Here is a 72089-nt window from a genome sequence, read left to right on the forward strand (position 1 = left end):
CTATTTATGATTTAAATACTGCCCATTAAAAACATTCTGAGAAAGCTGACAAAATAGTATGATGGGGGGAAAGTACAGTATAAACAATAAGCAAGGGTTAACAGAACATTACCTATAAAATGCAGTGAGAAATTTAAGCCAACTGTTCTTTTCTAGTAGAAAAAGGAATACTCTGGGAAGAGAATTCCACAGTTGCAGAGGCACCAACAAGAAGATTCTGTCCCTGGGACCAAGTAATCTGACATTTGCTATGAAGAGACCGTTTCACCTTCATGTGAATGTGCAGTTTGTGGCATAGCTAGTCTTGCAGGAAAACTTCATGCTACATTTAAAAAGTTCATTGGGCATTGTGCCATGTAATTTTAAATAGGGGTGTGGGATGTGGAATGGAGGAAGATAATAGATTTTGGACAATGAGAGGTTTTCTCTTCTCCCCTGTTCCTGTGGAGCCACTGAAAATGCTGTCCCTGCTCCTGTATGGTGCCAATGGCAGCTTTCCTCCTGTGCCAAAGGGAAGCTTCTGACTTTGTCATGCACCATGATCCTGATCCCACTAATCCCTTCCCCACAATTCCACTCTGAAGCTCTTTTAAAATTAATCATGCAATGCCAAAGACACCGCAACTTATCTGTTGCTTCTTTCATCCTTCTGTTTCTTTTCTGTTCTTACTGGAATGCCTGCTCACTTGCTTGTTTATCCCCTTAACATTTTTCACCCACCTCACAGTAACCTGATGAAGTGCTGCAAGCAAGGATTTAGACTGCCCCTTTTCTGTCTCCATGTTTTTTTTCCCTGTTTTGCTGATGAATTTTCAAAATGTTCATGATCTGCTTTTGCACTGAGTAATTTCTTTTGTGCTGTTGGCCAATAAACTCTATGCAATTTGTTCAAGTTTCTGTATTAGCTTTTGAAATATCCATTTAAAATAATTGTTTGTATATTGAGTTTTTAATCCCTCTTGTAGTCTTCTAAAAATCAGTCTGGAGCTTGGTAGAGTAGACACTATGTATATATGGATAGATTGTGTGTCTGTTGCTTGGGGAACACTGAAACATTTGTCTAAATGTAACACTGAGGTTATCTTCTTAGAAACTTAGCACTTTCTCCAAACTGTTCTCATATCATCTTTGAGCATAGTTAAAATTTCTTCAATCTTCTTCATGAGCTCAGAGTAAACAACATACAGCACAACAGACATTTTTCAAAAAATGACATGGCTGCGCTGTGAACTCGTACACATACCATTTTTGCCTAGAGAAGAAATGTGTCACGACTCTTGTCCCCAGTGTCAGAAATTTACCAAGATGTGGCATAACAGATTAGCACACAAGTAATTTCGTGGAAGGAGGTTATCTCTGCAGCTGACTCTTTGGCCAGGATTACTACTAGGATTGTCAGCTGAATCCACCATGGAACCTACTTGTACCAAACTGTCCCTGTTTCAAAAGGGCGATGTCTTCATGATGCCAAGCTGTCTTATCTCAGCAATATCTGAGAAGGATCGACTGCCCTTGAAATTTACAGAGATACGGTGTCCACACCTATGCCTGTAGAAAATATTGTGCTACTTTTGAAAACAGTGGATGATGATGAAAGAGAATGCCAAAGAGAAGGAAGAAGCCACACATTTTTCATATGCAAATACATATTAGTTGCTTTATATCAGCATGTTTTGTTTTTCACCCTAATTTGGCTAGTGCGTGGGAATGGCCAGGGAAGGTATCTGAAGAGAATGCTTTGCAAATGGAATGGACAGAAGTATTGATCGACTAAAATATTTGGGGAGTGGAGCAAATTGTGCATATTTTATATATCTCTAAAAGCTACATAACGGCCTATGCCATTCTGTTCATTTTGGGCCCCTTCAACCTTGTATGCTACTATCTATTGTAGGTGCCATGAAATTTCCTGTGAGGCTGAGAAAGTGTGACTTGCCTAAGGCCACCCAGTGGATTGTAATGGCTGAGCAGGGATTTCAACCCTGGTCTCCAGAATCATAGTCCAGAACTTATACCATCACACTATCCTGGATTTCTGTTGATGTAGGTGGTTGTTGTTATTGTTGTTGTTGTGTGCCTTCAAATCATTTCTAACTTATGGCAACCCTAGGGTGGACCTATCATGGGGTTTTCTTGGCACGATTTGTTCAGAAGAGGTTTGCCATTACTTTCGCCTAAGGCTGAGAGAGAATCATAGAATTGGAAGAGGCTACTGAGTCCAGTCCCTGCTCAGTGCAGAATCTCCAACTAAAGCATTCCCATCAGGTAGCCTACATTTGAAAATGTCCAGAGAAGGAGACCCTATCACTACTCTTGTCAGTTGGTTCCATTGCTAAACCTCTCTTGCTGTCAATAAGTTCTTTCTAACATTCAATCATTATCTACTCTCCTGTAACTTCAAACCATAAGACCTGGGGTAGTAGAGAACCTTCCTGCCACATTGATTTCCATGAAACGGAAATAATACTATACCTATGGAGACTATCTTGAACAGAGCTAGTCATTGGTGGTCAAGATGAACTGTGCTTTAGCTCACAAATCATCTTGACCATGTATGACTATGAACGTCTTCTCTGGTAAGTCCTAGAAACAGCTGTTATCTTTTTCATTTCTGCTTGAAATTACTTTGCATTAATGTGATCTAAAATGACAATGAGATGCCCTTACCAGACCATCTTATTTTGCTGTATGTGCAAGCATCCAACCAATCAAAATGAAAAGACAAACAGACTGTGATTGCTTATCATTCATGTATATTACAGTTTGCCAATTCATTAAAATGGTATATACAGTCCAGTGACTAGCAAGGGAATATGGAATTCTGTGCCAACTCCACATAATATAACAATAGTGTGTGAAAGCCTGTCAGCATCTTGCTTGGTGGATGGTTCCTTTACTCAGAAGAGGATTGATATAGAATTCTAGTGTGAGAGTTTTAACAATAGTATGATTGTGTATATTTAAACAGGGATTATTCTCTCAGGATTTATTCCAGCATTGTTATTCTCTATATGCAGTTGTCCCTCCATATTCGCTAGGGTTAGGGGAACAAGACCCCCGTGAATATGGAAAAACCACAAATAACAAAAACACTGTTTTTACCTGAGATGACACCTCTCTAGGAATCTCTAGGTACTTCAGTGCAACTCTGTGGTCAATGTCCAACATACACTGACCATAGAATGGCACTGGAATAGCTACAAATGGTCTTTCAGTGCAACTTTTAGTTAAAGTTGACCACAGAGTTGCACTGGAGGACCTAGAGACAGTCCTAGAGAGAACATATTAATGAAATCTGTGAATAATCAAATCTGCAAATATCAAAGCCACAAATATAGAGGGATGACTGTACTTCCTAGCATATTGTATCATATTTGCATTATGAAGTAGAATAATACCCTGGCCACATATCCTGTATAAAAATAAAAGGATATGCCTTGGTATCCCACATCTCATGTTTTCCTCTTAGCAATACCAATAGCATTTGCATTTCCATACCACTTCATACTGAACTAAGCACTCTCTAAGTGGTTTACAATATGTAAGCCAATTCTCTAAGTCGACATTGGAGCCCTTCAGGATTGAACTCACAATGTTGTGGCTGCCGTACTGGCATTTATCCACTGTGCCACCAGGACTCCCTTTTTTGAAAATGGTTGCTGTAGATATGTTTTCCTTTGCTAGAGACTAGGGCAGTGACGGCAAGCCTTTTAAGGACTGAATGCCCAAACTAAAAGGTCTTCCGGCACTGGGTGTTCCCCGGTGCTGGGAGTGGGACTTCTGAGGGGAACGGGACTTCAGGTTCTGGAGGCAGCTGAAGACCTGGGACAGCCAGGAAGGAGGCAGAACAGGCTTGCGCCTTTTCCTCTCTGCCTCTCCACCCTTCTGTGCCTTCAGATGCCTCTCTGGAGGCAGCTGAAATTCCAGGACAGCCGAGAAGGAGTAGGAATAGGTGCGCATCTGTTCCTCCTCTTTCCCACCTTCCACATGCCACAAAAAATGGCTTCGCATGTCATCTCTGGCACATGTGCCATAGGTTTGCCACCACAGGACTAGGGACTATGCAACCTTCAAACAAGAAACAATGAATATTACTTAAAATAATTCATAAAGAGAAATTGGAAGTTCACAGAATGGTGGGGCATTGCTGAAAGGGAAAGGAGTAGCACTGTTACTCTGATCGTGGTGAATTCTATCGGGCTTAAAGAAGCATAGCCTTGAATGCATTTTTTTTAAAAAAAGTCACAAAGTACAGGAATGAGAGGAGTCAACTGTTTCTCATCATTAGTGATTTCATAAACAAAATCCAGTAAGTGCCCGTGGCCTGAAGCCATAGTCTACACAACATTCAAAATTGAAATGGCTGTTCTCATGAGACAGGCATCATTTTCCTGGAACAAGCTCTTTCAGGTTTTCTTTTGAGAAAGGACAGATTTTTACCAACAAGGAACATCTTGCAGATATAAGTCTGGATCTCATGAAACATGGAACAAGTGTACAAGTGTTATGGGGGTGGGGAGTCATCGTGAAACACTGCTAGCTCTATGAGCTGCTTGTCTTGTGCACCATGTACTTTTCAAATACAGTCACTTTAGCTCTAAATGCAGCACTGTGGTCTTCTTTGAAATATATCTGCCTAAGTTTGGTTCTTCAAGTTAGAGGGCAGCCCTCATGGGTCACAGATCCTTTCATTGAACCATTTGATCATATAGTCAGTATGCAAATCAATCATGTGGTGCTCAAATTTCAGAGAATGTCAAAGCAATATAAACACACCTTGTTACTTTCCCCACTGTTTTGCTCTTACTGATGACTGATGTTGGTACAAAGTGCCACTTGTATGTTTCTAGTAAGTACTCTGCATTATTCATTTACAATTTCAAAATGAAGTGTAACTCATCACTGCTGAGCAGATTACTAGAAGTTGAGTTCTGTAGACAAACAATGGTCTGGAAAGAACACAGGCCTTGCACCAGCCTAGAAATGGCTTCAGTCCTCATTTTTTAAAATATGCCAAAAACCTAATTGTTACTACCTTGTTGAACCATCACATGGTCCTGATGCTTATTCCTTTTTCAAAAACGAAATTGGCAAAGACCTAATTGTGGGTGATTCTCCCCCTCTCATTTGTGTGCTAAAATGTGTGGATAATAACATAGGGAGGGGGCTTGTATGCGCAGGTTTGAGTGGGTTGGACATTAGGGTTAGTGACATGTGGAGCATCAGATTACATGATCATGGTCCCCAAACCAAGTTCCTCTTGCTGAAGAAACAACAGATGCACATATAGGTTTCACGCATTCAACTGATTCCAGCAAATGGGCATGGCTCTCCTGACTTTCCCTCAAGGACCATTATTCTTCTTCCATCCATGATACTATTTGAAACGGGTGTGTCCCCTCTGTGGATCTGAAAGACAATCTAGTAAAAAGATAAATTTCTTTCTTGCAATCTTGGGCTTTGGGTGTTCCTTATTCTGGGAAGGGATTTAAAGCTGTCTGCCAGACCCGTGGGCTGTTAAAACAAGACAGTGCCACAATGCTGAGCTCAGGCCTGCAAATTCCCCTCCTCCCCCCCTTCCTCCTCCTGTTGCTCACAGCCATGCAACTGAGCTGGTCCTTTACAAGTGAGGACAAGAAGTTGATCGTGGACCTGCACAATCAGTACCGGACTAAGGTTTCGCCTCCAGCTGCAGACATGCGGAAAATGGTAAGTGATTGATGGATAACAGCCCTGGATGCTGCTGCAATGTGGGAATGCAGAAGGCTTCTGTTTCTAACGTGCTATGAACCTTTCTTTTGAAACAGCAACTTCTCTCATGTTTTATATTATGACTCCTCCATCTCCTCCCCAGTCCTTTCTTTGAAGCATCTGTAGCTAACTGATGAGGCAAAGGAATTGTGGCTTTTGAGATCTAACTGAATGACATCTGTAAACCTGCTTAATGCTTCCTGGTGCATTTTGCCAGACAAATGCTTGTTATAACCAATATAAATAGGTGTGTGAAACTTTAGAGGATAGCTAACTAGTTTGGGATCTTTTGATATGTTTGCACAAAGCATTTTATTGGGATGTTTAAGTGGAAAGGATTATCCATATTTTATCTGCATCCTGTTATGAATTAGCATTTGATTATTGAGTCAAGAAAGGCAGTGTGGTCTTGGCTACAGGACTTTGGATCCTGGCTGAGCTGCTCTATAAACTTGGGCAAGTTCCGATTCTTCTTTTTCCTCCCCCCCCGCCTTATCTTTGTATAGCTACTTGGATCCCAGTCCTTGCTAGAGCATCATTTGGGCTTGTACAGGTGGTGGCAGTTGGGTGGTGTTTTGGGTTTGTTTTTTTTTTGGAAGATATGGCTGGACATGTGCAGTTCATTAGCTGCAGGGGATACAAAGCAGATCTCTTCCGTTTAGGTTTTGCTACTGTTCCAGACAAATCAGCTCCCAAAGAGCAGTTTGGCACTGCTAATTCCCTTTGATTCCCTCTTCTCCTCCTCCTTCCCACTCCCTCCTCTCCCAGACTATAACTATGGAAATCTTGTGTGCATTTTCATGGTGTAATTGCCTCAGCTATCTACTGAATAGTGCCTGTCACATCATTGACTGTCTGAAAGCCTGTATTTCCCCATATCAGCCTATCCAACTTTTACAGTCTTGAGTGAGGGCTTTCAAGTGTTTCCACCATCCGCACAGGCTCATCTGGTGACACATGGAAGAGAGCCTTCTCCACAACTACTCTTAGGCTAGAGAACTCTCTCCCAAGAGAATTTCCATTGGCTCCCTTTCTGCTGTCTTTTAACCAGCAAGTAAAGATCCATTAATCTGAACAGGACTTCAGCTTTCAACTGGCTAGAGCAAATTTTTTTAAATGAGGTGTGCTGTGTCTTTTACTGTGTTTTGAATGTGCTTTTAATTGTTCTGACTTAAATATTTGAATTTGATTGTTTGTTTAGTGGTTTAAAAACTTGCACTACATATTGTTATAGCTGTATTTTGTTTTAACTGGTATCATAAGCTGCTTTGGGTCCCATATTAGGAGAAAGATGGGGAATCAATCAATCAATCAATCAACCAATCAATCAAATTGAGATTGAGCCTTCCATAGTGCCATAGCCACCTTATCTCCACCAACCCCCTTCCTACACCACCATGCTTCTTTTGTTTTCACTATTGCAGTTTTTCATCCTGGTTGCCATTTTCTACTCTGTTCTCCTTAAAGAGGGTGGTCCATCCTTGTTTAGCCTCAGGAACCAAATATTGCCTCCAGGATGCTCTGCCTACTCATTTCTGTGGTGAAAGCCAAAGTCCCCCATTGATATGTGCTTTGTGTTAGATGGCAGTATGCTGCTATGATCCCAGAGGAAAGAAAAAAATAGGTACATTTTCTGTGACATACCTGAGGTTGTCTGATTTGGAAATACAGAGTTGGGCTGGATTAATATTTGAATGGGAGGCTGCCAGGGAGTACCTGGGATCTGCAGGTAAGGATGCAGCCTGAAATCTGGATGTCAATCTGAGCTGCCAGCAGGTGTTGACAATACAGGGTAGAGACCTATGGCCTGACTCAGTATAAGGCAAATTCCTTTGTGATTTATTTGGGATATTCCACATCACATTTAGAACAGTCCCAACCATGGAAATTTAATGCATCTGAGTCTTTCAGAGAGAACAAAGGGGAGAACGGCATTCAACTCCTGTTTGTTCCAAAACCTCTGGCATTCAGCACTAAACAGCCCCTCAACATGGTGACACCATTTAGCAATTATGACTTATGGGTGGCGCTTCCAAGGGTGGATCAGGTAGAAGGAGTTTTCTGTAAGTGTAAGCAAACAGATGGGAATGGTTAAATAGCCCTCTAGCCACTCCACTTGTCACCATGGACTGCCCTGCTTCTGGTGCGATTCTGTCTACAAACTAGGTTAATTTAAAAAATAAAGTTAGATAAGCTAATGTTTTCAATGTGAGTTGTACAAATCAGATGAGCAAGACAGCTAGTCTTACACAGGTTTATCACATCTCATCTTTTCTTGATAGTATGGAAGTATCTATGGTGAATTATTGTGCGATAAGTGATATGTGATGTGAGTTCCTGAAGTTCCTGTTATTAAGCAATTGCCATATAAATACCTTTTAGGCTAACACCTTCCTTAGTTCCTTCTTTTCTTCTGCTTCTTGAACCATTTTAGCTTGGGGTAGATTTTCATGTGTACACATTTACTCCATTTTACATCAAGAGGTTGCAATCCTATTCCTCAGCCTCAGCCTCACTGAACTGAGTGAGGTTTATCATTCAATTGGCATGTGCTAGATTGCCCCGCCAGTGAGTCATACCTGAGTACAGAGCAACTATTTCCCTCTGGAAAATGATTTACATGAGGTATAGTTGCCATTATTTGATGCTGCACTCACTGAAAAAGGTGCATGCATATATTCATTCCCTTTCAAAACATGAGAATGTAGATGAGAACCAATGTGTTGTAATGATTGGAGTAGGATTTCAGAATCCCAGGTTCAAATTCCAGCTCAGTCATAAATCTCACTTAGTGGCCTTCTAACAGTCATCAGTTCTCAGACTACCCTGTCTCATGGGGTTGTTGTTAGAATATAATGTCTGAGGGGAGAGAGGACCATATTCACTACCCTAAGCTCCTTATAAGGAAAGTGGGTTGTCATTAATATTAAAAAAGAATACAGGTTTGTCTTATATCTGCCATAGCTCAAAGAACATGAAACCCAGACACTGTATTAGCTGACACAAATACTAAGGGAGTTCCAGGAGTGTGCACTTTGGATAGTTTTGCTTTTAAAATTGATTCATTTGTTTTAGTTAATTCAAATTTATCTGATTCTGCAGTACTACCTTCTGTCACTAGGTGACAGAAATTTCTATCCTACCCTAAAAGACAAAGGTGAAATCAAGACTGTGGCAGATTAATTTCTCCAGAGGGTTTATGACCAACTCCATAAGTGCTTCTCTTTGCAGGTCCAATGAAACATAAAGACTTCACAGTTAACAAAAGAAAAAGAAAAAAGGGTATGATATATTTACATAAGGTCCTGTTTCTGGCAAGGGAGGTGAAGTTTGGGGATGAGCAAAAGAAAGCTTAGTAATCACTAAGATGTGATGGAGAGAAGGGACAATATGAAAGAAAAAGAGTGGGGGAATAAAGAGCAGAAACTCTTGGGAGTCAAGTACTTATGTAATTATTGAATTGCAATTTGAGTAATGAGTTTAACACAAACCATTTTTAAAATGTCCAGTCAGCTGCTTTTATATATTGTGGCATGCTATATATTCATATTCCCAGTAAGAAGGTCAAGATCTGTTGCCCAAAATTCTTCACATTTTGGAAGGATGTGCATAGGAGAAGAACAAATGTTAATCACAAATGTACTGTAGAATGTGATATCTTCTATGCCAACGCTTTCTGTGATTTTCAGTAGCAGATTGTCTATTTTAAAATCATCATCATCAGTAAAGCAATGCAGTAAGCATATAGCAGAAGTATGACCAGAATAATGATCTCTGTTGACCATTGCCCTCCAAAGGCATCCTCAGCCAGTACAATGATCATCTTAGCTAACTTTCTGGTGATAGAATTTCAAAGTATTGATGCCATCCCTAAAAAGGCCCTGCTTCTTGTACTCATTTAACATTTCTCAGTTGGTATATGAGCAATGTAGGAAAAAACAAAGGAGGACTTCTGTTATTGATCAGAGTGAATAGTGGGGAATCTATGGGCAAAGCCATTCTTTAGAGAACCTTGGCTCTAGCCTCTTTAGAACTGTAAAAAACAGAACTTTCAATTTAGCCAAAACACAAATAAGTAGCCAATGCAGAAAAAAAAATGTTACTGGGCTAGTAAGTTCCATCTGGCCAGCCACTGATAATCTGGCAGCAGCATTTTGTGAGGAAAAAACCTGTGAAAAATTATTAGTCTAGATGGATCCTTTAGCGTATTGAATGGTGACATTATAATTAGTTTCACATCTGGCTAATGATGCTGACAGACTGCTTCCATCTTGAATGGACTGGGGAACATCAGGTGTGCCACAGCATCTTCTCATTCAATTACGTTTGTGATATAGATGGAGACGGGTGCTGATCGCTACAAGCCCAAATGAACTGCAGATATACCAATAATGACACAGATGTGCTTCTGGGCATTAAGCACCAGATGCAGAAATAACATGGAAAGAATAGGGATATTCCTAAACCACAAAAAAGAAGGCAGTTCAATAAAAGCAAACCTTTTATTCAGAACTAACAATCTGTGCTTGTGAAGCAAAACAACAAGGCCAGGTAAATCTTGCATAAGGAAACAAAAACATTTAGAACCTCCTGGAGCAGCATTTTTAAACCTGTGGTCCATGGATCCCTGAGGGGAACACAATGTCCTCACAGGAGGACAACAAAGGCTTGAAGAAATGTTATGAGCTTTTACAAGAAAGAAAGAAAGAAAGAAAGAAAGAAAGAAGAGGAATCATACCTTGACCACAAAGAGCAAGAGTCCTTTACAGTGATAGACATCATTTGTACAAAGTTTCATTACAATATCTTAAACTGTTCAAAATACATTGGAATATAAATGTTTCTCATGCGATTCAGACATTGTTTAAAAGATATTTATGCAAACAAAAGGCAGATGGGCAGACAGTCATACATTAACCATAAGGAATATCCTCTGGATATCATAGGCATTTTCATACCAAATTTTGTTAAGATATGTCAGTTCAAGAGTTATGCAATGGACAGACAGAGGGATGGTCGACAGATAGACATGGTTGAAAGCTACAGTGGCTTTTTCCTCTTGTGAGCCACTGAAAGGAAATGAAGAACAAAACCTTAGTTTATCTTGTTCGTATAAAACCTGGCTTTTCCAGCCTACACGTTCCAAGTGAATAACGCTGAGTGGCTGAGAGAAAGTACATGACAGTTCTTGCTACTGTGCATACAGTCAGAAGCTGTCTTCATAGCTACACCACTGAACTCCAGTGTTGCCCAAGTTTCAGCAATTAAGCCTGATATAAGCAGGCTTGTAAGTGAAATGTAGCACCAGCCAGGTAATATTAGGCCACAGCTGAGTGTTCAGATATGATGATGCTGGCGATGGTGGTGATGGTGATGGTGATGATGACTGGAATCATTCCAATAAAATGTTACAATTGGAGTGTGTGCATTTACTTAATTCTCCCTTGTCTCCAAATTTGAACCATTGTTCCAGAGACCACCTGAAAGCTTCTTCCAGAATCCACCAAAGTTATTTTTCCCCTTTCACCACTTTCAACATTTCTTATGATTTCTATTTTGGTGGTCAAATGTACAGCTGTATGCTTTTTAAAGATGCGTGAGTAGGGACGTAGCCAGGATTTTCGGAAGGGGGGTTCCAGACTAAGTGCCACCATTATATTGGGGCTTTACATGGCGGCGCAGCGGCACGCACCATTCATTGTATCTAACAGAAGGGGGGTCTGGACCCTGTGGACCCCCTCCCCTGGCTACGTCCCTGGCGTGAGGCAGGCTAATCTGCTTCCTGCTTTTCCATTTTGCTGTTCACACATGCTCAGCAAGGGATTTTGGAGGCTGCTGCTGTCTACTTTGTCAGTTATAGGCAAGCACACACTGCTACAATAGGATAGGCTAGTATGATCCTCTTCTTTCCCAGCTCATGCTTTAATCCATTGTTTACTGCAGCCATGTTGCTGCAACCTGGCACCAAAAGTTTGTGTTTCTCCAGGCTTTCTTCACTATCTTTCCAATGTTGATGCAGTTAAGGAATTCTAGCTAGACAGAGGCGAAAGCTGAAAAGGGGGTGCATAAAAAGCTTGATGAAAAGGCGCTTCTTTGTCAGAGGGTTTCTTAACCGAGGTATGCCTCTAGTTGGCTCAACCCAGGTGGTGTAGACATCATTGTCATGGTCATAGGTTTGGCACCTAGAGCAGATCGTGCCATTAGTTCATCGTACCCATGCCTAATTTCTGTGTGGTCTTGTTGATGCTGAAGAAGCTACCTTGTTCCAAAACATGGGTGGTGCTGTAAAGTTACTTCCTTCAACTGCTTGAGGTTTATTTTGGTAGAACAGGAGTTACATTTCCACAGTCCTCCTGTTACTAATTCTGAAGTCACACTTTTCACTTTTTGTTTGGGTCAGCAGAACCGGTTGCCATGGAACTACTTATATACATTGAGTGATGTTTGCCAAACTATATTTTAATGGAACAAGAAACACAGCTGTTGTATATGGATTCTGGCTTTACATCACATAAAGGGACTAATAAACTCAAGCTAGGTCTGCTATTTCACTCCCTCCCAGAGCCTATAGAGAGGGATGCTTCTACTCTACTGGGAGAAGAAATATGGGTTCTATGGCCTGAACCTGTTCCCCACTATTCAAAGTCATCTTTAGTACATGCAGAGACAAAAGTGATTCTGAATGGCTTTTAAAAACAACAAGAATTTCTTCATTGCAGGATTAAATGGGAAGAAAGTTGTCAAGCTCTGAGATGATAGTGGGATGGGACTTTTTTTTTCTTTTTACACTTCTGCAGCTTATACATGTGAATTTGAAAACACCTATAACAATAAAAAATTGGGGTCTTTGCCTCTTAAACATTGATCAAAGAGAGGAAGAGTGTCACCAAAAAGAGAGGACAAAAGAAGGAAAAGAGCTGAATAAAACCAGCAGCCCTTGATTGAAATATAATTGGTTCATTCTGAAATAATTTAAAAAATTGAAATACATCTTAGTGGGGAAGAATGTGACCAGGTGATTTGTGTGCTTATTCTGTTCTCTGTTCTGTTGTCCAAGTACTAACTGAGGATGGCCAATTTTAAGGCCTTTCCTAGATTGGCTTGAGTCACACTCATGGAGAGAAGGTAGGATAGAAATACTGTGATTGATTGGCTGCCCATCTTACAGTTTTTGAAATCTTTTAACCAGAGTTAGACTGGATTGAACATCCCCTCTAATGGAAGAGGTCTACAAAGGATGATTGTTTGGCAGTTCTTCAAATAGAGGATTGACTTCTATAAATAAGGACACATGGAGACCCTAGTCACAATTCTAAAAACATGGCCTACATTACACATTAATTAATTATTTGCATTTCTCCCAGTGCAGGACCCAAGCAGCTTACAACATTGATTAAATCAGAATATCAGTAAAATCAATCATAATAACAAAACCTAATTTTAAAGAACTGAATAAAAACCAGAATAAACAACTACACTAAATTAAAACTGTCTAGAAACAATGTGAAGTCGAAGGCTTTCATGGTTGGCATCCATAGTTTTTTGTGGGTTTTTTGGGCTATGTGGCCATGCTCTAAAAGATCCCCTGCATCTATGGCTGGCTTCTGCCTTCTCTCCAAGAGTGGGACTCAAGACAATCTAGGAAAGCCCTTGAAACTACCCATCCACAGTTAGTACTTGGACAACAGAACAGACATCTTCAGAGCATTATCTGAAGATGCCAGCCACAGATGCAAGTGAAAGGTCAGGAATAAACTCTTCTAGAACATGGCCACATAGCCCGAAAAATCCACAAAAAACTATGTCTAGAAACATTTTTAGTGCTACTCCTTTGCTACTGGTGCAGCAAAAAAAGAAGCAGTAGAGTTTTAAGGGAAACAGAATAGGCTTGACCATGTCAGACTATAGGTGGGCAAATCATATTTTTGAGTGCCTTCTTGCACAGTTAGCTCCCCAAAACAGAAAAGGCAGTGGCTCTGTCCGGTTTGATGGCCAGGTGCCTCCAGGTGTGTCCTAAATGCATGGTGATTTCTGCCTTGCTCCCTCACCCAGCCCTTGGAGTAATGCCCCATGTCCCACTGCTTTCTCTCCCTGCTTTTCCATATCCTAGGGCCCTTTCATATTATGCTGTTACAGTTGGCCCTCTGTACCCATGGTTTCTGCATCCACGGATTCAGCCATGCATGGCTTGAACATATCATTCTCTCTCTCTCTCTCTCTCTCTCTCTCTCTCTATATATATATATATATATATATATATATATATATATTCCCAAAAGCAAACCTTGATTTTGCCATTTTATATAATGGACACATTTCACTGTATCGTTGTAGTTAATGGGACTTGAGCATCCATGGATTTTGCTGGATTCTGGAACCAAACCCCAGAGAAACTTAAGGGCCCACTATATAACACTTTCATTGTCATGGCTGGATCCTATGCAATCCAGGGACTTGTAGTCTGGTGAGGCACCAGAGCCCTCTGATTGAGCTCTCTAAATGCTCCTCCCTATACTGCAAATGAGAGCCTGCATGGTGTAGTGGTTCACGCATTGGACTATGACTCTGAAGGCCAGGGTTTGATTCCCAGTTTGGCCATAGAAATCCACTTGGTGACCTTGGGCAAGTGACACACTTTCAGCTCCAGAAAATCCCATGACAGATTCGCCTTAGGGTCACCATAAGTTGAAAATGACTCAAAGTCATACATCAACAACAAAATACTGAAAATACCAGTATTCCATAGGATTTATTGCCTTGGCAGTTAAAGTAGAATCATACTACTATAATATGGCATATAAGAGGGCCTCTGGCTGCTTTAGTCTTCCATCCCATCCTAAGTTGTAAAAGGTATAGACAGCTCACCTTTAATATCCTTCCCCCCTTTCAACATTTAGTAAAACAAGTGTGCTGCATAGCAAAATGACTGTTGCTGAAACTCAAGGCACATGTCTGCTGTCTTTATTTTTCCAGAGCCATTCTAGGAAATGAAGAGTGTGCTTTGTTGCATTAGGCACCTGTTTGACTTGGGATGTTGTGTGGGATAGATGCCAGTCCATTATGTGGTTGCCTGTGCTAAGTGCTGGCCTAGTGCCTGAAATCTCTGCCACCTTTGCCCTCCGTCATCAGTCATTGCTTTCTGTTCTGATCCTTGTTAGACCCCAAAGCAGAAGGGACTGGAAGCACTCAACAAATTCAGTGTAGAAAAGTGAGATGTGGAGCTCTTTCACACAGTTTTTATACAGTTATAGAGCTATGATTCCACTTTAACTATCATGGCAATAGTCTATGGAATCCTGGGATTTGCAGTTTAGGTAGGAGCATTTATAATTCTCAACCAGAGAGCTCCAGTGCCTCATCAAAGTACATGTCCCAGGATTCCACAGGGTGCAGCCATGGCAGTTAAAGTGAGATCATAATGATATAACTGTTTAGTACGAAGGGGCCCAGAGCCTCAGGAGATATATTTTTCAACCAACATTGCAGGAGTGGGAAATACATGGCCTTCCTAGGCTGCATCTATATTCTTGAAGTAATGCAGTTTGACACCACTTTAAGTTCTGTAGCTCCATCCTATGGGATCCTGGGATTTGCAGTTTTACAAGGTCTTGAGCCTTATCTGCCAAAGAATGCTGGTGCCTCACAAAAGTACAAATCACAAGATTCTGTAGGATGAAGCCAAGGCAGTTAAAGTAGCATCCAACTGCATTATTTCTACAGTGCAGATGCACCCCTAGTGTTATTGAATTGCAGCACTTATCAGCCCTAGCCTAGGGGTGTCTGTTATTATAAGGGGTGTCTGTCATATGAAGGCTGGAAAGCTTTCCCAAGGACAACAACAAAACGCCATAAAATAAAATAAAATCCTGTGTTCTGGAGTATGAGCCGTTCATAAAGAAACGAATGTATGCATCATGTAATTTATGAATGGGGACAATATGTTAATTTTTATCAAGAAACACATGGCTAAGTTAACTGAAATAAATACTTTCATTTAATGTTTAGGTAGAACACAAATTTGTACATAGCTGCTTCTTGATTGTCAACCCTGAATATCATGAATTTTAACTGTCCATTATTGCTGTTTAGAAAACACTACCCTAGCCAGACCAGCCAATAGCAAGGGATGCTAGGAATCACAGTATAACAGTATCTTTCTCGGCTGTATTGTTTTGCAGATTCCACCAGGTTAAATCCTCCTGAGTGTCTTTGTAAAACTGTGGAAAGTTCTGTACAATGCTATGACCAGAACAAAGTGGGAAATTCACCCCAGGGATGCTGATAGTGTCTAGACCGATATTGAAACTCATGCTTGGAAGCTGAGTGGAAACAGAACCATTTCCTGTGCCTCCTTGAAAGCAAATGTATTCTTTCTCCTGACCAAATAGATGACACAACTCCACACTGCAAGCGGCCAACTTAAGGAAGGCTTCTTTGCACTTGTGCCTCAGAACCTGTTAATCAAGGCTCTGTGGTTTTGCTTGATTGTTTTGGAAAGGAGCAGCCTCAGACCCTGGAAGTTCCCTTTAAAAGAAATAGCTGGAGTTTTGTACCACAAAGTTCATGAAGCACTCTCTGTTCATGGAAACTCTTCTCATTTCTTGCTTAGCAACCACCACTAAAGGAGCCCATGAAGCCCAGCTGGATAAGAAGGGACTTGCCTATCACATTCACTACACTGGAGGGATCAGTTGGCAAGCAGATGTTGGTCTCTGTTCAGTAATAAGCTTTCCAGATGTTTGCATTGGCTCTGGCTGGACACAGCTGTTAAACTGGGCATGCCTTTCTCTTCACAGCAGGGAGGAGTACTGAGTATTTACTATTCATTCCTCTTTGCATGGTTGAAATAGGGAGGTGTAGGGATTATTGCCCAGCTACTGGCTTCAGAACCATTCTGTATACCCTAATGATGAATATGTGCCAAATGAGGTGGTAGGCTGAGAGATCTGGACCATAGCTTTCTCTGCAATATGCTAGTTTACAAAATCTAGGAAGCATTTTAAATTCTTCTCTACATTAAAAAATAAGGGGTGGGGGGACTCCAGTCTTCCTGAATGTAGTAAAGTAGCTCATTGGGGTAACTGGGGTAATTGTTAATTATCCTTCCTTCCTTCCTTCCTTCCTTCCTTCCTTCCTTCCTTATGTTCTAATCATTATCAAGAGGGGTTGTTTGTTTTTCAGAGCCTTAAAAATACAGACACTCAACTACAGATGGGAGTATTCAGTTTAGAATTTTACCATTGGTTATACATGGAGATTGGCTGTTAAGTTTTAAACCAACCTGTTTGACATGTTTTGCCTAGTGTAAAACAATGCCTGAGCCTTAGAGGTTAGCATATATTTATAAACACATACATATAATCTTGTGTGACCAATATATGCTTCCTGCACCTCTGTGTTTCAGCAGCAAAATTGGAAGAACAAGGCTGCAGTATGTTTACTCCCTATTGACATTGTGTACAAGTTTGCAGATACATCCACTCTTTTCCTGGAGCCAAAACCAAAACGTTGATGCCTATAATCACTTAGTCCTTTCAGTGGTCTCTGAATAAACTGGGATGTGGGATACTGATTACAGAGTATCCATTCTAGCAAGGAACAGAAAGCCCTGTACTACAATAATACATTCTTTAGTGCAGCGATAATCTTTCCCCAAACCAGTGGTAGCTTGTGGCTTCCATCTCATTGGAGCAGTGTATCCTCTTTAGATTATAGTCCGAACTCCACAGGTCCCGAACCCTATCCCCCAAATAGATTTAACACATTGAATAGCTCCATTCAGACTAAGCACAGCTTCACAGTTCTACTGATGGGGTTAAAAAAACCACACTAATAGCTGACTGGGCTGGATAGTATTTCACTTCCAAAGGGCAAATGATTTACAGATGAAGCTGGAAAAACTATTTGAAATATTGATCCCCATTTTCCCTTGTGATGGCAACTGCTTGCTTGTCCTGAACAAAACACCAGGCCTGCCAGTTGCTATGAAGGCCAGGGAATTGGATCCATTTTCATTCCTCCTGTTGGCTTATGTGAAAAGCCCTTCTGTGTGGTGATGATGTCCTGGTTTGCTGTGATTCCAGAACTGGGATCCAGAACTGGAAACCTTTGCCAAAGACTATGCAACCAAATGCATCTGGGAACACAACAAGGAGAGAGGCCGTCGAGGTGAGAATCTCTTTGCCATGTCTGGAGACCTGGAGGTGAAGACAATTGTGGAAAGCTGGTACAATGAGTACCAGTATTATAATATGACTACATTAACATGTGAAGAAGGACAGATGTGTGGTCACTATACACAGGTATCCTATTTATTTCTTTATCATCTTATCATTTATATGTTGGCTTTCTCCCGGAGTGGGAACTATGGCATCTCACAAAAACTGTTTCATTGCACAGAATTGTACAGAGATTTTATGCCTAGAAATCACACAATGTATTGCTCTGATCTCCATAGGTTCTGACTTCAGTAGCAATATCATTCCCATAGTCTAATATGGAGCACATTTGGATACTTTTAGCAGTGGAAGTACATCAAGAAGGTGGCAAATCCATTCTGGGGTTTAGTCCAAATTTTAAAGTAGATATCGAAGGTGATGAACCATTATCCTCTAAATTGGATTCAGCACCTTGGATAGCTATTTTTAAAGTTTTAATGTAAAACAGAGTGGACTCACCACCCCATTGGTGGGAACAACCAGCCATCACTGAGTTCTAGACTGTGTGTGTGTGGGGGGGAGCTAATGCTGTTCTCCTTGCAAATGTGCAATATATAGCCTCCACAAAAGCCATAGCCTTCTGGATAAAGAGCTCCTGACATCACTATTGCTGCTTCTGGGACTGGGAATTTTTCGTTCCAAAAGAAAGGATGTGTGTACACTTGACTAGTACATATTTTAACTTTCAATAAAAGTTCTCTTACTTGAATCAGACAAGATGGTCTTCCCCCTCTTGTTGCCTTCCAGATGTGTTTTAATATGTGTTTTTGTGTGCCTTCATGTCATTTCTGACTTATGGCGATGCTTTGGCAAACCTATCACAGGGTTTTCTTGGCAGGATTTGTTCAGAGGTGGGTTGCCTTTGCCTTTCTCTGAGGCTGGGTGAGTGCAACTTGCCTAAGGTCACCCATGGCTGAACAGGGGTTCGAACCCTGGTCTTCAGAGTCATAGTCAACACTCAAACCACTACAGCACACTTTCATCATACTGATTCAGATTGGTGGGAGTGGTAATTTAATACACAGTTCCACAAGAACCTCTCCGTGTCCCTGACAGTAAAATCCAATAGTAACAAAAGTAATGATGAATAATTTGCTGTCCATTTGTAAACTCCCAAATCTTTTGCATGAGGTAGCAGCCTCACTCTGCCTAATGGCGGGTCAGCCCTGTCAATTAATGCTAAAAAAAAAAAAAAATAAAAAAAAATCCACAGTATAAATTACTTTAAAAAGGAAAGAATGTGACAACATGTAAGAAAAACCAGTAACACCTTGTTTTGAAAGAAATAGTCGGAATGTGGAGTCATCTTCAGCAAGTTGTTTTTCATCTTTCTTTTCTATGTTAGGTGGTTTGGGCAAACAGTGAACGCGTTGGCTGCGGGACAGTCTTCTGTGAAACCCTGGAAGTTCTGAATGACACTGACATGCATTTGGTAGTCTGCAACTATGAGCCTCCGTAAGTTCCTTTTCTTTTCCTTCCTTTCTTTTTGTGCTGAAACTGGGAATGAGGAACTATTCCAATATGGAAGGCCCATTCATGTCCCAGCTGAATCTACCTTTGATCAGGTCAAACTAATTATTTGTTAAGTGCAGCAATGCTGCCCACTGTAATGCTGCTGTAAAAGAAGGAAAGTATTTAATCTCCTTTATGTCTCCACATTCTAGAATCCCAGATACAAAATGTTCATAAACACACTCTACGTAGCTAGTGATCTTTGGCAGCCTATGTGCCTCTGTTGTTGTTGCTGTGTGGCTTCAGGTCATTCAATGTATGGCAATCCTAAGGCAAACCTATCACAGGGTTTTATTGGCAAGATTTGTTGGAAATGCCTTTGCCTTCCTCTGAGGCTGAAAGAGTGTGACTTGCCCAAAATCACACATTGGATTTCCATGGCTGAATGGAGATTTGAACCCTGATCTCCAAAGTTGTTTTCCAAAGGTCAAACCACTACATCACATTGGCTGTCTTTGGCCATGAGCTAATGCAGATCTCTGGTTTCATTCAGCTAGCAAATAGCAAGTAGCAAGTACATTTCCATACCGCTTTTCAGTGCACTTAAGCATTCCCTAAGCAGTTTACAACGTGTAAGCTAGTTGCCCCCAACAAGCTGGGTACTCATTTTAGTGGCCTACAGAAGGATGTAAAGCTGAGTGGACCTTGGGGCCCAGCCAGGTATCGAACTCACAACCTTGTGACTGTGAATGTCTACAGTACTGGCATTTAACCACCATGCCACTAGGGCTCCCTAACTACGTTCGTAGCTACATCGGTGAAACAATTACTTTCTGGAAGAATTTTGCTCAACAAGGAGCTCTTCTTCTCCAAGGAAATGCTTTATTCTCAGGGTGACCAGACATCCTCCTTTTCCAGGAAATGTCCTACATTTCAACCTTCTGTCCTCCATTGGGTTTTTAGCTTTTATCTGATAATGTCCTAAACTTTTCTTGAATGTTCTACATTTTGTGATGCCTTGTTCTCCTTTGAGATTATTACGTCTGGTCACCATGCCTATTCTTCTAAGTCACATGTGGGTTGCTTAATTTCTAGGGGGAATGTAAAAGGACACAAACCGTACAAGGAAGGAGAGCCGTGTTCCATGTGTCCAGAAGGCTACTCATGTAAGGACTCACCTCTCTGTGGTAAGTGAATGAACTAGAGAAGACAATTCTTCTCATATGAAAGCAGGTAAGACAGTGTGCACCTTATGTGCATTTCAGATTGCTGTCCCCCCAATCACTGTTGAATAAACTTATCATGATGAAGAGGTGCAGGTTATCTGGTTGTACAGCAAACTTCCAACCTGAGTGACTGCACAAACGACCCAATAAATAAAAGCTTGTGTGAATACATTCTGGTATGACTTATGTTCTTCCAGTTTTGTTCAACAGTATTTATTTAAGTATTATTTATTTATTTTACTTATATCTCACCTTCCTCCTGGTATGAGACCCAAGGTGGTTTACAGAATTGCTAAAACAAGAAAATACTAAAAACTTGATAGCATAAAGTTAACACACAATTATCATATTAACATACCATTAATTTTTTTAAGTGTAGAATAATATTAAAACATAAAAATAAAGTTTAAAAAATACAGTACCCCCCCCCCCCCCGAGTATCTTACTCATAATATGAGTAGCCATTGTGGGAACATTCATTGCACAGTGATGGCAACATCAAGTGATTACTTTCGTGTGTGAAACAAATCAAGCATTACAAACGGAACTTTTCTTTAAAAAATTTCAAAGTAAAGAGAAAGCCAAACATAGACACTGGAAATTATCAGACATGCGAAAAAAGTTGGGAGTAAAAGGCATATTTCCAGTATAATTGTGCAATCGCGCTGAAAATTTTCAGACACATCGTGCTCATCCAGGACTTATCCTGTGAAGATCCAAGAATGCTCCTGCAACTAAACCATTCCCAGGACTTCCCTGTGAATGGTTTGTTGCTGGAGCATTCTTGGATGTCCATGAAAGAAGTCCTGGATGAGTGCAATATCATGTGAAAATCTTCAGCATGATAGTGTAATTATGCCGGGAGTATGCCTTTTACCTGGATGGGGTGTTCAAAGAACTTTCAGACAGGCTGAGAAATAACAGAGACATGTATAAGAAATGGAAGAAGGGAATAACCATGAAAGAGGAATACATCAAACAGCCAATTCTTGTAAGGGGAAAGTTAGAAAAGCTAAAGCTCAGAATGAGCTCAGGCTCACTAGAGAGGTTAAAAACAATAGAAAAGGGTTTGGGGGGCTATATTTGGAGCATGAGGAACAAGCAAATAAGGCCACTGCATAAAGAAGATGGTGAAATACTAACATGGGACAAAGAGAAATCTGAACTATTAATACCTTCTTTCCCTCAGTCTCTCCCCAAAAGGAAATCAATGCTCAGTTCAACCCATTTGGTTTCCCCCTCAAACAGTTCACATTCTGGTGTTTTGGTTTTTTTTTTTTTTTTGGCATAAAAAGCAAATAGCATATCCTTCACAGTTAAAACAAAATCAGTGGCAATAATTTGCCACTGGCAGGCTATTAATGGTACTCTATCTGAGACAAGCCATCTTAACTGTCTGAATTTGGGTACTTTATATTTTGGCTGCTATGCTACTTATTAAGGCTGGGCCACAGACACTTTGCATCCGTGACAAAAAATGTAAGTGGCAACATAATGCAAGTTGTAAATAAACAAACAAAATGGTTGACAAATTAGTGCCCTTTAAGAGCATCCAAAATCTGCTGCCTGAGAGACAGTTACCTCACTCTGTCTCATAATAGGGCCAACCCTGTGATTAGCACAAAAATGTGGCACATAGCACAAAAATGTGGCTCATGAAAGCAAAATATCAGCTTGTTCTTCTGCATGACCTTCTGGGTGTGTCTGTGTGGGTGTGCGAGTGCTGATTTTGCTGCTAACTTCTTTGTTTCCCACCAGAACCCAGTGCTGATGAGGAAGAAACTACTGCATCCCCTGAACCTTCAGAACCAGAACCAACTGCTACCTTGAGTGACAGTGCAGCTCCCCAAGACATCACAACAGGTTCAGCACCAGATATATCAGAAAGTACACAAATTGGCATAGAAATAGGATCTGAAACCCCAATGGCTGAAGGGCCAACTGCTTCCCCAACTTTACACTTGGACCATAGAGCATCTCCAGAACTTCAGAGAGACTCGGATGGGACTGTTCCCTCTTTGGTGACTACAGGACTCCTAGAGGACCTAACTGTCAGTCCTGGCACCCTAGAAACAGCAACCAAACAAGACACCTATTCAGAGAGTCCTCCATCTGATGACCTAGCTGCACCCAAACCCACCATGGAGCAGACTCTTACTACCATTGCACCAGTGCATTCTAGCCCCAAAATACCCTCTACTCCTAAACCACCAACCCTTCCCAAACCGCCATCCATCCCCAAACCACCTTCTGTTGCTAAGCCTCCTTCCTACCCTAAACCTCCCTCTGACCCCAAGCTTCCCCTCATCTCTAAAAAACCTGCAAGTCATCGTTTGTCAGCTTATGCCAAAGCTATAAAGAGGCAAAGCAATGCTATTCAGTCCTCTGCCGGTAAGACAGCTTCAGTCTCTGTCTGCCTGCCCTGCCTTGGATGTAAACAGATTAGCCAGCCTGAAGAAATAAAGGTTGCACTGAAAGAGCTGACCTTCCGATACCCCTACGCTCCTTGTTTTTCCTCCCTTCCCCGGTGGCAGAGGCATAGCAAGTGCAGCTGGTGTGGACACACTTGGGGGAATGCACTTAGGAAAGCTAGGCCTTACTGGCTCAACACTTTATAGCAGTGTATATAATTAAAGGTATTTAGAGAGCCAGCATGTCATAGTGGTTTGAGTGCTGGACTGTGACTCTGAAGACTAGGGTTTGATTCCTCGCTCGGCCATGAAGCCCACTGTGTGACCTTGGACATGTCACATGCCTTCACCCTCAGGGGAAGGCAATGGCACACCTCCTCTGAAAAAATCTTGCCTTAGGGTCTCCACAGGTCAGAAATGACTTGAAGGTACACAACAACAGCAATAAGCAGAGCCCTTCATCTTTGGTGCACACATGTACATTTGGTGCATGCATGCGCATGTGCAGGCATGTCTATTCTCCTTTTTGCACTTTTCTGAGGGCAATAGGAATGTTGCATGTCCAGGGGTCTGACCTGGGGTAGACAGTGGTTCAGACATCATCAAAACAATAGGGCTTTCAATGAAGCTGGAGGGGGGTTGGGTTGATGTAGTTTCTTTTTATAGACCTCATGCTTTCCCACAGTAAGGCATGTGGCACATGTCAGGTTTCTTTTTCTACTTTCTTTTTGCACAAGTTTTTCTGGGGCTAGTGTGTAGAATGACCAGAGCCCAGGCACATAAGACTGTCATGGAACCCCATACCACCAAGGGACACAACTGTGATGCATGGGAGTTTTCATAATTATCCATATTACTCCATATGCCCTCTATCTGAGTGCCACTGGACATATTTATTTGTAGGATTATGTCTGCATATTATTCCTTTGTCTTCCATTCTGCCTGGGAACAAGAAAGTCCACACATGAACTATGAGCAGTTTCTGCTTGTCAACCCATTCCTTGTCCAAAGGACCATAGATGGTAAGAACCTGAATATTGCAAGCAGAACAAATTATATAGGATATTTAAATGTATAAACCTTCAGTTTATTCCAAATTGTGAAATTGTGCCCCTCCCCCGGTAACAACTTTCTTGCCCAGAATATATTGCTGTGGGCTTATAAGGTAACTGGTCATGCCCAGTGGGAATGTCCCACAAGCTGAAGTGGCCTGTGTGGATGCAAGGAAAGTGAATATCTGATTAGGGAGACTGATGTGAGGCTCTATAGAAACATAGTGTATGTATATGAGCTACATCTGTCCATAAATAAATGATGACATGCACAAGGCTCCAATATTTGTGAATGAGACTGAATTATACCTGTGTTGAGCTGAATTAGTTGTGCCAGGTTCTTTCTCTTCCTTAACAGAAGTCTACATTGCCACAATTATTTAGTTCACACAGCACTATTAGTGATCTGTTGGCCCATTCTCCAAATGCCTATCTAAAGAGCTGGCCCTCTTGCTTCATCCTTACCGCACTAACACAATCTCATGATCTTTCAGAGGGTTTGTTTGCATTGACCTGAATTCACAATAGGGATCAGGTCTCCCTCATATGCATCTTTAGCTGTATGCAGAGGTCTTGCATGACACACACCTCCTTGTTTCCATTTTTTTGGATTTGCATGGAACCAGTACAGGTCCATTTCTCTTCAGCTGATGCTTGATTTCTCCTCTTCTGTTTTTTGAAAAAATTAAAGCAGGTGGCAGTGATACTGAAGATCTGCTGATGGATCCACCCAGGGAAGAGTCTGAGCAGCCTACTTGTTCAAACTGCAATTCTTTCTTGTCATTCTCTTCTCTTTTCTTTTTGACCATTCCCATTCTGTGTAGCTTTCTCTCTTGAAGGCTGCTAGATAATTTGTTCCTGGTTTTCATTCTGCTGTGATACCAGTGATTTGTTTCATCACATGGTGTTTGGAAGTATAAAGAATGTAAGTAAAGGTAAGAGTTTAGAATCTTGCAAGCTTCCTTGTTTACTCTAACCATAATGGCAACCCTAGATGGTGCTTCAATGCAATTACCTGAAATGGTTGGCAACACTATGTGCTGTGCAAATGCTGCGGTCATTCTATCCCATCCTATACACAAGCAGCCTACCAAACTATGGCCCGTTACAGACGGGCAAAATGTGGAGTAACAGTGGCAGTAATTGGGTTAGGGAGCACACATCATGCAGACACTCTCTAACCCTAGTACGTACTGGCAGCGTCAAAATGGCAGTGCCCTGTCTACACAGGCGCCGCCATTATGGCATGATGGATGCATAGCATCCGCACATCACGTCACACGTGTGATGTCATGAGTGCGCCATTTGTGCACTTGGGCGTCGCAAGCGCAACGCAAAAAGAACCTGCTTTTTGCATGTTCTTTTTCCACCAGAGGGAAGCCTCACCGTTTGGTGGCTGGGACTTCCCTCCGGCAGAAATCCAGGCACCCTTTTTGGGTGGTCTGTTCCATGTCAGAAGCACCCTAATTCCACTTTAACTGCCATGGTTTTGTCCCATGGAATCCTGCGATTAGCAGTTAGGAAGGAGCATTTTGAATTCTCAGCCAGAAAGCTCCAGTGTCTCACCAAACTCACCAAATATGGAATGGTGGTAGTTAAACTGGAGTAAAAGTGCTATAATTGTGTAGTGTGATTGGGTGTCAGGTTTGACAGTGCAGTTGGACCCAAAGTTACTTCATGACAGCAACATTTAGATTCTTTCCTATAGTTCTTCAGTTAGTAGTCTCTGCTGCCTGGAAAGGTTTTAGGACTATAGTTCCCAGAAATCTCCACACAGCATGATTAGTGACCATTCTAGTTGAGGATTCTAGGAGTTATAGTTCAAAGAAGTAATGCTTCCAAATTCTGTTCTAGAGAGCAATATATTACTCAGTGACTATGCAGGACTAATCCTTTCATTGCATTTTAAGGAAACTTATGACTCAGTGCAAATTCTTTCATGCAAAGACAATACTATTCCACGTCAGGAATTCTATTCAATTTCGATGCTGTTCTTCAGCTTTGCCTTACCTGTTACATCCATACTTTCTATCCTATCCCCATCTAGCAGAATGTTTTTGTTGTTGGTCTGTAAAACTACAAAACCACTTCTGAGTATCTTTGCATGAGAAAACCCTATGAAATTCAGGAGGTCACCATAGGTTGGCAGGCGATTTGAAGGTGCGCGCGCACACACACCATCGTGGGGTGTGATTTGCAGTGCTTAATATGAATTTCTCTAATTTTGGAAATATTTAAAATAAGTCAAAAATTCTTCAGAGGGTGAGACCCGATAGAACTGGTTTTACTCTTATGAAGAATCATGGCCAAATTGCTGGGCAATTAGGTCAATTGTACATCACAACCAGGAATCTTTTCTCACTGTATTGCTGGTGGATTTGTGCATTGTACTATTTCAGGCATTTGTGTTAATCTCATGACAAACCTCAGCTGGTCCAGCTAAGATCCAGTTGAAGGTGCCACTTGAACTTCATATCAGCAAATATGTTGTTGTTGTTGACAGTTGTGGAGAAGGGGTAGCATTTTTAATGTACAATGAATTAGCATTGTAAAGCATGCTTTTTTTTTAATGCACATGGAAAGAGCTGCTAATAATAAAAGCTATTTTAAAAGCCATTGGTCTGGAAAATGAACTATTTATTAAAAATGCATTTCTGGTAGATCCTGAGGGGTGTGTTTCTGTGGCAAGATTTTGAAAGGGTGGAGGAAATGAAGATGATTTACTCTCAGGCAGTTCACATGAAGCAGCTACCCGAAATGCTGATGGGGTGGTCAACGTAGGATGAAATCTCAGGCATGTCTAAACTGCAGCTGTTGGGCAGGGCATTTTAAAACCTTCTGCAAATAAATGTTGGAACACCCAGCAGCTGCAGTTTATCCATGCCTAAAATCTCATCCTACGCTGGCTCATCCCCATCATTTACTCTTCCTCCATTTTTAGTGCAGATGGTGGCAAGGGAGAAGATCCATAAAGGCTATGTGCCTTCAGTCATGATTTGGCCCTGGTAAAAGGTACATATTTCAGGTAGCTAAGCAGCAAATTAGTCCCACTTCTTATATTCCCAGTGGTTCATGCCAAGAGAACAGGAAATGACTGCGAGTCTGACAACTGTGAAATAACAATGCTATGATGTTACAGTGTGTTTACAGTGTAATGCTGCTCTCAGGACAGGTCAATACTCCAGACTTAAATTTACTTTATTTTCTATCATGAGCTACCAGAGCTTTCCCATTAGACAGATGGAAATACAGTTAAATATCTAGCTCCTCACGAAACAACCATGAAAAAAGTGTTTTTGTTTTGTGAGCAGTAATACTAAAATACATAATTAGGGATAGATTCAAGAGGATATTTGTCTTTGTATCGCAGATTTGCCTAATAATGCTAGCATTTTGTAGATAAATACATGGACAGTAATGTGGCATTTGAGTAGCCTATGGCCACAAGGATGAAAGGAATCCTGGTGGCGCAGTGGTTAAATGCTGGTACTGCAGCCATTCATAGCCACAAGGTTGTGTGTTTGATCCCAGGCAGGGCGCCAGGGTCCACTCAGCCCTTCATCCTTTTGTAGGTTGATAAAATGAGTACCCAGCTTGCTGGGGGCAATTGGTTTACACAGTGTAAAGCGCTTAGGGACTGTTAGTTCACTGATAAGTGGTATAGAAATGTACTTGCTATTGCTATAAAGGATGGGCTTAAAGGTACTAGAGCAGGGAGTTAGAAAAAGCTAATCAAGATAATCCATCAGATAGAGACATGGCTGATAGCTGCACTACACAACTATAGCAGTTAGACAGTACTAGAAGTGCCATGGCTGTATATATGGAATGCTGGCATTGCTAATTTAGTGAAGCACTTAGATATTTGTTGTGTTACAGCACTAGTGCTCCCAGGCTGAGAAGCCTGGTACTATTAATTGCATCCATGTACCAAATATAAGGATGATTTGCTTCAAAGGGAGATTTTTTTTTCACCTTTGGCGCATTACAGACCACCCAAAATGGGTGGTCTGTCGCTGCCGCCATTTGCAGCGCAGAGGAGCCCCAGCGTCCAAACCGCGTGGCTCCTCTGCGCTGCAAATAAGAAGCGCCAAAATGACGCTTCTCTTTGCAGTGCAATTATGATGTCACGAGGTGCCAATGGATAAAATCTCTTGGATAAGCGAAGGTCTAGATGCCAGTATTAGAGCAGAAACCAGAACAGAGGTGCCCAGAGCCTCCGTGGACTTGGTTAAACTGGATCACTTTGAGTCTGTAAGTACTGAGGATGTGGACAGGATCCTTGGAAGTGTTAGGAAGATGACCTGCTCTCTTGATCCCTGTCCCTCATGGCTAGCGGCTCAGGGAGGACTGGTTGTAACTTCAATGTTACACCGGTTTATCAATACATCTCTCAGGGATGGGCAATTTCCATCGAATCTAAAATTGGCCACTGTAAGACCTTTATTAAAAAAGCCCTCCCTTGACCCCCTGATGTACAACAATTACCGGCCAGTATCGCTATTGCCGTTCTTGGGTAAGGTGATTGAGAGGGCGGTTGCGATTCAGCTCCAATCGATCCTGGAGGAAACGGATTATCTAGACCCATTTCAAACCGGCTTTCGGGCGGGCTATGGGGTTGAGACTGCCATGGTCGCCTTGGTCGATGACCTCCGTCTGGGCATCGACAGGGGAAGCGTGTCCCTGTTGGTGCTCTTAGATATCTCAGCGGCTTTCGATATAATAGACCATGGTATCCTTCTGGAGCGCCTGGCAGAGGTGGGAATCGGGGGCACTGCGCTCCAGTGGTTCCGGTCCTACCTCTCTGGGAGGTTCCAGATGGTGCAGCTGGGAGACATGTGCTCCGATAAGAGGGCCCTTACATCTGGGGTCCCTCAAGGAGCCATTCTGTCTCCCATGCTTTTCAACATTTACATGAAACCGCTGGGAGAGATCATCAGGAGACATGGGACGCGGGGTTATCAGTACGCTGATGACACCCAAATAATTTTCTCTATGTCTCCGACTGATGCAGTGACCAGGGATGGCATCTCTCCTCTCGTGGCCTGTCTGGAGTTGGTAATGGGCTGGATGAGGGAAAACAGACTCAGCCTGAATCCAGAGAAAACGGAAGTGCTCGTGATAGGTTCTCCCGGCCCAGGGACGGAGGTGGTTCCACCTGTCCTGAACGGGATCACGCTTCCTGTGAAGGACTCAGTACGCAGTCTGGGGGTGCTCCTTGACTTGGCGCTCCACCTTACGTCTCAGGTGGATGCGACAGTCAGGAGCACCTGTTATCAGCTTCAGCTGATACGCCAGCTGCGCCCCTACCTGGACCGGAGGGACCTTGAAACAGTAGTACATGCTCTGGTAACCTCTCGGTTGGATTTCTGCAATGCGCTCTACATGGGGCAACCCTTGTACCATACCCGGAAGCTGCAATTGGTGCAGAACATGGCAGCAAGACTGGTCACTAATACATCTAGGACCAGTCACATAACACCGGTCTTAAAAGACGCGAATTGGCTGCCTATTCGCTTCAGGGCGCAATACAAGGTGTTAGTTATAACCTATAAAGCCCTAAATGGCTTGGGCCCAGGGTACTTAAAGGACCGCCTCTCTCTGTACATTCCGCCCCGCACACTCAGATCCACCGGGCAGCACTTATTAAGAGTTCCGGAGGCCAGATTAGTCAACACCACTAGAAGGACCTTTTCTACTTCGGCCCCCACCCTCTGGAACTCGCTGCCCATTGAGCTCCGTTCAGCCACCTCCCTGGCCCAATTCAAGAAGGGGTTGAAAACATTCTTCTTCGAGCAGGCCTACCCCTGATTTTCCTCCCTGAATGCCCTCCTCCCCCTCTGTTAGCAGCTGGTGACCTGGCATGAGTTCTTTTATTGTTTTAATTGTATTATTTTTATATGCTGCATTGTATTGTTATATTTATTGCTGTTCACCGCCCTGATGTTTCGAAGGGCGGTATATAAATAAAGCCATTATTATTATTATTATTATTATTATTATTATTATTATTATCATCATATGCACCGTGCGATATGCGGACACAATGCGTCCGCTACGTCAAGATGGCGGCGCCCGTGTGGAACGGGCGCCACCATTTTGTACAGACTCAGTCTGTATTAGGATTAGGGGCGTCTGGAAGGGACGCCCCTTCTCAACCCTAATACGCACCGAGTCAACCCTACTACGCTGCTTTGGCGCGTCTGTAACACGCCTTTGATTAGCTGCAAAAGCTCTATTATTATAAGGTTAAGGCTCTGTGATGAAGTAAAATTTAGAAAGTGGCATGATGTAGGGAGTTGCCATTGGTCAAACTGTATCATTCTTGAGCAGTGGCAGTTAGAGTCAGCCAGTCTACTACATGCTCTCCAACATTTCATAGAGGAAACATGTGTCCAAGAACGTTATCGCACAAGAAAACAAACCAGAAACAGAGCTGGAGTGTAGCAGTTTTCTCTGTGCTTTACTGTAGTACTCCAGTTCTCTTCCTGCAGGAAATGGTTTAAAAAGTGTGTCTTTTGTTGAACAGAATATTCCAGTTAGAAGAAAGATGTGCTTTTACAATTGTCTCCTGTGGGAAGAGAACTGAAGTGCTACAGCATTGTGCAGTAAGGCACAGAGAAAGCCACTACTCTCTGGCTCCATTTTTGCTTCTTTTTCTTATGCGATAAGGCTCCAAGCAAGATCAGAGTATAGTCAAGATGACAAATGTTATTAATGAGGAAGAGCACACAAACCAGCAGAGCCTGCGATCATTTGCTTTTACCTGAGCCTATTGGGAAGGATAAGATTCTGCCTTTACTCTCTTCTCCTTTTGCTGAGATAGCTGAGTGCAAATTATTTTTATACTTTCAACTCAGTTTGCAGCTGAAAACAAAAGGGAGGAAGAGAGAGAAACTGGGACATTTTAAAAGCACCTAAAAAAAAGAGAGATGGCAGGACTGTTTCTACCAAACCAGGACAGTTGAAGGGCCTGTTATTAGACTTTCTCCTCCACTAATGCTAGGCTAGGTCCAGCATAAAAAGTTAAGATGGTCTAAATAGGTTACATATCTCAGAAACCAGGACATAGTAGTTACCAGAGATGTTGCATTTACCTAGCCAGAAGTACTGAGGACAACTAAGAAGGGGAAAATGCAAGTCCTCCCTCCTTCCACCCTATTAATATTGTTTCTTTAACCAGGGTATAGGACACTGGTAGATAAATAATTTTCTGCATTAAATGGTACCCAGAAGGAGGGGGTACACAAGCATTCAGGTAATATGTAAGTGCTTATGCCCTCACACTTATACCAGCACCACTCTGTGTGTGTGTGTGTGTGTGTGTGTGTGTGTGTGTAGACAGTTGCTCTTTATTCACTCAGTAATGGCTGTTCTCTCTATTAATTTCTGAGATGAAAATAGGAAAAATACAAAAATTTAATCCTGATTTACACCCAGGTACATAAGGAATAACTATGGTTTGTATGAGCTTGTTCACACTTAGCTTGGAGTAAGCCACGCTGATCTCAGTGCAACCTGTTTGGAAGTAAACATGGCTTGGAATTAATTTCAAACCACTTTATACTGCCATCCAAACATGAAGCAATGAGAATATTAGCTGAATCTTAAATGAAGAGTAATGATTCCTGCAGAATTTCAAAGGCTAGAAAGAGGAGGCAATTCTGGTGGCAATTATAATGCTTGAACACTGCTGAAATTGTAACAGTGGTCCATTCTCAGTTGCACTAAATAATAAGAGTACAGGAGTATCGCTTTGGGAGGTAACATAATTTTAACACAGGGTTTTGCTATTACACTTACATAGTATTTCAGTAAGAGCAGTACAGTGGGTCTTTACCAGTCTCTGGTAATTCTGCATTAAGTAGGTTGCTGCTTCTTTTACTAATATCTCTGTGATGATATTCCACTAGTTGTATAATAACAAACCAAGGTTTTTTGAGGTCACGTATTCCCACCAGCTGTTCTAACATGTAGCCAGTAGATGGCACTAATGGAGGCACACTATTATTTTTTTAAGCCAGAAAAGCAAATGCATACCCTTGAGCCACACTGAAAAGAAAGAGCAAGCATATTTCTGGCACAGACCTACAGAGAGTTTAGCTTCTTTAATTAATCAGAAAACTCACTTGTATTTACACATCAAATCAAATTGTGCTCCCATAAGTTGAACTCAGCATCAATTGAGAGTTAATTCATACTGTGCACATAATAAGACTTGAAGACTTATTAATATTTCAGGAGTGACCATAAATCAACTCCCTCCCCCCAATGTCTGTTGAGATGTGCATATGGCATATGCTGAAATGATTACACAACCTTGTGTGCTTTGACTGCTGCACTTATTCTGTTCCATTAAAAACATGCCAATTTGGGAACTTGGCTACAGAGATTGTTAGTGCCATAAACACTCATAAATTGCACTACACATGTGGGGTGAATTATTTGTCATAGTACATCAAGAATATTCTTCTGACAACAGCAGAAATGGAGTTGCACCTACAGCCATCTTGGTTGTACATTGTGAATTGTGGTTGCACATTGCACAGTGGCATTAATTCATTGGCATGTGTTGTGCAATGCTGCTATCCTGCATGTGGATATTTTTGCTATACTGAGGGCTTGTTGGATTGCAGCCAGCTTCATTAAGGGGAATGCACATTCCCTGAGATTGAACTGTTTTCTTCCCAAACAAGATCATGTCTCAGCAATCAAACCTGCAACATCCACATTTATTTTCCAGAAAGATAAATGAAAGACACAGAGTTAAGGAAAATCACATACTCTGATTAACAGAAATCTGTCACAATTTAGGGGGCCACCTTTGAAAATAAATGTGGCAGAGATATTGTCTTGTTTGCCCCTGTGCCGTTTGGTTTCTCTGTAATAAAAAGGTTTTATGACAAAATGGTTTTTTTAGACTTTGCAGCCAATTGTCAATTTACATTGGGGTTACATTCCTGGACTTGTGATGTAAATTAAGACTGATGTATATGGAGGGGAGCCGGTTCCATAAGGGAACTACTGGAGATCAGGGGAAATTTGTTTGGATGGAGCTAAAGTACCTATAGAGTTATCAATCTTACTCAGGCTACCACCAGTTTTAAAGAGTTCTAAAGCATAAAACATCAGAGGTCATATTTTCCAGACTAGAAAAATGTGCAGTTGTTCTATAGAGGGGCCAGACATAGCAGCAGCAACTGCTGATCCCAATGGGACTTGGCTGAGGTTTGCTGGCTTGCCATTAGAGGACAGTATTTTTTAGAGGAACATACACAAGCAGAAAGCAACTAGGAAGAATTGTGTTCTTCTGCTGTACCTTCTCTGGTAATTGTCTCACATCAGAGGAGAGAGATCAAGAGATCACATCTCTTTCTGTGTCATCTGCAGCAGCTCTAAAGAGATACGCAGCACATCTGTACAATAACTAGCTGCATGAAAAAAGAAAAGAGATTTTAAAAAAGTCATTGCACAAAATGTCCACTGCTACCTCTTTTCCCACTGAGAATTTGATTATACCATCCCCATTCTTGCCCTGATGGTGTTACTGAAGAGAAGTGCATACATACAGGATTGGAAGCACTTCCTACCACATGTCCCTTCATTGGCACAACCGGGCTGTTGCTGGCCACTTGTGCTCTCTTCTGGCTTCCTTCTTAACCCTGACTCCCTGACCAATGCCCTACCTAGTGTGCCTTGCATTTGTGTGTGTGTCTGTTATGTTTTCCATAATGCAATCCCAAAGTTATGCTAACTCCATGGTTTTAAATTCTGTGATTTTAAAGGATTAACATGTTAGGGATGATGGGAGTTGCAGCTCTTCTCCTGGCTTTCACTCTCACCCCCCTGGTCAGCGGAAGAACAACCAGCTTGACCAGTAGCTCTGAGAATTGGCTGAAGATGTTTTCCAATCTTCTCTGGAGTCTGCTGGTTCTTGTTCAGCTCTCAAGACACCAGTCAACACAGTAGTCTTCTATAAAAGATCTACTTTTATTCTAATATATACACTATGCACAAAACAATTCACTACTCACAAAACTCACACTACTATACTCCTCAATACCCACAAAAAATATTGCCATACATTATTGCTTATATAGGCATTTGTCTCTCTATTCATTATACAGTTGCCACCTCCTGGGCGTGTACATACATTATGATTGACATATCATACTTGGCTCAATCTTTACCTCACATTGCATCATACATTGCTGTCCACTCAATGACTTTCAGGTGATATCAATTTGCACCTTTTCACTTTGTCCTTGCCACATGTGTCCTTGGCTTTTAGGAACTTCTAATTACATTATATGCAACACCTATGTGCCATTTCAATTGCTTTTGCTGTGTCATGTTACTTTCAAATACATTTGTATACATATTATATTTCTTGTGACTATATATCCCATGTTGCTTTTTCCTGACATAACATAACCCCCTTGGCTGTTCTGGAATAGTGAAAGGGAGGAGTGCAGGGGAGACGAGGAGACATAGGTACCATGTGACCATACAGTCCTGGAACTGCCACAGGATTATTTACTGCACATTTGGATTAGCATGATTGGGAGCTGATTGATGGGTTTTCTCCATAAATTGTGAAATGTGGGCTGTCAAAGGCCTAATCTGTGTTTGGAGGTGTGTCAACCAGTCCTGGATGGGGTTATACTCCCCCTGAAAAATTGTGTTCACAACTTGGGGGTGCCTCTGGATACATCACTTCAAATGACAGCTGAGGTAGATGTGACGTCCAGAAATACTTACTACTGACTTCATCTGATATGCCAGCATGTCCTCTAGAGCTGGAGGACCTAAATATGATAGTGCACATACTGGTAACCTCAAGGCTGGACTTCTGCAATGTGCTGTACCAAATTTGGAAACTTTTGTTAGTTTAAAACATGGCAGCCAGATTGATTACTGGCACATCCGGGAGTGATCACAATTACACCAACATAAAAATCACTCTTCTAGCTGCCAGTAAGTTTACAGGCAAGGCACAAAATGTTGGTTATTACCTTTAAAGCCCTACATGGTTTGGATCCAGGTTACCTACAGGATCACCTCCTCCCATATTATCTGCCTCATATGCTCAGGTCTTCTGACAGATGCTTACTCCAGTGAGCCATAACTAGTTTGGCAACAGCCAGAGGACTTTTTCTTCAGCTGCCCCTAGACTGTGGAATGACCTGCCAGAAGAGATTTGACAGTTGAATATGCTGTATGAATTTAAAAGAGCATTAAATACCAGTCTGTTCTGGCAGATTTATCCAGATGATTTTAAATTGTGAATTTTAAATATGAATTTCAAATGTGGATTGTTTTAATATGTGCTTATCTTCTTTGTTCTTCTAAACTGATGTGTATATTAACTGATGTGGTGTGTCTGTTAATTGTTGTTGTTTCCCACCTTGATCCATGGGGAGAGGCGGGTAAGAAATAATTATTATCGATGCTTCTAGGTTAAAGTAGAGATGAGAGGGCGAGGGTGTCATGTAATAGATATTGTGAAAGGTGCTCTTATTGAACTTTTATGGCGGTTTAAAAGCCACGTGTGATAAAGACCTCAGTCTTGAATGATAAGCAGACCACAAGGGTCTTGGTCTTTTTTTTTTACTGCAATGTGCTTAGCAGAATTACCCTATTGACAATGTTAGTGTTACCTGCTTGCTCTCTCCTCATTACAACTCCTCCAGTTAAGCAGGCAGAGGAAACCTTTTTCTCAGCACATCTAGTGTTACCCAAAGAGCAGGTAGGGGATGGGGGATCCTCTTCTACTGTCAGTGTTACTACAAATGTTGGGGAAATTAACTTTGCAAGAGACTTGGGTAACCTTTGTAGCACTTGCACTACTGTATACCAATACTAACTAAGGAGGACTCCAGGTCTTGGGTGAACTAAGAAGGTTTTATTTCGAAAAATGTAGAGTGCAATCACACATACAAGTTAACAATCTACACAAACACAGCATACAGGGTGAAGTCGAAGGCTTTCATGGCTGGCATCCATAGGTTTTTGCAAGTTTTTTGGGCTATGTGGTCATGTTCTTGAGGAGTTTATTCCTGATGTTTTGCCATCATCTGTGGCTGGCATCTTCAGAACATACACAAGAGTGTGGGTGTATATGTGGGCTGTGCTGTGTGCTGGCTGTATGCACAGTGGTTAGGTTTTGAAACCATATTTGTACCTTAAAATTAGCCTTAAACGATGTGCTATCTAGTCAGGTAACAAAGGCTTTATGTCTTTTCTCAGAAACTGACAATGGAATTTTGGACTGGTTGATGGCTTTAATTTTAGTATGACAGTGATTGGATCAAGATATCCCAGAGATAGATGGATGAGGAAGTTTGGCTGGGGACTCAACAGGGGATAGGTAGAGAGATTGACTTACTGCTTTGGGGTAAAGAGATCCTTTGTCACTAGTTTCAAGAGGAAATGCAGATTATTATAAATAAAGGTTAATTATTATTATTATTATTATTATTCTTTGGGGGAAGGAAGGAGGACTTTATTGTTTTGTTTACCTGGATGTCCCGATGCCTTGAGAGAAATGTTCCTGTTTTCCCCTGAGAACATGACCGAGTGTTACTGTAAATTAATTGATTTCTCAAAAACATGGTATCTCCAGATATGAGATACGAAAATATGAGGACCCCAAAATACGGTGTGGGATACGTGGGGGTGCTTAACACTATGTCTAATCTTCATAACAGAAATAATGCAGTTTGACATTGTCTTAATTGCCATGGCTCAATGGTAAGGAATTCTGGGATCTGTAGCTTTGTGTGATAGTCTTCTCTATCTGAGAGCACTGGTGCCACAGTAAACTTAGAAATCCCAGGATTCCATAGGATGGAGGCATGACAGTTAAAGAGGTATCAAACTGTATTTTTTTTCTGCAGTGTAGATTAAACTCAAAACGCTCACATTCCAGTCTCTTTCTTCCCCTCACATACCCTCTTCTAAACAAGGAAAGGAAATCCCTTCCTTCTGGCAATGCCAAGACTGCAGTTACTTTCTTCCCTTCTTGCTTCCCTGATTTAAGTAGATAAAAGTAATTCAGTCCAACCAACTTTTCTTATGCCAAAACTCCAACTCACCTCACTCTCTCTAAACTCATACCTCTCCCACTTTTTATAACTGCACAGGTGAGACTACATTAGTTTATTTCTGGAGAAATTCTGTAAATCTGAAATGTTGCAAATGGCGGTAATGTAAATTGAAACTTGCTTGTACTGACTCAGATCAATAGTAAAGTCAGGCAAGTAATCTCAACTTTGTCTGGTAGCAGCTTTTCAGATTTCAGCCAGAATTCTTTTGCTAAGTTCATATGGAGATATCAGGACTTGACTTTGAGACCCTCTGCTTACTAGGTATATAAAAGTACCACAGACTTATGAATTGGCTGTCAGACACAAGGTAGACAAATGCTTTGATTGATGTGTTCCTCTGTCTTAGAATGTTTAGTTTGCACTGGCTAGTTTTCTGGAGGTAGAAGAATACCTTTATATGGATCAGTTTATTTATTTTTTAAAAGGCAGTGGTTCTGAGAGTCACCCCTTTCTTCCCAATTATTTTGCCACACTTGAGATTGGCAATATGAACAGTTTTGCAGCTGTCTAGCCATTTGGCACAAGAGATACAGCAGCCTTTCTTCAGAATAATAAACAAAATGAAAGCAGTGGGAAAAGAACTGTTAGACAGGAAGACTTTTAACAGCTCCATTACCAACTGTCCAACACTTCTCCTTCCCTAAATCCATTTTTTTTAATAGTCAGGAAGATTATTATGAGTCAAGGATAGATTTAAATCAGGATTTGTAAGTAAATGGTTGCTGTTGTTGTTAACTGTCCTCAAGTCAACTCCTATTCATGGCAACCCTGTGGATGAGACATCTCCAAGACTGCCTTTTCCCTACTGCTCTGCTTAGGCCTTCCAAATTCAGACGTATGACCACCCTAATTGTGAGTCTGTCCATTTAGTATGTGGCTTTCCTGCCTTTCTATTTCTTTCTACCTCTCCTAGCTTTATTGTCTTTTCTCATGAGTTGTGCTTTCTCATGATGTGTTCAGAGTACGACATGATCTGTTCAGGGACACATTTATTTGTCTTCTTGGCTGTCCATATATCCTCAGTACTCTTCTCTAGCACCAAATAAATGTATTTTCTTCTTATCTGCTTTTTTCACTGTCCAGCTCTCACATTCGTACTTGGTGATGGAGAATACAATGACTTGGATGATTCTAATTTTTGTACTTGGCTGCATATCTTTAGGATCTTGTCTAGTTCTTTCATAGCTGCCCTTCACATTCCAATTCTTCTTCTGGGCTGCAGTTTCCCTTTTATTCAGTGATTACTACAGGGTACCAGAATTCTTTAATTATTTCAATTTTTTAATTGTCCAGGTTGAAATTATATAGTTCCTCTTGTGGTCATTTTGTTTTGTTTTGTTTTCTTTATGTTCAGCATTAAGCCTGCCTTTGCACTTTCTTCTTTGACCTTCCATAATGATTGTTGCACGTTCTGAATAATTTCTGCTAGTAGTATGGTGTCATCTGCATATCTTAGATTGTTGCTATTCCTTCCTCCTATCTTCACTTCTCTTTTTTTGGAGTCTCTTTTTGCACTTCATATGGTACTCTGCTCTTCCTGTGGCATTTTCTGCATACAAGTTGAACAAATAGGGGGGGTAGAATGCAGCCTTGTCTGACCCCCTTGCCAGTGGAAAACCATTCTGTTTCTCCATATTCTGTTCTAACAGTAGCCTCTTGTCCTAAGTACAGATTCCTGATCAGAACTATCAGATGCAGTGATGTTCCCATATTGTTAAGAGCGTTCCATAGTTTTTCATGAACTATGTAATCAAATGCTTTGCTTTAGTCTATAAAGCACATGCTAATTTTCTTTTGGAATTCTTTGGTACGTTCCATTAACAATTGTATGTTTGTTATGTGGTCCCTCATGCCTCTTCCTTTCCTGAATCCCACTAGCATCTCTGGGATTTCTCTCTCCATATAAGATTTGAGTCTGTGTTGCATAATTTTGAGCATAATTTTGCTTGCGTGGGAAATTAATGCTATGGTCCTATAGTTGCTGCAGTCTTTTGTGTTTCCTTTTTTGTGGATGGGAATGTATGTTGATCATTTCCAGTCTGTTGGCCACCATTTTGTTTTCCATATTTGTTGACATCCATTAGTTAACACTAGCAATGATTCTGTCTGTTTGGATGTAGTAGTTCTATTGGAATATCACCTGTTCCTGGTGATTTTTTTTTTTCAATTTTGCTTACAGCAGGTTCCACCTCACTTTTTAGTATTTGGGGATCATCTTCATATGGTTGTTTGTTCCATGTGCCATTAATTTTTTCATCACTTTTATAACTGTTTTGTATATTTCATCCAATTTTTTTTATTTCTTCTTGATCTTGTCACTCTATATTGTCCTTTTATTGTTACAGAACATCCCAGCCTTTGATTGGAACTTCTGTCTGAGTTCCTGGATCTTGTGGAAGAAGTTTCTCTTTCTTCCTTTTTTTGTTGTTGTCTTCTATTTCTTTGCACTGGTTGTTGTAACAGTTACCTTTATCCTTGCACAGTACCCATTGTACTATTGCACTCATGATTCTGATTTTGTTCATATCTCCTTTATTTTTATTTTGCTTCACTTCTTTCCTTTATTGCTTGAAGTGTTTTGTCTGTTTTCTTTTCTTTTTTCTCTTTCTTTTTGGCCACCGATAGCATCTTTCTGCATTCCTCCTTAATTATGTCCTTGGCTTCTGACCATAGTTCTTCTGGTTCTTGGTGGAATATTCCTAACCTTGAAATTATTTCTTTTTTTTAATTCCAAGAAAGGTTAGAGCAAAAAAGTCTCCTTTTTAACCCCTTTCCTTTTCATTTTTGCCTACAGTTTATAGAGCATCAAAACATTTGTGAAATGGTACTTTTGCATTATAACTGATTATTATTTATTTATTTTAAAAAACCACATGAGAAAATGTGCACTTTCTGATCACAGAACCACTTCAAGAAACAATGCACCAGTTTTCAAAAACCTTTGGAAGAATCCTAGTGCTGGTCCAGGAAATTGCTACAAACACTCTCTAGACCAAATTGGAAGAGTGTCTTTGAGCAAAACAAATCTCTTGATTTGGGAAATGTTATGAAGAAGCCCTGGTGGTGCAGTGGTTAAATGCCTGTACTGCAACCACTCATTCACAAACCACAAGGGTGTGAGTTCAATACCAGCCCGGGCAACCTGGCATCCTTCCGTAGGTCGCTAAAATGAGCACCCAACCTGTTGTGGGCAATTAGCTTACACTTTGTAAACTGCTTAGTACATCAGTAAGTGGTACAGAAATGTACTTGCTAATGCATTTTAAAATGTCTAATGAATTTTAAAACATGTACAGGCATACCTCAGGCCTGTTACAGACAGGCGTAAAGTACGTCCCCAGGATGTACTAGGGTTAGGAAAGGGCGTCCATTCCAGACGCCCTAATCCTAGTATGTCCCGGGGATGTACAAAATGGTGGCGCCCTATACACATGGGCATCTCCATGGGGACGTCACCACCGCGCCGCTTCCAAACGGGGCAGCGCAAAAGTGACGTCCTCGCACCACCATTTCGGAGCTCCTTCCAGGATTTGTGTCGCTGGTGCAGCTTTTAGACGGCTGCACCACCGACACAAGGCAAAAAGGGTCCGAGTGGCCCCTTTCTCCTCCTTCCCGCCGCCATTGGGTGTCCTTGGGGCATGAAGTCCCAAGGACACCCCTTTCCAGGCCGCGGGGAATCAGCCTTTTGCCGCTTCCCCGCGTCCTGGAAAGCAGTGGATCGGAGCCTCAGAGGCTGCCGCTGTGGCAGCTGAGGCCCCGATCCGGCGGGGAAAGGGCCAGATATAGGCCGCCCCTTTGAGCGGTCTGTAACACGCCTCAGTTAACAAAGTCTTTGACAGTGAAGCTCCTTTTTACAAAGGCTTTTCCCACTACTCACCCACCCAGCCCTTCCCTTGCTCTCCTAGTCTCCAGTGGTGTCGCTAGTGTTGGCGTCACACACCTCCTCCCATACCACATCAAACAGAATCCTTAGCAATGTTTTTGTACTAATGTTACTTCTAAATCATAATTCCCATATATCACTGAAGTGTTCTAGTTGTTTATGTCACAAATATTGTGCATTTCGGTTGGCTAATAAAAGGTATCACTGATGGATTTTTGTTTGTATTTGTTAAATGGCCAACATAGCTACCCCAGAATGTTTTAAATAATGTTTGATGATGTTGACTGTAATAAAGGTTTGATGATGTTTTAAATAATACCGTTGTATTATTTGTGACATAAACAATTAGCAAAAGTAAAATTATACATTTAAATCACAATATCATATGCACAGCCTTAATGTATTGACATGAACATAGTTTCATGTGGTTAAAGTGAAAATTTAGTAAGATGTGGTTTTTAAAGAAACTTTAAAATGAATACAAATGTTTAGTTTTTTATAATATAAAATATATTTTATAATATATATATATATATATATATATACACATACACACAACCCTGAGGCTTTCTTCTTCTTCTCCCACTGAGCCTTGCTCGACTCACACCATCTTTTCAGCATTTTAAAGGGATGCAGGTGAATGCCAATCTGTTTCTACCCAGAGACAGATTTTGAGGAGCAGTGGTGTCATCTCTCCTTAGGGTGTCATCTGCTGTGACCTGCACCCCTACACCCCTGTAGTGGCCTCTGCTAATTTCTTTTTTAAAAGCAGTATCAACATTGGGAGGATGGTGAAGGAAGATGGAGAAGCAGTCTTTTGCTGTTAGACTGCAGCAGCATGTTTCCAGTAAACAATGCAATAATCCTTAAATTGAAAAAGAAGGGGGTTTGGCTGGAAACAACCCTACTGAAGCCATGTTTGCCTACCTAGGTAAAATACACACATACATGAACAGACAGCCTGTAAGCACTCAGAAAGGAATGATGTGATCACTAAAAACTCAACATGGGTTTTACAAAGACAAGTCATACCAGATTAACCTTATCACATTTTTGATGGAATTACAAGCTTGGTGTGGATGAGGGGAATGTTGTGGATGTAGTGTATCTTGATTTCAGTAAGGCCGTTGACAGGGTTTCCCATGATTTCTTTACAAAAAAAGCAAGTAGGCTAGGCAGTACTCTTAGTAATTGGATTTGAAATTGGTTGACCATTGAACCCAAAGGATGTTCACCAATGGCTCCTATTCATCCTGGAAAGAAGTGACTAGTGCAGATGGCAAAGGATTCTGCCCTGGGGCAAGTGCCATTCAATATCTTTATCTATGACTTGGATGACAGAATAGAGGGCATGCTTATCAAATCTGCAGATGACACCAATAGCCCAGAGGACAGGATTAGAATTAAAAATGACCTCAACAGAGTGCTGGGCCAAAACTAACAAAATGAATGTCAAGAGGGAGAAATGTAAGTTACTACACTTAGGCAGAAAAAAATGAAATGCATAGATATAACATGGTTGGCACCTGGCTTGTATTGTTGGTGGTTAATGGCAGTCCTCAGGGTGTGAGGGTCTGCACAAGAGGGTCTGTTGGGACTGTTTCCCAGCAGACAATGAGCACTAATCAAGCAGACATTAGTCCTCTTGTGCAGACCCTCACACCCTGAGGACTGCCATTAGCCACCAACAATACACATGCAAATCACTCCTGCCTTTCCAGATCACACAATATATATAGCCAAGTCCTTTCCAGACAAACATTCTCTGAAGATGCCAGCCACAGATGCTGGCGAAACATCAGGAAGAAACTCTGCTAGAACACGGCCATATAGCCTGAAAAAACCCACATAAAACTATGGATGCCAGCCATGAAAGTCTTCGACTTCAAACAAGATTCCACTTCAACATTAGGAGCAAATTTCTGACAGTAAGAGCTGTTTGATAGCAGTATATGCTGTCTTGGAGAGTGGAGGAGTCTCTATCTTTGGAGGTTTTTAAACAGAGGCTACATGGCCATCTGTCAGGAGTGCTTTGCTTGAGTATTCCTGCATAGCAAGAGATTGTACTGGATGGCCCTTGTGGCTTCTTCCAACTCTATTATTCTATGAAAACTTTTGAGACTTTGAGGGGTTTGAGACCAGGGAAGGAAGCTTAAATAGTATTCCCCCCTCACACACACACATGTACACCAAGCCTTTGTAAGGTACAATGAATTTTCAAAAGCTTTATGTCTGCTCATAAGTGACTAAAACAAGAGTTACTATAGAACTGGTTGGTTTCTAGCACATTACACATTAAGAACCACAGAAGCGATACGTTGCCCCTGCACTAATCATTTATTGAAGGGAGATGAGCAGGAGACTGAGAATGCCTCTTTCCCTCCCTTTGCCTGCCCTGATGGCCATGGGCATGAATTACCCCTCCTCTTTGCCCACACTTGTGTATTGGAGGCACTGAGAATCGCAGGATGGGACAGCAAACACTCTTTATCTGCAGCCATGTTGCTATAGCAGCTGAAACTGTCAAACACAAACCCTTTTGTTAGCATTTATGGCCCAACTCCAAGTTTCCCCTCCCCTCACTCTGTCAGAGGCTTCATGCATCTCTGAATTACACATTCTGCACATAGGAAGGCAGAGCAAAGATCTGGGCAGGCTGGTTTGTGTGTGGCTGAGGTTACAGCCCTCACTATGGTGACCACCAATGGTGAGGCAGTTGCATGCAGCCAGGCACCAATGAAGCCATTTGCATGCACTTCAAAGGAAAGGTTGCTGTCTTCCAACCAAGGTCATCGCTGATGGAGCCCAGAGCCGCACTATGGATTTTCATGACTCAGGAGATAGCTTCTTGAAATTCCCTGTTGCTGTGCTAAGAGCTGAACTGCTAGTGTGAGGTGCTTGATGTCTACAGAGAGATGAAGGAGACTGCTGATCTCACAGCAACACGTAAAGGACAGCCATGCACTCCTATGGCAATATATAAAGTCACAACCACAGAAAATCAGAGTGTCACAAAGGTTCTGTTAGGATCCTGCTGCCCTTCACTGTTCCAGTGATGCAGTGGACCCAGAGATCTCAGAGTTGGAAGTGGTGGGACCTTCTGATTAGTAGAGACAATGACATAATCTTCCACCTCTCACCCCCTGCCAAATGTCCCATTTCCTCAGTTGCAAGCCTTGCAGTTGCTTGCTAGAAGGCAGCAGAATGGATTTTCCCAGCCACTGCATATTGTTGCAAGCTATTCCCACTGTAATGCAGGGTTATTTGTGCCTGGCCTGAATGGGCAATTAAGGCCTACTGGGCTGAATGGGCCTGCTATTGGTCAAGATGAAAAATAGCTAGAACTGGTTGGTTGCTACTAGTCAACACAGCTGCATACATTTTTAAATCTCTGCAGGGGTGCAGATGTCTGGAGTGTTGTTATGGGCACCCACTGATCAAAATGTACCATTATACCTCTGCCCTCTCACAGCAAATCATAAGGAACAATATTTCACTTGCCATTTGTCCTAGACATATATCATGTGGAGAAGCATAATGCAAGATAGTCCATGATAGATCAAACAAGAAGATCACTTTGTCTGAGGTATTTGTGACATTCATCAAATCTGGATGCAAAAGTATGTTTATAGCTACAAGAAGCACTGATTGCAACTGATGTTATTAGCAAACTTGCTTTTGCTATAGTATATCTATGGTTTAGTAAAATTGCTACTGCACTGCTTCAATATATTAAATACAAGACTGCTTTGGAAAATGTTTTCAGAATATCAGATGGCACAAAATATGGGAGATTGACAACTGGGATCCATAAATTGCATAACTTTAGTGTCCAAAGACATCTCCACATGTATGCAGACCTTGTTCTGGGGCCCTGTTCACATTTGAAAATGGAGGTGAGGTGGCTGCAAACACAGGGATGTTTCAGTAGTTATACCTTGCACCTTGAATACCTTGGCCAGACTGCTTTTAGACATCAATATAAAACATTTTTCTTTGGCCAGCATTTGTATTATTTTATTCTATTGTCTTTAAGTTTGGTGTAAAATGCCTTGGAGGCAAATACATATTGGAAAGATGGTGGTGGTGGTGGTGGTGGGGCTTTCACACTGCACAGTTGTAGACCAATGATTCAGCTTCAACTGCCATGGACTCATTGTATTAGAAGAATAGGAAGGGATGTTCAGAATTTTCAACCAGAAATCTCTAGTACCTTCCTAGACTTTCAGCTCCAACATTCCACAGGATAGAACCATGGCTGTTAAAGTGGAATCATAGTGGTATAACCATGCAGTATGAAATTCCTGACACATGCACTAAGTGCGCAAGAGTGTGTGTATTGTTCTAATAAAAAAATTACAGCTAAGGCTACTGACAGGCAATAACTATATTTTTGCTTCTCCCCATCTTACAATCTTTTTATTTATAACCTTCATTTCCATCAATGAGAAGAGCCTGACGCACAACTATAGCATGGTTACACTTGCAAGAGACAGAAGATGAATTATAGGGGATCTTGTTATACTAACACATCAGAATAATTCATATTTTTGTGCACTGGAGCAGCTTACACAACAAAGGCTTTCCATTATTAGTATCAAATCTCATCCATCCTCTAAAGTAGAGGAGAGCAACTCTAGAGGGTCTGACATCTTCACCTTCCCAATTTACATGTCAGCATACTTCCACAGGTGGCACTCACCATTTCTGAAACTGGAAGTGACAAGAAGATAAACTTAACTTTTTTCTTTTCTTTTCTTCTTTTTTTAAAAAGACTATTTCAGGCTCCAAGTTTAGGTGGAAATGGAGGTAGAGAATTAGTTTCAAACAGAACAATCCTACCCTCTGGAAGCTACTGGAGTAGATTGTCCATTTTGAAGTTGATGTCTTCCTTAGCAACTTGAGGGCACATTCACACAGTGTGTAGGCGAGCTCTGAGGCAGTCAAGGGGGTGTTGTATTGGGGGACTTTGTGGGCTCATACACATCCTACTACCCCTGCTCAAAAGTTTCTGATCTATACTTGCGCTCCATTTTCTGGTACTGCATATTTAAGCTGATGTGCACCACCACAGCACAAAAAACTACCCAGTTTTAATAAAACACAAGTGAATTTTTGCAGGGCCCCTTGGCCAATGGATGATGAGTGGGATAAGCCTTGCTTGATGGATGCTCCTGTGCGACTAAGAAACCAAAAGCAAGCAGGTGGTCTCTTTCAAGATGCAGGGTACAACTGTAAGATTTGATGCAGACAGTTAACATCACATCTTTCTGACAGGTTTAGCAGATGTTCCAGAATGTCTTCTGTTCTCTTATAGTCAGGTATTCTGTGGGTTCATTATGGGTGTTTGCTGCAGAGCTTATGGAAGTCAAACCTGTGAGTCTAAAAACTCCTGATCCTAATTCCTCCAAAGATAAACATCACTCAGTTGTTTAGCATTTATTTAGGTATGTGGTGTTCACCTTATGCATGGGGTTACACTTCCCCTAAAGCAGGTGTGGGCAACATCTGCCTGCTCTTGAACCTGTATGGGGCTGCATCTCCCACCACCATGTTACCAAATTTGCTGCCATGTTGCTATGCCAAAGAAGTCACAATGAATCATTAAACAAGTTAGACACTTTCCAAGCACTGTTTACTTCTGGGACTGTGTACTGCCCTTAACTATTAGGGTTTGGAGGTACAGTTTGCAAATACTCATTGATCTTCTGGTACTAGTGGCTCAAACAGACACAATGGTCTATAGACTACTTTTCAGCTGTGGTAATGGCCACTTCTCACAGACTACATATGAAAACCAGGACATGTGTCACTGAGCAACATCAGAGTGCAGTCAAAAGGATGTGACCAGGCAACAAGAAGACAAAAGTTATTAATGAGGAAGAACTGACAGAACTACTGTTTTAGGAAGAGAAACATTGCAGTTTTATGTACTGAGTCTGTGAAAGTCTTAAAAGGGGTGGGGGGGACTGCAAGGCAATAAATTCACTATTTTGTGTGTGAGCACACACACATACATGTACACAGCATGATTAACAGTAAATTAACAATAAACAGTAAGTATTGTATAATGCATTACTCTAAAATCAAAACAGCTTTGTCAGATTTGTTCAAAGTTACAGGTTTCTGAGAGATCCACTTGGCTCCAATTCAAAGTGTCTGTCCTAAAATGTGCCAAGATGGAATGAGATTTTTGTTTTTATTTCCTTTGCTTCTGAGCAAGTGGGCATGTTTAGAACACATGTATAGAACACATGCTTTATGTCAGTGGTTCTCAACCTTCCTAATGCAGCGGCCCTTTAATACACTTCCTCTGTAATTAAAAATATGTGTTTTCCGATGGCCTTAATTGACCCCTGTGAAAGGGTCGTTCTTGTCCTCTTTTCATTGCATAAAAAAATCCCACAAATATGAGAGACTGTATTTGTCACTGAGAAATCGGCTTTTCAAAGTTTTCCTAGCACTTCAGTGGATACTTGTGAATGCTTAAATCCATCTCACCAGGATTCCTGTGAAAGATGTGTGCATGACTGTCACCAGGAGCTGAAAAATAGTGTCAAGTCACTACTTATCCCTCAACCACCTTTCACCTTAAATGCCTGTGTAGTTTTAATGTTGCTAAAAAATGTATTACATACAAATTGTTTCAACATTTCAAAAAGAGTAAAGAACACTTATCACTTTCTCACATGTACTTCCCCTGTAGTGATGTCTCCTCATTGCAAAAAACTTTCATTTCATTTTTCTTTCATGTTCTTTTTTTGAAGAATATTCCCACCTACCAGCACTACAGGGTACATCACACCCACTCACACCCACAGATAGGAAAATCTGTCAATTTTGCTTTCTCCTACATTTGCATTAAAAACAACAGCTTGGATTCCTTCCTTGTTATATGTCACTTGCAAAGTTTTGTAAATTCTTCAAAGATGAACTAAACTGAAATTATCCCCCATTTTGTATGGATAAAATTCCATAAGTGCAATTATTTCTACAAAGGAGAGGACTATGTTCTAAACATGTGTCATTTAGATATTAAATATAAGGTCAGGAAAAAAAGATACCGGCAACTTTAATTAAAAACTAATGTGATGAAACACACAAGGATTTACTCCCAGGATTTTAATAATTAAGGAAAATGTCCTGGGCCTGAATTTGCCATTTTTTCTTTCTCCTGCATTGAAATTGTTTTATTCTGAAATCAAATGAAAGTAAAAAAAATCCCACCTGCAAATTTTGGTAAACCTTTATCAAAAAAAAAATGAAAATAGATTATCGTTTAGCAAGAAATAAAGAAAGTGAAAAAAGAGTGAGAATGTTGTGAACAGGCATTATTACCATGCTGCTTCCCTGTAAGATTTCCAATTGCCATTTCCTTTGGACAATGGTCATGCTATTGGTCCAGGACTGGAGCCAGTAGCTCTATAGAATTAAAACAATCCCTTTTGCTCAGAAAAAAAATCTATTACCAAACGCCAAGCTGTTGTCTTCATGTCAGGTTAGGGCTAGGACAAAATGCACCCAAATGTAATTTTGCATTCAGAATGTATCCTGTAAATTTCCTCAAATGGCTACATACACAATTCTCATTGCAACATTGGTATCTTTCAGGATATTGTACAAATGCAGAGAACAAGAGTACTGGATGGTAAGAAATGATTAGGAGTAAAATTAGGGATACATTGTTTGGTAACAGACAATAGCAACAGGGAAGGAGATAAGGTGTACAAAATGAATTGCCCCCTACTAACTACTGAATTTCTGGAGGACAATGGGACCAAGTGCAGTTGGAAAGGAAGGAAACAGAAGAAAGAAAAGAGAAAAAACTAGGTGGTACAGAAACCATGTACAACCATTAAGGAGAGCTAAGGAGTGGCTACTGAGAGCACCGAGAATATGCTCCTTGAATTCCAGAACCCATGCCAAGTTCCTTATTTGTACAGCCACTGCGCAAGCACAGTTTAAAACATTCCCCATTAATCATTTGGTTTTGAAATGCTTATTTTTTTCAGAAAAATACAATAAAAGATTATCATAATAACATGAAATGAAATAAAATGAAGGGTGTTTTCAGATAGGCAGCTGCCAGGTATAAGATGCAATGCAGCTACTCCATCTTTTCTCCTTTATGGTGTGTGTGTATAAAGAAAAAGGCAGAAGGACTGGGAAAAGATGAAAGGGATACAAAGTGGAAGGCAGTATTGCCAGGAAACCACCCCCCCCCCCCAATTTGTGAATGAAGCAGGAGGTTCCACAATAAAGGTGTCATCTGAAAACACTGTAAGACAGATGAATTGTACACCATTAGGAGGCATGTGTTTGTTTTGTCTCATTCAGCTCTGCTTGAATCACTTATAAAATAAATGCCATTAATGAGGAATAGATATGAACAGAGTCATTCTTCTTATCTCAGCCATGCTTCATGTTGTATCGCATCTGTTCATTGCTACGGCAGGGCAGGGCAGTGCAAAAGCAAAGGCAGGGCAAGAGTGGAAACAGTACTTTTCTCCAGCATAGTGATGCTGATTTTGGTGGCTGCCATTTCCCCACCTTGAATGTTTGAGCCATGGAAGCTACCACATATTGTGGCAGCTGCTATTCATTCCCCTAAAAAATGACCTGGAATGATGCAATATCCAGGATATCCTGGGAAAATAAAATGGCAGCCAAAATCATCAGTCTTCTTGCTGCTACAGGTGATAGAGGAAGGGAGGGAGTCAGGGAGGATGTGAGTAACAAAACAAATATGATTTTAGCAAATGAATAATAACATGATTGTTAACATGACTAATGAATTATTTAATAATTAAGACAGAAGGAATGACTTGTGGTAATGCCATTACCTATTTTAGGGGTTTGGTTTCAGGGGTTGGACTGCCTTTGAAACCAGACTAATGGATAGGATGATATGTGCAGGTAGGTGGAATGTTCTCTCCCATGCCCTGTCTTTTGGTCTGACTTCACAGGCTCAACCCTTCTCCATCTTCTATTTTTACTTTCTTTGTGCTGGGAGAAGCACAATAATCTATGCCTCTCTTGATACATAGAAAGTCATTAGGTTTTTGTGGGTTTTTGGGCTATGTGGCTACGTTTCTTGGCTATCTTTAGAGAAATGCCAGCCACAGATGCAGGCGAAATGTCAGGAATAAACTCTTTCAGAACATGCCCATATAGCCCCAAAAACCTACCCCCCCCCAAAAAAAATGGATGCCAGCTGTGAAAACCTTCAACTTCACGGACATTTAGACTTGGTTCCATTGGATGATGAGGGGCAAAGGGTGGGGATCCCTGTTGTTCTTCTTGCCCTCCACTCAATAATGCAGAATATTAGTGGGGTAGAAAGAAGTCCCTGATGAAAATAAAAATGACATCAATACATCTATCAATGTGAAAGAGAAATGGGTAAATATTAATCATTGGAATTTCCCCCTTTTTTTACTTAGATATAAGCAGTTCAGGCTTTTTGCTTCTTCCCAACCAGTTGAGGTCACTTTCTTCTTCTTCTTCAAAGAAGTCAGACAATTATTTTTGTTCCTTTTGTCAGAAGTTCAAACACAGTGTTTGATGACTTATTTCCACATAACAGCCAGTGTTAGGGAATTTTGTAACCCTGCCTGCCTGCCTGCCCGCCTTCCTTCACACACACACACACACACACACACACACACACACACACACACACGCACATATAATCTCTTCCTATTCTTGAATGGATTTCCACAGAGAATTAAAGTACATTTCTTTCTTACTTTACTGGAGCATCAGACTCATTACTCCTGCTTCTACCATAAGCTCACGTGTACTAGACTGTTACACTGTACTGCACTGCACTATGGACTCTACATAGATAAATATCAATAATACAATCTTCATTTACTGATTGGATATAATGTGGAATTTCAGTTGAGAAAGGGAGAATCCCTAGGGTATGGGAAAACTTGGGGAGGTGGAAGGGCAAAGTACTAGGAGGCTTTCCTCCAATACAGACTACTGATATACAAGTACAGTCGGCCCTTGCCTTACGCGGGGATCTGTTCCGGATCCCTCCGCGTAAGACGAATTCCGCCTATGCTCAAGCCCCATTGGAAACATGGGGCTTGTGTATGGTGGTGCGGCGGCGTGCGGGGCGCAACAGGCGCGTGCACCCATTCAATTGAATGGGACGCGCTGCTCCTTCCGCCCCGCGCGCGCCCTGCGGCTTGAGCGCGTATGCTCAAGTCCGCGCAACGCGTGCCCGTGTATGACGCAGGCGCACTGTACTTCTAAAAAAAGTATCTAGTAAGGGGCTGCGTCCTTGTAAGATTATACAGTAATTGTGCCTCGTGAAATGTTTATGTCCTGTTTTCTAAGCCAGATTTGCTGCTCTTTAAGGAAGGCAATAGACTGTATAGTTATCACCTGAAATGGGATATAATCCCTCCCACAAACTATACAACCTACTACCTCACCTCCACAGAGCAGGAGAGAGGCCTCACATGTTTTGCAACAGCCGAAGAATCATGTGCTGGGCATTGAAGTAGTCCATGGCAGATGACTTGGATGCAAGTAGCCTAGCATCAAGAGAGGGTGGTTGGATGGGAGCAGATGACTTTACTGTCTCCTTAGGAAAGACAGTAGATTGTATAGTTAGCTCAAAGGGAGAATATGGCTCCACAACTATTCAATCTACTACCTCAGCCTCAAGGACAGCATTATTTGGTTGATGACGAATAGCAAACTTGACAAGGCGATGGTTAAGAAGGATGGTGATGGTCTGGCTGCTCCAGGGACAGGAAGCTGGTGAAGTGAAACCTGTAAAAGGAGAAGATTAGGAAAGATCAGTCAATGCAATAACACTGAGGCAGGCTCTTTCCTTTTCTAGAATAAATATTCATATTGGCGTGTTACAGACAGCCAAAATAAAGCTGCTTCGAGTCACAGTGGAGGTATGGTGTTTCAATGATGCATGCATCCTAAGAGTCCAGAAGTCGCACCAAAGCTACACTGAAGTCCTTAGGGCTGGGGCGTGGCTTTGGTGTGGCTTCTGGACTCTTAGGACGCATGCATCATTGAAACACCGTATCTCCAAAGTGACTCGAAGCAGCTTTATTCTGGCTGTCTGTAACAGGCCATTGTTAGTATTTTAATGCAAACTTATGTAATTTGACGCTTTAAAACTAACACTATTATTTTTAGTTTTTATTTATCATCTCTCAACATGATAGAGACTCTGAGGTGATGTACAACAGAATTCATTTTTTTTAAAATCACACACACAACAGATAAAATCTTTAAATCTGGTTTTAAATATATACACAGTTAGAACACTACCAAAAGCCATATAAAACAGTGCAGTCTTAGCTGCCTGCCAGAAGCTCAGTATGGATAGAGCCAGCATGACCTTCCTTGGGAGTGAGTTCCACCAAAAGACTCTACTGCAGAGAAAGATCTGTCTTGCAGGCTCTCCAGCCTAGCTTTCTGGGATAAATGCAATTATTGTTCACAATTCACAATTTTGGAATTGAGTTCCTCAACCAGAATACCATGTTGTATGTATATTAGAGAGAAGTGCACACACAAATTCAGATAGCATTGAAAATATTATTTTAAAAGCATTAGGGATATTGTTTGCAGAAGCATGTGCATCCAGCCTAATTTCATTGAAAGATGCATACAAATGTTCATGTGAGACAGCAGATCTGAGAACAGGAAAATGGGAAAAGGAGAGAAACCAAAACTGAGATGAATCCATCTCTAATTTTGTCTAATTTCCATGGGAGCTGGTAGAAGTGCTTCCAGAGGGAGGGATTAAATATACAAAAGACATTGTACACTCCATCTTCATTTCTTTTCTTTTAAGAAAAAAGAGGGGAGAAATGATGGGAATGAAACAGAGGATGTTTTCATCTTCACACATACACAATAATATTCAGTGACTGAGGAGACAGATTGTGGGACAAAAGCCTTGTCTTTGGAAATAACTTAGTCATGGGCTTCTTTTACAAATGAGAGGCAAAGTTGTAGTGCTTACAGGTGAAGCTTTCCTTTTGTAATACATACTGCCTTGATCTAAAACCCACATGCCTACTGTAAATATCACAGAAACAATTAAAATAATAATAGTAAAATAAAAAATACTGAATAGGCCAGAGTATGTTCATAGTACTGGTTCTAAAAAAAAAAAAAGCATTGGGAAAGGTTGGTGGAAGGTCACTTTATCACCCACTCCATTTATGAAAAGCCAGTCCAGATAGCTGAAAATTAATTCTGCTTAATTCTTGGTGATGCTGTCTTTCCCTTCAGCCCTCCTTTCAAACTTACTCCAATCATCAGGTCCCACAAGATCTTGGGAAAGACCTTTGGGGAGAGGTGCTGGGAGAAATGTCACCCCTTAGCATTTCTCTGGATCCATCCATTAAAAGTATTTTAATTTACTTTTCAGCTGTATAGATCCCATAAGTAGCTCATGGTATAAGAAAGCTAAACAACAGACCACATTTAGAGATGAAAGCTGTACAAAACACAAACACACAAACCTATAGGACTGGATCCAGCAGAACCTGCCTTCTGTGGACAGAAGGATTTTACTCACAGAAGGTTCTTCTGCTTCATTTTAACACCACAAGTCGCCCCATTCCTTATGGTCCCCATTAATATTTTCAAAAGGCAGGAGGAGCTGCTGTGTGGAGGAAGTTATGGGAATTTTGCTTACATCAGCCTAGTTGCATGTTCCTGAATTAACACTTAATTTTCAGCATTACAACAACCAAATATCAAAACTCCAGCTGAGAGCAAACAGTGATGGAGAGTATCCCAAACTAAGTGCCATGACCAAATAGGTCCTTAACCTAATGTATTTAGTACTTTCATATTCTGTTAGCATTGTATTTCTGTTACACTTTCCCTCCCATCCCATTCCCACAGTCATATTTTTAAACAAGTATTTTGTCATTGTAGTGACTTGCCAAAATGCCATTGGTTCAAGATAACTGAATGTGAAGTAAGACTGGCTCAAGTAGGTATGGAAAGAATATTCCAAAATCTTCCAAAAAAGTTTGAAAAACATGTTTTTGGACATTGAAAAGCCTTAATGAGAAGAATCCTCAACTGATGATAATATTCACAGTTCGGGACGTATTCTGCACCAATTTGTATATTTTTGTTTTGTGCAGAAAACAGCATTTTTTGTGCAGTAGACAGCATTTTCTGCATAGAAAATAGTAACTGTGCAGAAAATGCTGTTTTCTTTGTGCACAATATGTCCCCAATTACAGCATCTTCTTTGAAAGAAACAGCATTTTTTTGCACAGAAAATAGTATTCCTACATATAAACTATTATATGCTGTAACTGCAGAATAACCATATGCAAATTTTGCTCAGAACAGGTACTGAATTATGAAAAGGCACTGAAAACTGTGTCATTTTTGAACACTTTCTTGCAGCAGGAAGAAAATTGCTAAAATTATCACTGCTTTCTTCAAGAAGAAACTTAGCGAAGAGGAGAAACAAATGGTATTTCCACAGCACCTCCAAATCAGCTGCCGGAGGTGACCACCAAATGTATTTATTTAATAAATTCCCTGGTTTTGTTGACTCTGACATATGGTAGCACTAACCCAGGTGCCTTTATTTTATATTTAGCATTAAGATGTGTGTGCCCCCTTAGTATGCAGCCAGCTGTTAATTTTCAGATAATATCATCACCACCTTTCATAACAGGATAGAACTCTGCAAAAACTTGGGCAAAGCCTTGCATGCACTGAATTGAAATTTTGGTTTTGATACTTCAACAAGGATGAAAATGGATTTTCCTCAAATGGCAGAAAACTTTGTTCTTGGGGCACTACTACATACAGCTAAGGATATTCTATAAATAATTCAGAAGAAACTGAAACTGATATTTTGTATGTAAATCCAGGTATAATTTATGCACACTGCCCCCAATTTTAAATGAATGTATGTTATGTCTTCCTGGTTTTTCATTTGGTGTTCCAATTATGGAGAACTGTTGAGTCTTGGAACAGCTCAAATAGTGAGGGTATGTGGGAAGAGGTATACACTGTGTGTGTGTGCATGCGTGCACATTCAGACTGGAAGGAATGGAGTAGTTTTGATGGTGATTTTAGAAGTTATTAATATAGAACTTTCATTATTCCCTCCATCCACACCCCTACAAGCAACCTCACATCAGCTTTATGACATAAAAAGGCAAACCTACGTTAGAAAGTAGGGGGTATCAAGTTGAGCCCATAAATTGCATGTTGCTCCCAGTAGTCCCAGTACTTTCCAGAATTTATTCTTTTCTATTTTCTTTTATATATATATAAAAAAGACATATGAATGACCCCCTAGTTTCTTTTCCTATTGACTATACTGCATTTAATGATTTGCCACCAAATTTCAATTACCAATAATGTCTATATATATATATATATATATATATATATATAGGCATTATTGGTAATTGAAATTTGGTGGCAAATCAGTAAATGCAGTATAGTCAATAGGAAAAGAAACTAGGGGGTCATTCATATGTCTTTTTTTTTAAACCAGAATGATGTGAATATCCTCACTCATGCATTCCGGTTTTGTTGCTCGCATTTTGAAATGGCATCAATCTTTGGTATTCTAGAGGGAGCTAGCAGCTGAGGAAGGGGGGGATCTCCCATTGCCAGTCCTGAGCTTGTCCTCCATGGTCTGGGGTAAGAACATGCCACTTTCCTCCTGGGGATCCCCCAGAAGCCACGCATTGGAACCGGTTGTGCAGGGAAAGAGGAAAAGGAGGAGTGTTTCCTCGTAAAGCTGGCTGGGTGGATCCTTGCCCCACCAACAAGTTGGTGGTGCAAATGTATTCAGAACTGTTTAACTTCAGAAATGTATTCAAGGTATGCTTAGTTTAATCTGGGTATGTTCACATCATTATTCACACTGTCAATGATGTGAATCTTTTTTTAAAAACTCAGAAAAATTCCCAGGTCCATTTGCCCTAGGTTAAGTGATTTTTTTGGTAGTCCTCCCAAAACTGATTTGGGTGCATTCAGGGTATGTGTGAACAACTGGGATTCAAAACAAATTCAACCTGGATTATTTTCATCATATGAATAAGCCCTTGATATACTATAGCAATTAACTAAATGCACTATAGTTATTGGAACAGCCAATAAGATAATCAGTATCATAATCAATCCTTTTAGTTCAGTATCAATAGTAAATGTCATAATCCAAATCCTATTAACTGCTGTCAGTATAAATACATTTAAGGTTCATTTACATATAACTAGATGTTATTTAATAATAATAAATGTGATATTTGGATTGGAGGAAAATGAATAAATTTGATCATTTCTGCCTATTCTAATATATATATTGGCAACTTTGTAATTGTTGTTGTGTGCCTTCAAGTCATTTTCAACTTATGGCGACCCTAAGGGGAACACATGTTTTCTGAGGCTAAGAGTATGTGATTCACCCAAGGTCACCCAGTGAGTTTCCATAACAAAGCAGGGAATTGAACCCTGATCTCCAGTCCTATGCCAGCGGTCAAACCACACCACCATGCTGGCTCTGCAAATATTTAAAATAAAATAAAACAAAAAGAAATGAGCAGCTAGCAAAACATTTGACTAATATGAAAAAATACCTGAAGCCCCAGGGCAGTCACCCATTTCTGGCATAAGGAAATGCTGGCCAAAGTCTTAGACTTCCAAAGGAATGATGATAGCCTGATATATTTCACTCTCTCAGTTTCGGATTATATCATCTAGATCTCAGTATGAAAAGAAACAACAGAAGCTGTAATTTTGGGTCAGGGAGCAAAATAGTCAGGGAGCAAGAGAGAGAGAGAGAGAGAGAGAGAGAGAGAGAGAGAGAGAGAGAGAGAGAGAGAGATATGTAAAGAGAAGGCTGAGCTAAGATCTGTGAACTAATGAATTTACCTCTCTAGAGATCTGAAGTTTGCTTTTCTGTGACATTTCACTTGCTTGCCTCCACCTATGCTCATCATATAATATTTGTGAATAAGCTCAAATATAACCAGATGCCTCAGTGATGTCATTCCTTTGAAAACCTAATCCAGATAAAGGCTGTAGCTCTGGAAGTTCTCAGGGAGGTGGGTTGCACAGGGAAGGTTCAAAACATCCTATTTTGCAGGTAAGAAAAAGTTGTCTATTTCAAGAGTTTAACCAAAAAGTTAGGACATTAAACATAATGCAAGTCTCCTAATGGCTGCACAAATCCTCTTTAGAGCTGCCATCCGTCCATTTATTTTATTCTCATTTTAAAACCCATCTCAGTGCTAGGTTAATTTTACATTTGCCATATGTTTCCACGAGTTAGCAAGCAAGAGACTTGTCCATCTTAATTCTGTTTTTTTTTTCCTCCCTTTGAGACTACTACTTCCAGCATGCAGTGCACTTGCTGTTCCTTGTAGGCAACATTGCACTGTATAAGACAAGTAGCAACACTTGGAACCAAAGTGTCACAATAACTCATGCTACCTCTCATAGCAACAGCAAGAAGCAGAACTATTTTTAGCTTTACAATAAGGGCCAGAGGTGCCAACTATAATCAGGACCCTGCCTTAACAGCAACAGTACAAGTATAATAGGAAACAGCTACTACAAAAGAGACACTATAACTAAGTAAGAGGACTAGAAAGTTGCACAAGCGACTATTAGCAAACTCCACGTTTCTAGTGCTATAAACCTACATTCATAGCTAAATGTTTGCGGATGGGAGTGCTGAGGTCACAATATTGCAGGGAATAAACACGAGCTTGAGTAAAATACAACATAAAACAGCAGAAGTGCAAATATAAGGAATCTAATATAATTGCACTACATTTTAAAAAAACAAAAATTAATGTCAAGTGCTTAGCAATTATCTTGGTTTGTTTATCCTTCCTTGTTGTTGTTTTTGTGGACATATGGAATATTTCATGTGTTTATGGAATGCAAAAGTGATGGAGAGAGATCTTCAAAAAAGTTAGAGACTTAGAAACAAAGGTGACAATTTAGGAACAGGTTTTGTTCAGCTGCATCATTGCTTTCAATCTACTATCACCCATAACTTATAGTATAAGAAGTCTCATTCCACTCATCTGATTGTTGTACTTCCGGATGGTATAGGATGGGTAGCAAATTCAACTGTGGAAAAAAAAAGATGTATGTCTGTTCTAGCTGCTGTACTTTCCTTCTGGCCAAATGTTGTTTTTTTTTAAAAAAAAACCCAGATGATATCCGACATGCCCATATCATATCATATCATATCATATCATATCATATCATATCATATCTAGCTAGCTAGCTAGCTAGCTTTTAATTATTTTGTTCTTTTGGACACACCACTGGGTGACAGGAGAAGCAGGACAGGAGAATAAATATAATATTACATTGGCAAATATAATCATGTACATCTGGCAGAAAGAAAGTCATTTTATGGACACAAGAGAGCTTTACCATACTCCTCATCTCCAAATAATATATTTACTTAGTAAGGTTTAACCAGAAATAATCATCATGTCCTCATGCCCTCTGGAATTTTTGCAGAAGAGGCTGTGTTGTCTTTGCACGGGTTTTAAAGAAAAGATCAGTTTGAAACTCCAAAGAGAGCAAGAATTAAACAAACAAAAATTATTATTATTTGCACTCAGGCATACGCTGCTAAAAAGTTCAAGTGCTAGAGCAGAGCTGCAGGGAGGGAGAAGTAATACAGTTTTCAAAGACCGTATTACAGACTGGGAAGGTTTTCAAGATTTCACAGTTAGAAAGAAAAGCAAAAGAAAAATCTTCCTTGTTATTGCATGGAATCAGGTGCTTTGGACCCTGGTTTCATGCACAGTTCAAGGGGGGAAAAGATGTCACAGCTGTGCTTTCCCTATGGCTTGGTATCAAAGCACCATTGTCCATGACCAGCATATCTGATTGAATGCCTTAGAATTCTAGCATTGCCAATGCCAGAAAGTCTGAATACACTTAAGGCAGCTATTTAGAATGCAAACAAACTTGAGCTTTTGTGAGATCCTAAGCTCACCTCAAAACCAAAAGGGTTTCAGAGAAGTTTTTAAAGCTACAGGTGCTGCTTTGGCTTATTAAATGAGTTTGGAAAACTATAAAACAAAGAACAAAATAGCTCCTTTAGCCGTGGACGCTGCCTCGAGCTTTTGTGTAGTCACAGTCCGAGGAGGCACTGCCAAACTGATCCAGAGATATTTCGCTGAGAGAAAAGGGGTGCCGGTGTCTCTTAAACTCTTTTCAGTTCTTCAAAGTGATAGCTAAACTGGGAGACACCCAACCTGAGACAAAAGCACTGTATTAAGACAGCTGTCTGCATTCCTACAAAATGGCTGACAGTCAGCCATTTTGTCATTTAGATTTGCTTATAGGAGGGCTGCAGCGATTTAATGTTAAATTCGTGTGACTGATCTTAATTAAACAGCAGGATTAGCAGCAATGAATGTCCTTTAAAACACATACTGATTCTTTTCTTAAAAAATTGTATTGTGGCTGCAATATCAGTATTTATATGCTGAATATTTTTTGGACTATATTCCCTAGGAGTGTTGTATTGTTATTTAAAAAAAAACATTTTTACTAACATCTTAACTATTGTGTGCACATAAGTACAGGAGTGAGTTTTATACATCTGTTTTTTCAACAGTGAGGAATCAAAACTTGGAGATGCAGTGAAGTGTCTGTAAAACCTTTCTAACAGTAAAAAAACCCAAAACCCTCCAACACTAATATATATCTAAAATTTGTATCAATTTTTGCCTTTGTCCAAAGTTGCTAATGAATACATGCAAAATATCCTGTCACTATTATTCTATATTATTCTACCAGAAATGTTGCAAATAAGCCTACAAGAGCAACAAGCACACAAGTATGTTTGTAGCTATGAAATAAAATCTAATCCTGTGCTATACCAAACCCCAGTCCAAAGGTAGCAGAGTAATTCTCTTGTCCTCTCCCTAGGTAATACTTATGCATCTGGCTCAAAGTAGGGTGTGTTGAACTTATGGTAGAACACAGTCTATTTATTTCTTCATATTTTTAAATATATTTTGAGTAGGTGACAGAGGTGGGGAAAGCCTTGCTTGCATTTGTTTGCATGGGTTTAAGTGCCCTGACAGACCTTATAAAAAGGTAAAAAGTAAGAAGGGCTGATCTTGTTCAGATTCCTCTTGATCAACATGAAGCATCCTTCCCTCTGTCTTTTAAAAGGCTTTATAAAGATTCCTGTACTATGGAAATGCAGTTTTATTAAGAATGATCACAAAATGATTTAAAGGAAGATTACAAAATGCGGAGCTTGAGAAAAATGACACACACACACACACACACACACTTACACATATCAGACAGAGAGAAAGAGAATGAGAAAGAGAGAATTCCTCTTGCCATCATGGGCAGTGGCCATTCTGGCTGGAGTATTCTGGGAGCTATAATCCAAAAAGTAACTTTTCCAAACTCTGACAAAATGGTATGGGTTTATGTTACTCAGTACCAGTGATGTCACAAGTATAATACCAATGATAAAGAGTTGAACTTTCTCAGCAACGAAGTTTATCAGTCAGATATTTGGCAGTCTAAGACAACACAATATCTCTGCAACAGAAGAACCAGGCAGAAGGAAGATATTTGCAACACCATCACAAGAAAGTACCTATTTCACATGAGTAAATAATAATTGGACTATAGTAATAAATAATATTAGGACGTCATTTTGGGGAAAGAAATTAACTCATCAGATATCTCAACAGGTTTTCTAACCCCTCAGTTCTTAAGAAAAAAAAAATAGTGTAACCTGTGTTATAGTTTTATAAAACGTTCAAAGGTGAAATTTCACCCTTTTAAATTCAGTCATAATCCCATTCAGAAATGAATTTTACATTTGCAAATTAGTTAAAATGAGTGATTGGCGGGATACAGACGGGCAGGAGAAGACGTCTTGGAGGTGTATTCTGCTGAATACGGAGCCTCCAGACCGCCCGCCCTGGGGGCGTGGCTCAGGAGATGGGGCTTCCACATGGGGGCAGTGAAGACGCCTCACCTGGGGCCGTTTCAGACCCGGAGTTTCCAAACCGCCGCCTCGGAGGACACTGCAAAGAGAGAGGCAGCTTCCTCACGGGCGGCCAAAAACGGGGCTTTTTTTTTCCTTTGCCGGCTGGCGGATGCGCAGCTGCGCAGCTGCAACGCTAAGCAGCGGCGGCAGAAAGCCTATGGGCACATTTAAAGTGCCCAAGCCCCTTTAAAACTTTTTCCCCCGCTCTGCCCAAGAACAATGGTGGTCTCCTGCCAGCTGGTGATCAGCTGGTGTTGGCATCTTTGTCCACTTGCACTTTGCCAGTGTCACCAGCATCATAGATGCCTCCTCTCCTTTGGTCCCCGCGCTCCTGCTGAATCTGCAATGCGCAGCCACAGCTGTCGCCACTGCCACCGCTGTCTCCCTGCCATCCCCCATCACCTCCCTTGTACATATGTAAATATTTACAGTTTTAGGGGTTTTTATTGTTAGGTGAAAATGGCACAGGAATGTGTGTAGGGGTTCACTTTAAATTCCAAACTTTCCCTGATTCTAGCAGCGCATGCGTACATGTTGCTCTAGGGTTAGGGTTAGGGTTAGGGTTAGGGTTAGGGTTAGGGTTACGAGTCTTAAAATGCGCTGCAGCTGTGCTGCAGCTTCCACACCTGCATGGCAGCTGACGCTGCAATTAAAGCCTGACTGCAAACTGCGCATGTTCCAGGACCCTGACTCATTATGCGACGCAGCAGACACGGAGCTTTTAAATGGGCAACTTAAATTAGCGGCGTAGCAATTCTGACGTACCGGTGCAGCAGCTTACAGACGGAGCTGCGCAGCTGCGCATCAAACGGAAAAGAAGCGGAGAAAAGCAGCACATTTTTAATGCCGCTTCTTCCCGCTTGGGGCGTGCGGGGGGCGTGTTCATGGCGGCATTCAGGTAAGGCCCGTCTGAAGGCTCTACCTTCATGACGTCATGAATACACCCCTTTTTTGCTCGTCTGTATCCCGCCATAGTAATAATAATAAGTAACGAATCAACTGTTCAGGTGCACTAATAACACAATCCCATATGTATCTTCTCAAGTGAGCTCCATGGGACATCATCTCAGGTAAGTGAGTGTAGGACTGGAGCTTATATATCTTATCTGAACTTTATTACCTTCAACACTTTTCACTACAATTACAAATATTCATATCAATTTAACTGTTCCTATTAATGTAAACAATATAAGCAAAAACACAAATCATAGTTGCAGATTTGATATTACCAATTTTTAAATTTTTATTTATTAATTTACAATGTAAAAAAGCAGCTAATCGACCAATTAGAATTCAACATGTTAAAGACCATGCAGTGGATAAAGTAAACATTTTTTACATTTAAACTATACTAGGGAATCCTTATCCTGACAGAAAGAATTGCTCAAAAAGTTATATTTCTGTACAATATATAAAAAAATTCCATATAATGTAGATACTGTTCAATATTTCTTGTTGAAAACATACTATTTGTTTCTGACTCTTTATTCCAATAAAGCATCTTTCATTCTCGCCTTCTGCTCTGTTTTTTCTCATACTGCCTAGCTATTAGCTGCCTCATGCAGATACATTTTTTGTGTTATATGGGATGCGGGAAGCAGTTTCTTTATTCCCTTTTAAATTTATTGTATGGCATTTAAAAATAATGACAGACAGACAATATTACAAATCCTGGGCCATCTTTTGAGCCACTTAGGCAATTTATTTATTCTCTACATGTTATATATCTATCCATCCATATACATGGATGTTAGAACTTTAATTCTGACTTTTTTATGTTTCTTACCTTTAAAACATGCATTCACAAAATAGTCATAAACTGCTTCTTCTATCTCCCTGGATTTTAAATAACACTAGATAGAAATATCTAAGTTAGAATAATAAATACAAGTATAATTGTACTGTTTCTGTACAGGAGACATGGAAGTGCATTGAAATATGTAGAAACTATATCAAAGTTTCTCTCTATGTTCTTGAGATTGTCCTGGCATGACATGTCATTGCTGTCATGATTTGTTACAGGACATACATATATTATTACAGATTTTTTAAAACTCTTCTTTCTATGAAACTATGGCAGCCAACACACTACAGCAGTACTTTTTTTACAAGTTTCAAGAATGTTTTTCCTTGATGTGAGAATCTGAGAGAAATAAATAGGTATACATAAACTGGTCAACAGATGTAGAGTCTACATTGTAGTCAAAGATATAGAAAGATGCTTGCAACAGAAAGACAATCAAATCCCTTTTTAGGAATGAAAAGCAAGAAGGAAAGTGGGATGTTAAGTCCTACCTTTGAGCATGGCCTGGTATGATCATATTGATCTGCCACGTACATATTTACTTAATCAAACAACAATTGATCATACAGCATAGAAGAAGCGAACAGTATAAGAAAGACTGTTTTCTTTGATACTGCAAACAAACCTTTCCAGCTGGTTTTAGGCACAGTCCCACAATCCTGGCTGTACTGGGTAATGTTTCACCGATAACACAATAGCTCAGTTTGGCAACTCAGCCTATTTGCAACACTCGGCTTATGCCAAAAGTACCCACATGTGTTTCAAACTCTAGTTTTATTCCACACTGGCTTTCTCAGTTTTCTTACAGATGGTGCCACGCAGAGAAGAGAGAGCTAGGTTCAAATATGGCCGGAGATACCCAAAAGAGCCACGTCCCAGCCTCTTCGCTTCCCCTTTCCGACGGAAGACGAGTTGGCCAGGCAGCAGCCATTTTGCATGCCTCAAAAGAGGGAGGGGAAAAATGGAGGGGAGACAGAAGCCAGGAGATATATTTGTGTTCAGGTTAGGAGAGAATCATCAAAGCTCCAGAAATATACCTTCACTTGCTGCTGTTGGGCAGAACAACTAAACCTAAAAGACCAGTTTCTGAGGTTTCCAGCATGCTATTGCTTATGAAGTTTGAATCTGCTGATCTTAAAGGAGACACACATCTTTCCTAGGACTAGTTTACTGCTGGCACAAGTAGAAGCATGATTCAGCTTATACATCTTAGCCAAAAAGGGACACACTCACGCACAAAAAAGTATGTGGAAAAATTCCCAATGGGAAGAAAGCAGAGTAATGGAAACCACGTGGCAGTGTCAAAATTTACTGACCTTCCCTTGGTAGGAAACTGCACAGATATTTCATTAAAGACACAGTAAAGGTCTCCTCAACAGAGATAGGGTCTTCAGGGAAATGGACACTACAGCTTCTAGATCAGTTCTGCTACATGGAGGAAAGCTTGTAAAGGAAACGCCAGATGATTTTCTTTTACTTTCTTTTTCATTTTCTTTCCTTTTCAAGATAAGACTATACTGTAGATGCAGTTTTAGCTTATTCTGAGAATATTGTACTCTACATATCATTAAAGAAACCCATGATACTCTAATAAAATATGAGATTGCATTTTTAGGTGTGGACTTTTGTGAATGATATTAGTTGTTGTGTGCCTTTAAGTCATGTCTTGACGTATGGTGACCCTATCATAGGGTTTTCATGGCAAGATTTGTTCGGAGGAGGTTTGCCATTGCCTTCCTCTGAGGCTGAGAGAGGTTCACTTGCCCAAGGTCACCCAGTGGGTTTCATTGGCAAGCAGGGAACTGAACCCTGATTTGAGTCGCAGCCAATATGCAAACCACTACACCACACTGGCTCTCAGATACACTGACATACATGACATTTATGATAATAACTATGTAAATCCTCAGGCTGATTTCATTCAGCCCAAATGTATTGATAAGATCAGCTGGATGGCACAATACCAGGAATGGTAATGCCAGCCTTTTATGCTATAAGTAACTTTTCATTTAGTTGTCCCTCCACTATAGCTTGTTGCTACCCTCACTGGGGAAGCATCTGACTGGAAACACTGTAATTATTTTTAAATTGAACATAATTATCCAAGGTTCAATAGGTCTTCTGCTAACAGTTTGCCCCAAATTTAGATAAGGAGCCATTATCATAGAAGATAGCAGTAAGAGAGTTATGTTGTTATTATGGCTAAGTTCTTCAGAGGTATTTGTGGCCATGGAGATGTGAATCTTACTGAAAGTGATGCAACATGGTCAGATGTACATCCACTTTATGTCTGTGGTTCCTAATCCAGAGAAGGATCTCCATTATCTGGAGGATGTTTCTATGTGCAGAACCCCTTTTGGAAATGGAGTGCTTAAACATAGAGATAAATGTCCAAATAAGAGTCCAAAAGGCTAGAATTATGAATACTCACTCAGCTTACAACTGTAAGGGCCACAGTTACCAATGAATGCAAACTCAAAGTGCAACACCCAACACTGTGTGATTTCTGCTATGGCATTTCTCCTTCCTCTGTTCCCTCTTGCTCCTGTATACGCTCAGATCTATTCCCATTTGGGAGGGAATGAATGCTGCATAGGAAAAAGGTGTCTTGACTGCCAATGGTGTCAATACCACTTTTGCCTGGACACAACTGAATGGAACCCAGAGAAAAATGTCTAGATGTTATTATGTCAAAGGCCTTATATACCATGGAAAATTAAAACAGTTTATGGAAATAATGCTGGCAGAAATTGATAGTGTTTGGAAATGGAAATGGCATGGCTTCTTAGGCTGATAGTATTAGAAGCAAGGAGTATTGCTGGATATAAAAACGGCTCAAAATCACTGGTGATTTTTCTAAGTGATCTGTAGCTATGAAAAAGGTATACAGTTTTGTTGAGGAATTTAATAATAGTGGTCCAGATCCTATTGGCAAAATACTGGAAAATGTACAATTACCAGGAACTGTGAGATAGATAGCAGGTATGACAGATTATGCTAACACACAAGTTGACATACCTAAAAAGTATATGCACAGTGGTTTCATAATTGGACTTACAATAACCCTTTTATGTTGGGGAGTGCTATTAGTGTTTAGCAGGAACTATTGTCGATGGTGTAAATGCTTTGTCATTAGGGATTGATTTATTCATTTAGCAACACTTAAATTTATAATTCAATAAAGTAGTACTAAAAAGACATGGTCTGTGATAAGTTTCTCTCAGTGAATCCAGCAAAGGACCTCTGGACATCTTGATAAAGTAACTCTTTCAAATTACCTCACAGTTAGCTGTTTATTTATTCATTTAATTCTGCTGGTAGGACCTTCGTGAGCCAGAGAGAATCTTGTATAGCTAATGGTAGATTTATTATAAATGAGAAGATGCTTGCTCTGGGAGCAGACTCTAGGTTTCATCATAGCAATATGACAACACAGCACAGATTAACTCTTTAATGTGTGTTACATGGCCTGTACCAGAAGACAGACATAAGATCTAATATTAGGGAACTAGAAATTTAATAAAACTTGGAGATTGCCCGACCATGGTGAGGTGATGCTTTGGAACCAAAAGTTTAGTGAAAATTACAGAGGTTACTTTTGAAGCAATTAATGCAATCTATAATATTCATCCAAGGAATGCATCCCAGTGAAAAAGAAAGAAAACAAAAATTTTCAAGACTGTATATTCCAGCTCTGCATCCCTCTTGAGAAGAAGTCAGACTTTGATGGTCTTCTTTCGTGGGGGGAAACAGGAGCATCTGTTTGCAATAGGTTGTAGGAAGGGATGGAAAGAATATTCACAAATATTTGATTTCTCAAAGAAGGGGGAGTTTCCTGTCATTTTGATAAGGAAAATCTGAATATGTAAAGGTTCTTTGCCATTGGGACATCTTCTGTGAAAAATTTGCCAGTGGTCAGCCATATAGGGTTTTTTTTTTTTTGGGGGGGGGGGAGGACTTTTGGGATTTTCTGCATAGGTAATTTGTTTTTGCCCAGAAAAGGGGTTTTCTGTGCACCAGAGGCTTGCTCTCTCTGTTAAAAATCCATATTTTCTGTGCAAAGACAAGTACCCTGAGAGACAAACTAAAGAAGCAAACAGAACCTCTAATTACTTTTTAAAAGAGCAGGATTTGGGATACTGAACTCTTGGGATTAGACTAGCTGCTGCATTTCTTTTGCATTATAAAAACATGAGTTTATTGAGTTTGTTTGATCTGTGAATACTCCTTGAAAACTGTGCACTTTTTGTGGAGTCACTCATAGTGGGGAGAAAATTGTGTGTTATTTGTTTTTACTGACAAGCATGTATAATTTTAGTTGTATGCAAAGGCTATGTTTCACAGAGGAAGCAGTAGTGACAGAAATAATATTTGTAATTATGGTATCCCAGAGTGAAGAAGAAGTTTCCTTATAGTCAGGAACTCACAGAAGGAAGAACTAGTGAGAATTTTGTACAATTTTGTCCTGATATTTGGCATCCTAAAGTCATAATCTACACAGAAATTATTCTGTAGAGGCGAATCTGTGCATTTTGCACAAAAAGAAATGGGATTCCTGCACAGAAAATACATTTTTCCTGCATACTTGATTCAGTTGCTTTCTATGGTAGACCCTTAGGCTGCATCGGCATTACAGAAACTATCCAGTTTGATACCACTTTAACTGCCATGGCTTAATGCTATGGAATCCTAGGAACTGTAGTTTGTTGTCACACCATAGCTCTCTGACAGAGAAGGCTAAATGTCTCACAAAATTACATTTCCCAGAATTGCATGGCATTAAGCCATGGTAGTTAAAGCTGTATCAAACTAGATTGTTTCTACAGTGAGGATGCAATACAGCTTAAATGACTGCTTTCCAATATTATGATCTCAAATGTTATGTATTATAGATAGTAAATATACTGTAGAGCCTTTAAAAAAATTCTCTAGGAAGAAGTATGAAAAGATGCAAGAATATTAATTAAGAAACTTGTGGGCATAACTAGATTACTGGGGGACCCACATGTGTAGGCCAAATGCTATAGAACAGGACACCTGTCCTAGACTTCATACAGTACTGTTAATCACTGTGGAGAAAAAACTCATTAAAGGGCCAAGTCATAATCAAAGCAGTTGGTCTAATCCCAAGAGTTCAGTATCCCAAATTCTGCTCTCTTTAAAAGTAATTAGAGGTTGCGTACTGCTCCTTTTAAAGACAAGTAATCACTTTCAGTGGCAAGTAAGGGACTTGGAAGTGCTGGATTTCAGTGGCTAAGGCACTTAGTTAAAACATCAATACAAGATTGGTTTCTCCCAGTTCTCCTAGATGTAAAGGGCGATTTACATCTCCCAGATGTAAACTACCATGATTGTGGTTTGTGGTCCACATAGGTAACATTTTTTGGAAAATGCTCAAATAGTATGAAATACTATAAAGAACAGATGCAGTGGGGAATTGCCATTGAAAGTCCAGTTGGGGGTTAAGAAGAGCTCCTGGTCATATTTAGAAAGGATAAACATTGTCACAGAACCTCCTTTCTACTCAACATTTTAAATTTTTATTTGCATAGATGTGCTAATATACTAGATATGAGGATATACACAAATATGCACATAACGATGTATAAACAAAAAGGACAGTTTGTACATCAATGAGAGAACAGGCAAACTTCCCCACAAGTGACAAATGAGATTTAGAATTTAGAATATGTGCCTTAATTACTATGGCATGTTTATGGAAAGACATGAACCAAGATGCTATATTGGATAGATCCTTCCACAAGATTCAAAAAGAAAAAAACATATGGAGGTATAACTTCATTTAGGCCTGCATATGTACTGTATATCTCACTGACAAGAAGCTGCCCATGGTGTTTAAGGGCATAATTATTACTCTTTTATTGAATTAATTTGGGGGCAATATGTTAAATGCAGCAAAATAAAGTACAGTCTTGACAACCTATGGGCTAAAAATAAAGAGGCAGGAAAAACTAGTATTAATTCTGCCATCAGCTATTCAAACTCAAATCAGGATAATCTGTAGGAATTTAACACCTCACCACATTGATTCGAGAAGCACTAAGAATGGTCATCCATTTGTTTCATTTTATGTCATGTTTTAAGTATAATCCATTTAGAATGCATGAACTGAAATAAAAATATAATACTTTAAAGAAACTGTAATTTCAAAAGCTTGTTAAACTCTGAAAATACTTTATAGCACATGCTTGATGTGAGGAAAGATAGTGCATGGACGCCCAGCCCTACCAAGCCCTAATTTTGGCACCAGGCTGGTGTAAAGCGCCAGTCTGTACCAGGCCTTAGACTGTTTTTAAAATCTTCTCAAACTTTATGTGTAGGTGGTAAAAAAACTTTATGAGAGATGAAATTCTGGAACTAAGTGCATAACAATAATATATTATTGCTTCCAATGTACCATCTGATCTGCATTTATTCACAAGTACATTTCATGTGAGAAGCAAGTGGTCCAATTGTACTAGCCTTCATTTACTTTACTGCTGATGTTTCCAAAACTGGAATTTAAAATCCCAGATTTGACACAAAAGGAGGCAATGAATAGTACCAAGATTTCTCTTTTCCACCACATTAGTTACAGCTATGATTGTTTCATGTGGGCACAACATCTCCTGCTGTGACATAAATGAATTATAAAAAAGGACTTGCACAGAACTAGTTAGGTGCCAGATCAGTGACAGCTGCCTTACTCTAATAAGTAGAGTTTATAGCCTGTGCATCCTAAGAGATCAGTCATTGACAGAATAATTGAATTTGATTTTACTATGCCCAAAGGACTTCAGGAAGATAGGGCTAAGCAGAGTGACTGTGGTTTTCTTGCTCAACGTGGAATGCCAATTCAGCTGCAGTAGTAGTAATTTCCAAATGGTATTATACATTTCCACAGCTAAACCCAATTAATGGGACTGGGATGCCTAGGCATCACTGATGAGTTGGCTATAGGATTTGACCTGTCCTGTAGCAAAAAAATTGGACTGATGAGTGATAAAGACCTTTACACTTTTATAACATAGTTCTAGACTGTTATTCCTTGTGAAATGATGGGGAAATAACAGACAAAATGGATGGGAGGCTTCTAAAGTATGAAATATAGGGTTAGTAGGGTCTTTAAACAGCTTTCTTTTATTTTTAAAAGTAGGATTTTATAGTGAGAGCTAGTGCATTATAACAATATGAGTGCTGGATTCTAGGAGAGTAGGTTTTGAATTATTATTCAACCACTTAAATCCATTGGGTGACCTTGGACAAGGTCCCCCCCCCTCTCTACTTAAGAAGGCAGTGGGCAAACCTCCTGTGAACCTCCTTGCCAAGAAATCCTAATGCTAGGGCCACATAAACTGGAATCAACTTGAAGGCATATAACAAAAACAGCATGATTTAATAACATTTTCACCATTAAATCTTGCTTTTTGTTATTAATTTGCTAAAGTCACATTTGTTTCATAACATAGCTATTATACTTTTATTTGGTTCATTGTTCCCATTTGTTTTCAGGAACTTGTTTTCCTTTGTGACTTGTCCCCTCTTGGTAGCTATAGTCATTTTAGTGGTTGGTCCTGGTGGTCACTATTTTATTAGCTGCCTCTAAACAGAAGCACAGGTTTCAAAGTGCCTGTATATGTTTATTTAAATTTGGCTAGCGTTTTTTGGGAAACCATCTGCATTTGTTTTAAAGCATTTTTAATGCTATGCATTTTTCAATTGTATTTTAATGATAACTTTTAATATGTTTTTAATTTTGTCTTTGGAAATGTTTTTAACTTTTGCAAGTCTCCTTGAGTCTGTTTTTGGGGAAAGGTAGGATATACATGAAATAATAACAATATTCTTTTATCAGAGACAAATTGATAAAAAGTTTATATACACTGGAGTGTCAATTAGGATTTGTATGACTAAAGGACCATCCATATCCATTCTTCTTTTCTTATGCGTCTGAACAAATGAAAATTCGAACAGACTTAAATTCAAATTCATTCTGAAACAGATGCCCAACTTCTTAACATAGGTCCGTGCTTTTAGAAGTGAGTTTCTGAGATGAAATGAAAGAGGTTCTGTGGCACTTTGACTTTGGATAATTTTTGTATCATGGATATTTGTAAGTCAGTGTTATCTCCTCCAAGTTTATTAGATGTACTGTGATATTACATTTATATGCTAAATTGTGTGTTCTACTATACAAAGAAATATATACTTTGAAAGACTTTCAAGCAGGCCTTTCATCAATTGAGATACATGTGACACACTTATATGGTTTGGCCACTGCAGGTTTGGTCACTGTGAGAAAGTGAAGTCAGCTTATTTTCCTCATGTCAGCTGTTGGAGTATATGAAAAGAAAATGATAAAATAAATTGGGAAGAGTTCCAAATTTAGATAGTATGAGAAAGTTCCTAAAATGGAAAGATATACAACGGAATATGAAAGTTAGAATCATACAAGCCATTGCATTTCCTGTTACCATGTATGGATGTGAGAGCTGGATAGTGAGGAAAGCAGATAGGAGGAAAATCAGTTCATTTGAAATAGGGTGCTGGAGAAGAGTGCTGAGAATACTATGGACAGCCAAAAAAGACAAACAAAAAGTTCTAGAACAGTGGTCCCCAAACTGTGCTCTTTAAGGGATTTTGAACTTCAGCTCCCAGAATCCCAGACTGAAGTCCATGAAGTCCATGGCTGAGGCTTCTGGGAGCTGAAGTCCAAAATCTCTTAAAGTTTGGGGACCACTGTTCTAGAACAAATCAAGATGGAAATCTCCCTAAAAACCAAGATGATAAAGCTGGGGTTGTTGTACTTTGGCCATGTCATGAAAAGGAATAACTCATTGGAAAAGTCAATAATGCTAGGAAAGGTGGGAGGATGCAGAAAGAGAGGAAGACCACATGCTAGATGGATAGGTTGTATTAGGGAGGTCATCATGGGTATGAATTTACAGGATTTAAAGCAGAGCAGAGGAGGACAGGGAGTCTTGGAGAGGTCTCATCCATAGGGTTGTCATGAGTAGTGGTCGCCATGAGGGCAGTTAACAACAACAACTATTTATTTACAAATCTTACTTACAGTTGACTCAAAAGCGGTTAACAACAACAACAATGAATGTTTATAGGCTAGTCCTTTTTAGGAGGTTTT

At 40.3% G+C, this 72089-nt stretch overlaps 1 protein-coding gene across 1 annotated transcript; it reads left to right on the plus strand.

Annotated features, from left to right (window-relative positions):
- The first annotated feature begins 5538 nt into the window (after positions 1 to 5538).
- Positions 5539 to 23265, plus strand: PI16 (peptidase inhibitor 16). Its single transcript, XM_089518611.1, has 5 exons — positions 5539 to 5709; positions 17835 to 18053; positions 19315 to 19424; positions 20517 to 20608; positions 22406 to 23265. The coding sequence occupies exons 1-5, from the start codon at positions 5539 to 5541 to the stop codon at positions 23263 to 23265; spliced, it is 1452 nt and encodes a 483-aa protein (XP_089374737.1).
- Positions 23266 to 72089: the final 48824 nt, after the last annotated feature.

This window comes from Sceloporus occidentalis, unplaced genomic scaffold (genome assembly GCF_023333645.1).
Source record: "Sceloporus occidentalis isolate IW3139 unplaced genomic scaffold, rSceOcc1.0.p SCAF_3, whole genome shotgun sequence".
NCBI lineage: Eukaryota > Metazoa > Chordata > Lepidosauria > Squamata > Phrynosomatidae > Sceloporus > Sceloporus occidentalis.

Excerpts from the sequence above, each read along its gene's own strand:
- PI16 (XM_089518611.1), top strand. The coding sequence starts at position 5,539 with ATGCTGAGCTCAGGCCTGCAAATTCCCCTCCTCCCCCCCTTCCTCCTC. Across the intron at positions 5,710-17,834 it reads CTGCAGACATGCGGAAAATG|AACTGGGATCCAGAACTGGA; the intron begins GTAAGTGATTGA and ends CTGTGATTCCAG. Across the intron at positions 19,425-20,516 it reads GTCTGCAACTATGAGCCTCC|GGGGAATGTAAAAGGACACA; the intron begins GTAAGTTCCTTT and ends CTTAATTTCTAG.